This window comes from Electrona antarctica (genome assembly GCF_951216825.1).
Source record: "Electrona antarctica genome assembly, chromosome: 6".
In the NCBI taxonomy this organism is placed as follows: domain Eukaryota; kingdom Metazoa; phylum Chordata; class Actinopteri; order Myctophiformes; family Myctophidae; genus Electrona; species Electrona antarctica.
This window is the reverse complement of record NC_136811.1, coordinates 20,436,422-20,508,510: the sequence shown is the minus strand read 5'-3', so window position 1 is coordinate 20,508,510 and position 72,089 is coordinate 20,436,422. Positions and strand designations below refer to the sequence as shown.

The following is a 72,089-nucleotide window of genomic DNA, read 5'->3' as shown; positions in this document are numbered from 1 at the left end:
TGAAATTTTTGAATAAACATTTAACGTTTTTCAGAAAACTTAAGTCAGGATTTAGAAGGTATATTTAGAATCGGACTCAGGTCTAAAATGGGTTAGAACACAGTTTATCTTTTGCAAGAAATGGCTATAAGTAGCCTTGGGAATGGCTACTTGGGACCATGGGACAGGAGCCTATGTCCTCAATCCAACCCTCCAACTAGCTCAGTGGCTGCTGGCCTTGAGTGTCTGCCAGCACTGCCCAGAGATGTGACAAAAGAAATCCACGGAACGTACCGGTAAGTGAATCCGGCTATCAATCTCCCCAGCCGAATCGCACATGTCATTTTCTGTTATTTCAGTCTTCAGACTTTAAAAATGGTACCCGAAGCCTCCCTGCTTGGCACTCAGAAATAGATATAAATTACAGAAAAATATCATTCTCAAAGAGAATTTCTCTTGAGCCCCTTTACAGAGCTCAGAGCTAGATTTATGTCAGTGGGCAGAGGCAGTCGTTGCAGGGTCAAGTTTTAACAAGGTCCCCAAACTGAAAATCCTTTCATAAAATGATCTCGTCCACAATGAAAGATTCAATTTAACAGTGCTCTAGTTACCTTTTAACGAGTCTGTATAAAAACAATTAAGCTGTGTCTAATGCAGTGCTCACTGCCCATCCATAACAGAGGCACTCTAGATCGGGAGGGTGTACTAAATTGAGCGACAGGCACGTACGTCTATGTACCGCTGATGCTCTTCAGAGGAAGCGTTCGCGTTTATTATTCTAGCCTCCGTTCCAAACTCCATTCCAATAAAATCTAAAGTAAAGTACTATGTCAAGACATTGGACTGATTAAAGTTTAATGAAAGACTTAATTACAGCCTCGAAGTGTATGCAGATGATGCTGCTGGTGCTGGAGACTTGGGGGAAACGTGAGGAAAAAACAATATTAAAAACCCACAGATGCCGCCACGGCAGCACAGCAGACTTTGACAGATAAACAAATTCGACAGCAGATTTCTTTTTTTGTCTCGTTCAGCAGTTTAGCAGGAGGAGGGGGATGAAAAAACATCTTTGTACCACATTCAGCAAAAATGTGAATGGCTTTCTGGAATCTTTGAATTTCAAAATGGCAGCTTATAAACAATGATTATGTGTGTATCCGTATCATAGTGTAGGAAGTGCTGACCCAGCTCCCTGAAGATGGAGATCTTACTTCGTTTAATCATCTTCTCACTCACCTTATTTATGATGAATCCAACATGTTGCAGCATGGAGCCACATACCCATCATCTACACATGGAAAATGATAGCATTTCTGTTCCCAGTTCCCCTGAATTATGCCATTATGCATTATGCCCTCTGCACACACCACAGGTTTTCAAAGTGGAGGCTGTGCCACCAGGGGCCAAATTGAAGGAAAGGGGGAAAGAAATAATAATTTTAATTTAAATTAATTTCATTTGCAATCTACATGCGTTGTGATCTTGTTGATCTGCCAATTTTATTTTCTCCCTTTTTTTGCCATTTTTATAAGCCATTTCCACATACTGACATAAACTGGATTGGACTTTTGTTTTTCTTTGCAAAATGTGGTGGTAAAGGGGTTACTTGGACTCAGAAAATGTTGAATAATAATGAATTCTTTTAAGTTTAACCCAAATCTTCTCTTCTTGGGGTCCCTAGCACAAACATTTTCTGATGGGGTCCATGGTCAAATACATATTAATTTAGGGTCCTTGACAAGCTTGAGAACCACTGCCCTGAACATGTTGCTCCTCTGTGTCCATGCCCAGCCACACGTGACTACTGTACAGTAGCTTTATATGAAATCATTGGAGCTGCAAATAATTAGTTTTGATGGATTTGGAAGTAAAACGCATTAGACATGTTGTTTACATGATTACAATAAACCAATGAATACAATCTAATTGAATTTGATTAATACCGTTGAGTAATTAACCAATTGTTTAATTAAAATGTTCCATACATATCAAGGACATCAATCAAAGATTGGAAAAGGAGCAATAATAGCTTACCTGGTCCTCTTTTCTCAATCACAAGGCATGGCTGAGTGGTTCATTTCCATCTAATTGCATCATGTGGCTGCACATATTTTAGAATTTGTCGGGTTTTGTAAATGAATGTCCTACTTTGTCATACTACAGTACCACACAAAAGTAGCACAAATAGCCGATCTGCAAGTTCGCGACACATCAAAAAGCGACACCACACAAGGCCCCTGAGTGACTATGGTCATGGCAGACCCCTGAACAGTGATTTTGCCAAGTTTGGTACATATTATATTGGAGCAACAGTGTGCCTGTGGCCCCCTGACGTGGCCCCTGGTGTGTCTATTCTGACAGCAGACCCCTGACCAGAGTCTGTGCCAATGTTTGGTGCGCATCGGAGAGACAGTACGCTGTCTGGAGGTTACATTTGTGGCGTCCACCGCCCGCCCACTGTGCCCCTACCCTCTAGGGTTCACTGTGCCCCTACCCTCTAGGGTTCACTGTGCCCCTACCCTCTAGGGTTCACTGTGCCAGTGAGAAGGACATGCCGACTGTTATCAGAGGAAATCATTTCAATTTTTTTTATTTTTCAAGAGCATACAAATCAATCATTTCAAAGTGCCCTGAGATTTTCCTCCTCAAGGACAAAATAGATTAAAAGTGACACTGCACTGACCTTTTGGTGCTGAACATCTTGGCAGAATCTTCTTTCTCCTGCTCAGGTGGCTTTAGGGGGGGTCCAGGTACAACGCTGAGCCTTTCAGACCTGCCACACACACACACACACACACACACACACACACACACACACACACACACACACACACACACACACACACACACACACACACACACACACACACACACACACACACACACACACACACACACACACACACACACACACACACACACACACACACACACACACACACACACACACACACACACACACACACACACACACACGCACAACAGAGGGACATAATGAGATTTTCAGCATCACAGAATCAAGTTGCCCTCAAGTTGTCAGTAAGGCACGGACAAGCAGACCTAAATGCCCTCTATTATGTGGCCTCTGACTGTGCAATTCAAATGGATGGGGAATGAGACGAGCAACAGCCCATGACACAGTCAACATGTTGATTGTGACAGCACTGTCTATAATGGATTATAGACGGCTGGGGGACAGCTGTCACTTTCGATAATGCATTGCACTACAGACTAGGGCTGGGCCATAAGCCAAAAATACATCAAAACTGATATTTAGATTTCTAAACAACCGCATAACACAGAATTACACTCTGTTGTACAACTCACAATGAAGAAATATTAATTTTAAATCATCACCTAGCCTACAGACAGTGCTGGAAAATTTAAACATGCTGCAGAAATTAATATGATACGCACTGGAGCTCTACTGGACTAGTGAGGAACTTAAGCAATTAGACTGCAATTACAGAAAGGGTGACTATATCTGCTGATGCAGGCAAACTTCCCATGCAGACCATTAGGTAGAAAACCCCCTATGAACGGTTCAATTCCACGACTAGGATTTATCTCGGTCTCTGTGTGCGATCCCCCTCCCCCACACTGTATAATGGCTGGGAGTTAGCCTCTGCGCTTTCATGTAAAGGTTATCAACAGGGACTTTGGACAACGAGTCTGAGGAAAAGATAGGGTTCAATAATTCATGCAGAGGTCCATGCTTGCAGACCTCACTTCTCAGCTTCTCTCCATCTGTAATGAGATGAGTGGAGGGCCAGAGGGAGAATAAAAGGAGAACGGGGTGATTAAAAGAGCCTGCTCAGCCCCATGTACCCACCCCCATCCCATCAGCTACATATATATATGTGCTCAAATGTGTGTACACGTATGCGAGCGTGCACGCCCGCACGCACCAGGTCTCCTCATTTGTAACACCTGCAGCATGATATTTCTTCCCGGTGCACATCACAGAGACCGCAGGAAAGCTGAATAAGCATCCCATGTGTAAAGGTTAACAAAGTAGTGAGACACCGGTAACATCTGATGATTCATTCAGGTGACACGGAATCCATTGGGGGATAAAAAGGAGCTCACTTCCACAAGTCATCTAAAGCAGAGAGGCGCCGAGCTGTCTGGACGGCTTCCGTGATCGCCAGAAGATGATGACACCACCACGCTCCCATAAAAGTTGTCATTTGAGGCGCCGTAAACCGTAAGGGGCAAAACTATTCCACTGAGACAGTCTCTCTGTGTACGGACACATATGTCACGCTGTCGGCAAAACCAGCTCAACTATGTACACCTCTAGTTTGTGTTTTGCTCAATTGTAATACATTAAATACAGCTTGCAGGGAACGATTATCATTCACAACAATATAACCGAGAGAAGATTCCCCTTCTGTATGTGTGTATTTCAGCTGGTCTTTGGCCAGCAGTACAAAACTATGCATATTTTCTGATGACCACGATAATATGATCCACCTTTCTGTGTGTCCGTTTCTCTGGAGCCAATCTTGCAAACCGCTGGACCAATGATCGCCAACCTTTTTTGTGCACACTGTCAGTATAGGCTAACTTACTAGGTCTCTCTCTCAGATCGGCTGAAACCTTGCCCATATTTGGAGTCATACAGTATAGCCAGTTAGCCACATGAAGTCCGAGATCCATACTGGAGCCATGCCGTTCCTGTGTGAATCCCAAGTCTCCACATGCCATAAGCACAGCGATCAAGCAATGTCACGAAGCACAGCACCATCCGACTTTACACCAGTGACATCACTTAGGTTTCAACTTTCAGCACAACTTCTGCAGTGTTTCAGAGACACAGAAGTATAGTGTTGCCGCAGTGTGGAGACTTTCCCACCAATTAATAAATGTATTGTCAACAATGCAAGGTAATACCGATAACACTGGATGAGCATGCGCATAGCCTACTTTAATTACTTTCATTAATCCATTGAGACCTGGAACGCATCCATGTCACGTTAGCGTTTAACCACATTAACCATTAACCCATTTTGGGGCGGGAACCCGTTTTGGTGTTTTAAACATTGTTATAATTTAGCTATTGAAAAATAGCAGATCTACAAGCTCATAGCGCGCCACCGAGTGGCGCGCTATGAACTTGTAGGTCTGCTATTTTTAAAATGTGCCTCAAATCTTTCCGAAAATTGTCATGATTTAGAAAACTTTTTTTTTTTTAATTTCGACGTCAGGCCTGAATGGGTTAATCCGTTGTATGCCGTCGATCGATGTGGATGTCTGCTCGTCTGCTTCAAATAACTTCATTATGATTAACATTGTCAACCAGGAGGTGTCCAATTCGACATGCCTGGCATTGAGCCAGACAGAAACCCGGAATAAATAGCAAGATTACTTGGAGAGTAATCTTGCAGGCATTCAAACAAAGTAAACAAGCAAATGTCAAGTCAACTTTAGAGCCTACTTTCTTAATGTAATAAGAGAGCTATGACATTGCTGCTCACACGACACTGCATGTGCGTGCTGTGAGCAGCCCCACTGTGGGTGCAAACAGAGACTTAGAGTCAATCACTTCATAATTGTCCTGCCTGTCAAATATTGATATGACGCTTTAAACAAGACAGTGGTTGCCTGGAACAGAGTGGCATTCCGACGCATCGCCATTCCAACTATGTGGCTTCCGTGTGCAGTTAGAGTTAGTAATGGTGGTGTGTCGGAATAGCAGGCTTCGGAATGCTGGTGTGTAACCATGGGTGCCACATAATTAAAATGACACACACACACACACACACACACACACACACACACACACACACACACACACACACACACACACACACACACACACACACACACACACACACACACACACACACACACACACACACACACACACACACACACACACACACACACACACACACACACACACACACACACACAATTATAAGGGAGTGAACAAGTAACGTAATCGGTATTTGCCTACTGCCTGGCCTGCACACCATGTAAACACCAATAAGTTGATGCAAGATGGCAACTCTTCTGCATCAACTCTACACAGAATGTTGCACCATTTGTTGGCTGCTATGGAAGATTAGCCCACAAATGAAATAATATACTGTAATGCGATTAGATAATGTTGACAATAGTGAGTGCCCCCCTTTAAACATAACATTGTGTAAGGTATGTATGAACATGTGTCCTAGATATTATAATTGGTTGGATTACGGACAGAAGGACAATATCCAACGTGGTACAGGTTAAAAGGCCACAGCTGTCAGATTAGATCATGATGTCACATGGTGTCTGTACTGGACTGTCATGACTGGCAACAGCTTGACTTTGACTCTGTTATTATAGTTTTCCATTGTTCATTTGTTTATTTCGTTTTGGCTTTTTGTTTTGAATTTCAGTTTAGTTTTGAGTTTGTCGAGTTTAGTCATGTTTTGAAAATGCCTAGTTTTTACTTTAGTTTTTAATTATTTATAGTGTTCTTTTTTATTGTAATATGGGTTAGTCAGGGGCTAGATTCAATAAGGTCAGAAAAATAGCAGATCTACTACGCTGTGACCTTGTAGATCTGATATTTTTGAAGATTTCTGACAAAGACTAAAACTAAATACATTTCCGCTATGATTTTAGTTAATGTTTGTTTTGTAAATACACCAAATAGTTTTGAGTTATTTTTTTTTGGTAAAGCCTTATTCTTATTATATTTGATCAACTAAAATGTTTTCCCAATTATAGTTTTGGTTATTTTGTTAAGTTTCAGTTAACTATAACCCTGGTGGAGAGTCATTTTGTGAAAGAGGGATAGAGACAAACTGTTCCATAAAAATTCCTGCAGGTAAAATGCACACAGACAAATCCAGTTATAAAATATTTCATTTCGTAAACTGGCTCTTTAATCTGAGAATACAGATTCAGTGCCCCGGGAGCAGACAGACAGAGACAATTTCAAAGAGTCACAGGGCTTTAAAATGATTATAGAGAGTGCTTTGCTGAACCCAGCACTAGCACAGAAAAATAAAAATAACCCCTCAAGCTGTCAAGGAACCACGGCAAACAGAAAATAGTTTGAACATTATTTCTGATTAAGCTCAATATGGGTACTACAACTTCCCCTGCCAGCGGCCATAATCTTAAACCAATAAGGTCCTTCTTTGAGGAATAGATGGTAAATGAAAGGTGCAATGTGAAACCAATAAGGTCCTTCTTGGAGGAATAGATGGTAAATGAAAGGTGCAATGTGAGACCAATAAGGTCCTTCTTGGAGGAATAGATGGTAAATGAAAGGTGCAATGTGAAACCAATAAGGTCCTTCTTGGAGGAATAGATGGTAAATGAAAGGTGCAATGTCAAACCAATAAGGTCCTTCTTGGAGGAATAGATGGTAAATGAAAGGTGCAATGTGAGACCAATAAGGTCCTTCTTGGAGGAATAGATGGTAAATGAAAGGTGCAATGTGAAACCAATAAGGTCCTTCTTGGAGGAATAGATGGTAAACTAGAAAAAGTGCCCTTCCGGGCACAGGTCTCCACCAGGAGGATAGGAGTGTGTGTGATGTTTGGCAAAATGTTTAGGAGGATGTTTATTTTATTTGTTTTTGCAACAATTTTCTTCATTTTGTTGAGGAAATGCAGAGCTAGATCACTCATAGCATCTCTGAGGATAGAATTCTGGATGAGCAGGACATGTGCAGCATTTTGTACAAAAGGGGCCACTCCTGAAAACTTTGGAAGGCAATCTTAGCCAATCAGTGTACAATCTGAGAAATCCAACAGACTCGTCTTGATCACATGACTACAGAGATCATGTGTACCGATTGCTATTTCTTCATTCGCCTTTGATGGCAATTGGATGATTTGAGGCATTTTGTTCCAAAAATATGTTTTGCAAAAATCAACCTGTTGGTGGCGCTATAACAGGCCAATGTGAAAAGGGTGGGATATATTCCTCAGCCTAGTAAGAAAATGTGTGAAAGATTTCACGTAAATTCCATGCTGCGTTCATGATTTGAGGCTTTTGTTCAAACTGTGAAAGCCAATTATAGCCAATTAGGATGGAATATGAAATATCGGACATATCCAACTTGAGCACATGACCATAGAGATACTGTGTAACGATTTGTGAGATTTTTGGACAGAATCTGGAGGAGTAATATCAAAAAATGTGTTTTACAAAAGTCGGCCTCCTGGTGGCGCTATAAAAGGCAGATGCGGAAAATGCAGGTCAAAGGTTTGTCCATGGCCTCTAGGGAGTGTGCATGCAACGTTTCACGCAGATCGGTGCAGTTTTAGGTAAAACATTTGAAAATCTGCCTCATGGTGGCGCTATAACAGGCCGTTCTGGAAAATGTGGGGCAGAGGTTCATCGTTGGCATCCAGGGAGTGTGTGTGCAAAGTTTGGCATCGACTGGGTTAACGGTGCCGGAGATTAGCTGGTAACGGACGGACGGAAGGACGGACGGAAGGACGGACGGACACACGGACGGAGTGCAAAACATACTCTCTCCCCATGCCTTCGGGCTGGTGGAGACAAAAAGGTGCAATGTGAGACCAATAAGGTCCTTCTTGGAGGAATAGATGGTAAATGAAAGGTGCAATGTGAGACCAATAAGGTCCTTCTTGGAGGAATAGATGGTAAATGAAAGGTGCAATGTGAGACCAATAAGGTCCTTCTTGGAGGAATAGATGGTAAATGAAAGGTGCAATGTGAAACCAGTGAGACAGGAAGTCAGGGATGATGAAGGATGATGCGTAGTACTGTGGTTCTCACTGGTGGGCGTGGGCCGTGCGGATATCGCAAGTGGGCACAAAAAAAATAAAAAATAAAAATATGATTATATATATATATATATATATATATATATATCTTGTGTGAAGTGCGGGGCGCTCTTATCATCATACATCATGACTTTCCGTGCTCAGCCAATCACATCATCACGACACATTCCATGGTACACACAGACACACAAAGCTGGGCATAGCAGAAAATATACCCTGATATTTTTGAGTGGTGTAAACCACTCCTACAACTGGCTTTGTTAGTTTACGTGTCTGTTTGTCTGTCTGTCTGTTCGTACCAAAAAATGAGCATGGTTGCTATGGTCACCCAGTTCACACAGGTGTGATTTCATTACGTATATAAGACCTTACACCACTCAGTTCACACGGGTGTGATTTTTTATTTCAAACCTTGAAAATGTTGTTTTAATTGCGATACTGCTAAATATCACTTTCCATTGATCCAAGCTGGAACACAATCAATTGATTGATTATACCATTCTCTGAAACTATACGCAGCCACCCATCTGACCCCTTACAACGAAGTAAATCTAATACAGGTTAGGGTGGTTAATCAGGCAAATAGATTGAATCTGATATATAAAAAAATAAAATGGTTCCCCATTATTCAATTAACCTGATCAAGATTAAATTGGTGCTAAATATCGAGGTAAATTTCCAGAGAATTGCCCAGCTCTATAGGATAATGTCTCCTACACGCCTGGAAATGTATGTAAAGTGAGGTGAACTCAAGTCATGCATCCAAAATATTTAAAGTTCTTTATCCTTCTTGATTTTCAGCCTCTTCACAAAACTACGCCCACAGCTTGGGTGCCAGTATCCCCATTTAACTTCCCTTGACATGAATGGAATGTGATTTTATCTGTGGTAAAAGAACCTTGTTTGAGGGTGTTTGTCCTGCCGAGCTTCATTAAGCCAGCCTTGTGTTTCAGCTTAATTGTCTCTGGGCGGGTAGAGTGTCCTGACAAACACCATCAGCATCCAAGCATGTAATGGATTGAGGCGAATGCGTCAGACAGACAGAGGGACAGCAGGTATTAGCGGTTTTCTAGCCCACACTTCTGCTCCGAGCTTCCGACCGTAAAAAAAACAATGACACAAGAAGGGCTGTGGGTTCAGCCTACACCCGGGCCTGCTTTGAGTTCATGGCTGACAGGGCCACTCGACAGTCGACACAAGACAAGGGACAAACATTGCCTGGAACCAATGCACTGCTTCCGCTACCAGACAGCGCTCAACAACAGCAGTGTCACCGTTCACAACTTAAGATAAGCGAAGAACATTGTCAAACAAGTGGAAATGACTGTATAAATTAAAAGTTTTGGTTTGAATTCATTTCGAGAGCTGAATATGACAGGAGGTGGTTCTGGAAGTTAGTACAAAATGTAGACTTTGTGTAAGTGGATTATTGATCAGGGGTGGGTTTAGTGTAAGTAGAGTATTGATCAGGGGGTGGGGCTAGAGAGTACACCCATTACGTTTCAATTGGAACTGAGGCAGTACACAATGTATGTGTAGGTTTTCTCAAATACATCTTTGCATTAAATACAATCAATAGGCTACTGTGCGGCGCTTCCATGAATTTAATTACATGGCAAGCATGCATTCATAAACATTACAGTTGCATTTTCCAATCTCACACACACACACACACACACACACACACACACACACACACACACACACACACACACACACACACACACACACACACACACACACACACACACACACACACACACACACACACACACACACACACACACACACACACACACACACACACACACACACACACACACACACACACACACACACACACACTTGTGCTAGGGTGGGCTGCAGCCCGGGGGCCGCCGACTTTTTTTGTTTTTTTTAATTATAAGATTGTAAAGTATTGAAATCCAATTCAAGTGAAATGTGTGTATAGTTATTGTATTTAGTTGTATTATGGTTAAACCATTGAGAGCTTCTGCCTGCCTCTCTTTTTAGGGGCCTGGGTAGCCCAAAATTAAAACAAAATAGCCCAAATCTTTTTTTAATCGCGGGACGCGCGGCTCCGCCACGTGCCCCAAGGGGGGCCCTCAAATTTGCTCCAGCCCGGGGGCCCTCAGCAAGGTAAATCCGGCTCTGACACACACACACACACACACACACACACACACACACACACACAATGCAGAGCGTCCCATTATGACACCCTTGAAGACTGCCAACCAATAGTACAGAAGTGCGGTGTGTTGACCCCAGAGCCATAGTGTAAGAGACAACAAGAGTTACGACAACTCTGTTCACTTCATGGGGCCAGTCCAACAGCAGCTCTTCTACATAGACTTCTATTGCCGAAGAGCATAGCGAACAGAATGCACTGGACTCAGGCTTTAATGATCTTAAATCCCTTTAGTAATAGTACAACATAAACATTACAGAGACATTAGTTGTCACTGTACAATACTTTAAAACAGTTGTCATGTTGCACACATGCCTAAAATAGCTCTTATTCGCGCCGCCCTCGTTGAAAACAATGTATTTCAAAATCCAGCTTGTCACTGTCTAGGCTGCATGAACAGCGCTCGAGCGCTCCGTTTTCTGCCCCCTCAATGTTGTAACTCTGTCTTACTCTATGGCTCTGTTTGAACCCACCTGGCAGCCATTTTGCTTGTAGTTTTCTTTCAGTGAGCCTGAGCCAACACTCGGGCTGCATAAGTCAAACGAACTACGCACTGTCCACAAAACTCACAAGACATCATGGGAAACTTTGAAATGTGACGCATCGGCTTGCATTTCAGATGAGTTGGCACTTGGCAGAAGCGCATGCGTGTGAGTCCAGCCTCAAAAGTCACACCCAAAACATTCCACCTGTTTAGAGCTGCAGTGGCATTTCAATCAGGGCATTGACTGCTGCAGTGATATGACTCATGATTCTCCTCTCCTCTCTCCTTCCTTGTCCCCATCTCACCTCCCCCATGTTGTGTCCTCTCCCTTCCTCACCTCCTTCTCCTGTCGTCTCCCCTTGATCTTCCTTCCTCACCGCCTTTTCTGCTCCCCGCTTCACCTCCCACTCCTGTCCTATCTTCTCCTCACCTTTCCACTACCTTACAATTTAGGCATTTAGCAGACGCTCTTAACCCAGAGCAACTTACATTAAGCAAGAACAAAAAGCACGGCAATAAATCACATACATAAAAATACATAATACAAAAATACATATATAAAAAGTAGTTATCATGAAACATGCGTAAGCTAAGAACGCAACAGTGGAATATATAATGAAACTAGAAAAACTGCCCCTCGGAGCACAGGTCTCCACCAGGCCAGGTCAGGTTGTGGCCTCCTGGTGGCGCTATAATAGGCCAATGTGAAAAGGGTGCCATATTTTGTTCTTAGGCCATTGATTTGGATTGGATGATTTGAGGCAATCCACCTGTTGGTGGTGCTATAACAGGCCAATGTGAAAAGGGTGGGAGGGATACATTCCTCAGCCTAGTAGGAAAATCTGTGAAAGATTTCACGTAAATTGCATGCTGCGTTCATGATTTGAGGCTTTTTGTTTCCAAAGGGCCAATCCTGCAAACTTTGAAAGCCAATGTTAGGCAATTAGGATGGAATATGAAATATCGGACAGATCCATCTTGAACACATGACTATATCAATCTTTATTTCAGACCCAGGAGGATCCATATCACAAACAATACAATATAACAGTAAATACAAAAATAAAAATAAACTGTTCAGTTTCTGACATACAGACATGTGCGCCAGTGGTTCCACAGTCTCGATGAGAACCTGAGTGAACTGCGTGTAGGGTCCGTTATTACAGCAATGATGTCGTTTATTGACTCAGATGCCCTACACATGAATGTGTACATAAGGTTACGTAGTACAGCAGAGCAGGTAGGTACTCCGAGTTCCGACACTAACCATCTGGCTAGCACTGGAGCTTCTTGGCACTCTCAACAGCAGCCTCATACAATCATTATAGGCCACTGAGTCTTCTGATGCTGCTTTGTCTATAGCGGCACCATAGGTGTGCAGTATACAGCGGTGTACAGAAGGATCTAAAGAGCGATATCTTCACAGGAACCGAGCGCATGCTAAATTTGCGACACAGCATGTTTGCTTGGGCATACAGCTTCCGTCGCTATCTATAGATGTCTGAGAGATCATCAGAGATGATATGGCCCAAATAAGTGATCTCGCTGCACACACTAAGAGCAGTGCCAGCCAGATGGAAGTCAGGAAAGGCTGAATGTCTGTCTTCCCTACTTCGGATTATCATTATTTTACTTTTCTTAGCATTGTATTTTATATTAAAATCAAGACCATACTGTGAGCATACTCCCAGAAGCTGTTGGAGACCAGCACTATACGGACTGAAAATGACCAAATCATCTGCATACATCAGGTGGTTAATTAGTGAGTCACCAACCCTACACCCTGTACCACATGTATTTAAAGACAATGATATAAAGTCATTCATATAAACATTAAATAGAAAAGGAGATAAAATTCCCCCTTGACAGACACCATTGGTCACATGAAAGGGAGCAGACATTGACTTCCCCCATTTTACACTCATGGTCTGGTGAGCATACCAGAACACCAGGATTCTGACTAAGAACCTGGGGACCCCTCTTTGTATCAGTTTAGAAAAAAACAGGAAGCATCAATGAAAGAAACAAACATTGTAGAGTTCTGCCTACCATATTTATCTAAGATCTCTTTGAGAGCAAAAATACACAAATCAGTGCCATGTTTTCTTTTAAAGCCAAATTGATTATCAGCAGACAAAATTGACCTCTCTAATCTACTCAGTAGAATTGTCTCAAGTACTTTGGACATAACACTGGACAGGGCTATTGGCCTATAATTATCTGAACTGTTTACCTTACCCACTTTATCTTTAATGACCGGCACAATTACCACAGAAAGCATGGAAACAGGTAAAAACCCATGCTTAAAAAAACCTCTAAAACACATGGCCACTAGAGGGCACAGTGTCCTACTGGCAAGTTTGAGATGTTCCGCTGTTATATTGTCCAGACCGCAGGCCTTATTATCTCCTAGCTTCAATACTGCTTCAATAACTTCTGCAGGTGTATAGAGATAGTGTGTAACGATTTGTGGGATTTGTGGGAGTAATATCAAAAAATGTGTTTCTCAAAAGCCGGCCTCCTGGTGGCGCTATAACAAGCCGTTCTGGAAATTATGGGGCAGAGGTTCATCGTTGGCATCCAGGGAGTGTGTGTGCAAAATTTGGCATCAACCGGGTTAACGGTGCCGGAGATTAGCTGTTCACAGGAGTGCAAAACATACTCTCTCCCCATGCCTTCGGCCTGGTGGAGACAACTATACATATATATATATATACACACCTTAATCTCTCTCCTCCCATCCTCTCCTCCTGTACTTCTCTCCTCCTCCCCACCTCTCTTTTCTACTACCCTCATCTCTCCCCTCCTTCCTCCCCCTCCCCTCCCCTCATTCTCCTCCCTCTCCTCACGCCATCACCTCCCTCTCCTGTCCTATCTACATTCCCCTCCACTCATCACCTCTATTTGTCCCATTGTCCGCCACATAACCATTGTTCACATCGCTCCCGTCATTCCTTTCTCCCCAATTCATTCCCCAGGCTGCATCAGACTGGTGGCGTGCATACAGCCTGATTACAGCATGTTTCCTCGACTAATAGGGGTCACATTAGCCTGGCAGGAAACACAATGCCATTATGGAAATGTTCAGTCAATTACTGGGCAACGAGTAAACACCCTCTCTGTCATTCCTGACTCCCATATTTGCGTTCCCGTTAACGGTGGTGATGCATGGTTGTCGTTATCTTCTCAGGGGCATCTTATCTGCTTATTCCCTGTGGACCTCTGCAATGTGCCTGAGGTTCACTGTGTCATTGTTGCTGCTCTGGATGAAAGCATCTGGCTGCCAAATGAGGAATCTAAATGTAAATGACGCCAGTGTCTTATCAACCTGAAGGGGATAACAGCTTCATCATGTGTGATGATTTCAGTGTCCAGATATCGCACAACCTGAATGGTCCTATTGAAAACATGTTCATGCAGGACTAACATCTCAATTTTCATGCAAGTATGAGAATGGATGGGATATTCAAATGGATTTTGTAATGGCTATTTTTGTATAATTTAGGCATTTAGCAGCCAGGGTGACTTACAAGTGCAAGCTCAAACTAAGTAAGCAGAGTAAGCATGAGCCCTAGTCACCAAACAATAAGGTAAACAGTCGCATAAGATATGTGAACTAACCAACCAACATATCTGCATATAGAAAAGAAAAATCACACCTGTGTGAAGTGAGGGACACTAATATATTAAAGTCTAACTCATGTTGATTAGGTGATGTAAACGGTGCAAACAAACATTAAACGCCATTAACAATAAAGAGACAATATGATGTAAATGACACATTATGATGTAAATTTTCCCTTCATTACTTGCGCAAGCAGAGAGTGCAAGTAATGTTATCAGTCAGGTGCTACGATGCGTATGTCCCTTAGCAGCATGATATGACGTCATATGCTGGCACGAAGCTGACCGTGCAGGTATGTTTTCCGTTATGCTACGAAGCATATGTCCCATGACATGATGAAGATATGTACCAATGTCCCTTAGAATGCATATGATAGGACGTGATATGAGCATATGACGTGATGAATATATGTACCAATGCCAGGGTATAATTGGTTATCGATGGTGACGTAACGATGACATGTTTCAGTGTCAGGTGGACTAAAGGTAATGCCCCTATGTATATAATCTGACACCACTGCCATAACAGGCATAAGTAATAATTACCATACTTCAAAATACTACTTTTCTCCTCCAAAAGCAAGGTACGTAGCAAATAGCTAAACCTAATAATTCAATATTGCAAACGTTCTTTCACAGAGAGGCTGAGATTTGAAAGTTTGTAGCGGTCTACAGTACTTGCACGCTCTGCTTGCGCACTAGTAGGCCATTTATGGCCTACTTGTGTGCAACAAGCAAGTAGGCACTCGACAGAGTGCAGTTCTAGTTGTCAATGCGTTTACAAAACAAACATTGAACAAAAGACAAACATTAAACCTGTGTATAGGAAAATAATGTATCGAAAAAAGATGACAAGAAGGGATGATCTAGGGGCGCCCGCTGGCCTAGTGGTCCAGGCGCATTGCCACATATAGGCTTTGGCCTGACAGCACGTTGCGTGTTCAAGTCCCATTCATGACGACCTTTGCAACGTTTAGAGATGCACTACAAAAATACATGGATCGCCTGGTAGTCTAATTCAACTCTTGAAGAGGACCATGCAGTGGATGCTCATTGTAGCCTGGCTGAGTCATCACAGCTACACTGCATATAAAAAGGGCTGGGCTTTCGGAAACATTAGAACGAGGTTTAAATGAGGTTTAAAAATGGGAGACTGTAAATGTTGCTCAAATTACAATGATCGATAAAAAAACATATAAAACCACAGGCTGAGTTAATTTAATAGCTTATAAACTATTTGAACCCAGTCCAATAATGAGTGAAAATACAATGTAGCAAAAAGTGCACTTGTAATGCGAGCTCTATAAAACTACTGGTTTGAGAACTGTCATAGCCTATATAAAAAAAAGAATCACACCCGTTTTGTGCTGTATTTTTAACCTTATTGTATGCCTGTATGAGCTCCGAATTTCACAGTACACTACAATTACAGAGCACAGTAGAGTTCAGTAACTATAACAATAAATGTATAGTTGCACCGCTCAGTTCACACAGGTGTGAGTTTCTAGTGTTATATAATGAATTCAATCAACTATTTAGCCCTTGACCTCATATTACTGCAGCATGCACAAGATCACTGGTTCACTGCAGATGTTAACAGACCGTTAACACTGAATTCATACAGTACCAGCAGTGGTATTTTGCTGCCGCGGCGAAGTTCAATACATTGTCTATGTAGAAGGGTGCTTTCCCCACTGTGGCAGGAGGTAGGGCCAACAAAAAGCTAAGCGTCAAAGTTGATAAATGTCCAACTTTGACACTGCCGCTCGGCTGTACAGTGGTGAGACAGAGCAAAAGTCAACAACTGTACCTGCAGAAGACTAGTGCAATGTGCTCTGAAATAGGCGCGCCGTGCACATTGATACCAGTACCACAACTAACTACTGTATATATTATTGCAAAAGTTTTAAACTTGAAGATAGGTGTGAGGTAGGTGTGAAATTAATCAGGATGAGTAACATTGCCCATCTGTTACCTAATCAAATTAGATTATACCAAGCAAATGATCTCATTTTGAAACGTAGCTGGCCGTTTCTTCTATCCGTTTCGTCTATTTCTGTCTGATAAATGTTCCGGAGGTTTGTGTGACTGAGCACAGAGGCTTCAGATGTACTCAGATGAAGATGGCAAATGACAGAAAACCTGAGCTCCCAAACAGGTTTTGAATTAACTCAGAGTACTGTATATCGGGTAAATTCACACTCAGTATTTTATTGTGAGAGAGTATCTCTTGGCAAGGTACCAGAAGCTAAGACGTAAACAAATTAACTCAGGCGAGTTAAGCCTGATGTATAGTTGCTCACTGGCGGTGTCGTGCAATAGCAGATCTATAAGCTCACAATACATGGCGCTCTGACGCGCTGTGGGCTTGTAGATCTGCCATTGTTGGTGCACGTCACAACACAATGTGCAACCAATTATAAATCAGGATTTAGGGACTTTTGAGTCATATCACTGAATGATATTTGGCTGACAGAGACAAATGCACCGTGCACGTTCAGTACGTGAATATGCTTTCATGCAGTGTCCAAGAGAAACCAATGAATGTTCATTTGTTCTGGGTCAAAAATAAAAATCATACAGTAGCCTGTAGTACGTTTTTCTAATAAAGATACAGTATGTGGCATAATCCTGTGATATATGACAGCTGGTTGTCAGATTTACAAATATGTTCACCCGGACCATTAGCCTACTGTTTGCTCTGGAACAAGCCCTTAATTTACCTCATGCTGTGTGCTCTATATGTGGCAATATTGAGTTCATTATACTCTGGACCACTTCAGGAAGGCTATGTTTTCCACTGTTTTTTCTCCATTTACCATGACACCCAACAGAATTGCATCAACAGATCAAAATGTGTTTTCATTTATCATGAAAGTCTTTCACACTGGAGGTGAGACACCTCTACAGGAGTTGTGGTTGCATGTTTATTCATCACTCTTAGACCAATCAATTTAAACTCAATGAAACATCAACCCCAGAGTCTCTCCACCATCCTACTGGTTATCCTCAATAACCCGTGCTGTGAGTCACAGCTAGTAGCTCCCAGTCCATCATGGCCCTATAGAGACACACGGAGACTACAAGTTTCATGACCCCAAATGAGACAGCGTCCCCACTTCTGGTCCGTTAGAACGGTGTACTGCAGGCCTGCCCATAGAAGTCCATTGAAATGCAACTGTAGTTAGTCTACTTTTAAAATAATACCAAATGAACTGAAGCTGAACTATATTGATTTGAATAAAAATATGTTAAAACCCATTTACCGCTACCATTGTTTAATCCCTCCGTCGCGTCCTGCCAGGGTTTTATCGCGCGTGACACTTACTTTGAAGTCCAAATATCCGTAATCGCATTTTACTATGAAACCATTCCGTGTGTGTTGACGAAGCTGGTGCTTGTTCTCTCGGTCGGTGGTGGAAAAAGTGGACCGCGAGTATCACAGCGCCTGCTACAGGCCGTTGAAAACGCTTGTCTGGGACAAAGCGTCCTCTGCAATGTCGCTTCTGTGAGATAAAGCCGTCTGAAAACAGAGCCGGCAATGTAAGTGGATGCGCGCGCATTTTCAAAATGGCCGCGCCCATTGGGTCAGAAGCATAACAAAGCTAACGGACGGTAGATTTCGATACGATCGTATTAAAACATGCATTAATGAATACATCGCTGTTAAAACGGCTTTTCCGTTTGTGGCAGGCTACAAGATTCTACGTGTTAATATTCCTATGTTCCTGGCGGGCAAACGATTAACATATATTGTTGTTTTCTCAATAGAGGATGTATTTCACATTTAATTTACCACTTGAATGAGTTACCCATAATGTTAACGGAGCAGAGGGGAGACGGCAGACCCCGTCACTTTTAAGGACGTCACTGACTTTACGAGGCTACGAGCGCCGACTTTGAAGAGTGAAATTCTCAATATACATCCCGATCCCGACTGATTTTGTTCATTCATTTTGAACATGTCACGGGCTTACTAATATGTTCTACCTATACCTCGGAGCTCCGACGGTGTGTTTTGCTGTTGTCAACTTGTTGTATAATTAACTTGGCTGAATAGTTGGGAAATAACCCAGCTAAATGGAGGAGTGACATATCCTGACATTTTCAACTACCTAGTGAATTCCCCAGATGAGTATTAATAATTAGTCTTGCAAGCCTGTTTGGATAATTTTCCACAAATACATAGCATATAAAACGACATACAACAAATATATCTGGGTATTGAAAACCGTGACGTATATACCGTGCGACCACTTTGACTTGAGATTTACAATGCTAGCACTTTTCACAAACTGATGGAGCATATTATAGTACATTGTGGGTTGTATACTGAGATGGCAGGTATGTGACATTGAAAAAGACAAATCAAACATATGGGACACTTTATTGGAACACAAAAAGAATCGCTACAGCCTCAGAAATTAACCAGTGAAATTAGGGTATTTTATGATGCCTCTCATAGGGATTGCATTGGCAGCTGCAGTACACCGTTGAAACGGACCAGAAGTGTTGGAAATGTAAAGGGGAAAATGGTACATTTTTACATGCTTTTTGGGAATGTCCTGTGGTTATACCATTCTGGAAAGAGGTACTGGGGAAACTTGGAGACTGGATGGGGCTAATACTACCAGAATGCCCGAGGTTATGTCTCTTGGGTGATCGCACAGTGCTGCCACAGGGGGTCACCAAGGCACAACATGCATTAGTGACTGCAGGTCTTATCACGGCAGCCAGGTTGATTTTGAGAAACTGGAAGAGCTCTGTTACGCCAAAGATCACAGGCTGGACTCAACTTATGACGGAAACTGCATCCTTCGAATACTCAATTGCCAGGAGGAACAATGTCAAAGGGAAGTTCCATGAAATATGGGACTACTTTTATTTGTATATTAAAGGATTGTTGCATTAACAATTTGTAATTGGTAATACATTACGGATATAATCACTATTGTCAACAACAGAATGTGGAGGGGTGCTGTCCATTGGGGTTTTTCTTTTTTGACTGCTAGTTTTGTTTTTTGTTTTTTGTGTGTTTTTCTTGTCTCTTTCTTTTGTGTAAGTCATGTGTATTTTGTATGCTTTATTGTAAAATCATTAAAAAACTTTGATGACACAAAAAAAAAAAAGAAACGGACCAGAAGTGGGGCCGCTGTCTCATTTGGGGGCGTGGAATTTGTAGTCCCCGTGTGTCTCTATAGCATGTTGGAGAAGAGCCCGAAGACACTGGTTAGCTGGTCTGCTCAGAGGAGGAGGGGGAGGAGGAGATTGAGGGGTCACTGGGCTGGGTTACCATGGCTTAGCATGGCAAATCCTCTGTAATCCTCCAACCAGTCCCATGATGCTGTTTACTGTATGTGTATGTACGTAGGTAAAGCTATTATTATGGACCCACCCACACCAAGTCTGCCTCCCAAAGTAAGCTACAACTTACTGCTAGCTTTCTCCCCGTTATACATTTCTCCCCAATATATCTATTTGGCTGCAGAGGAAGGGTAAGATAAGGAGATGCATTTTCCTCCACAAGTCTCCCTTGAGAGACAAAGGGGAACATGATAGCATTATTTCAAAAATCGAGAGAACTATACAGACCTGCCGTTTACTTGTGTCTATTGACTTGCAGTCATTCAGGGCGTCATTGTTTTGCTGAAGAATGTTAATGCTTACTTTGGATACTAAATACTAAATCAATAAACACAATGGATGGTTACATTATCGGTGATCCCAAAACAGCTCTTCTACTCTTAAGAGGAACAAAACATTAAATAAACTCCCACTAACAACACAAGATGACAGACTTTTATTTATAATGATGGGGCCTGTTAAAGAGTTTTGTTTCCATAATGATCTGACATACTAGTCTACTGGCTATGTGTTTTCCCACATTTAAAATGCTACAGACAACTACTGTTTTAGGTATCGCAAGGAGAACTTGTTCTTTGTCAACAAACTTCACTTCACTTCACTTCACAACATACTTATAGGGTCTTAGGGGACAGTAATGAAAATTCTTGGAATCACTAAAAGGTTTTTATTTCATCATTCCTGGAATCACAACAGAAGGCAGGAAATCACTGTCACAGCCCGTGTCATTATGTAATTGGTTTTGTTTTGATTCGAGGCCTGTCTTTGGCAGAAGTTTTTAGAGGCACTTTTCATTAATGCTTAGCTACAATAAGCCTACTCTGGTTCAACAATATGATGCTCCACAAAAAATAAATAAAAATAAAATAATTTTTAAAAATGTACCTTTACTCATTCAAATCCCTTAAAATGGCACATAAATTTGCGAAATAGCTTAAATCCAATGTACAGCTACTCAAAGTATTGACAAGTATTGTACCCTAACCCTATGTTAGCTGTTCTCAGTAGAACCTACAGTAAGTGATACCGATACCAATCCTCGATTAAGAGAATTGGCTGGATCAGGAGGCCAAGCTAATAAACTTGCATGTCTTTGACTGACTGACTTACTGACTGAGTGAGTAATGAAATTACAGCCATAAAATTATACCGCATTGGCCACTGCTGTTCATTGGCGTTGCTGCCATAATATCGGCAAGAGCTATATGATGCCTCATATAGCCAACCAAACTAGAAAAGTGTGTTTAAAAAAGTGCAAATCTCCACCAGGCCTGTTCGCCTACCCAGGGCAAAATAGCGTCAGGTGGAAATAGGGGTGGCCTATACAGGGAGTTCAACATGATCCATATGGAATCCAGAGAAAATGACCTGACCTCATGCTTCCTTCTATGCATGAGGAGTCCAAGCTGATTTATGGGGCAGCGGTGGCCTAAGGGTTAGAGGAGCGCCCTTGTTGCCGAAAGGTTGCCGGTTCGATTCCCTGGACGTGCAGGGAAAATGGGTGGGGAAGTGATTGTCATCACTCACCCAACACCGCTGAAGTGCCCTTGAGCAAGGCACTGAACTCCCAACTGCTCCCCCTGGAGCTGCTTAGTGGCCAACAGTATAAGCCTGTGGTTGTACTGGTCAGCGCCCAGGTTTTAATGTGTGTGTGTTTCTATGTGCAGGGCGTTGCTGAAAATGAGCACCTGTGCTCAGCTACTTCCCTGGGTAAATAAAGAATAAAAATAAAAAATAAACTTTGAGTAGATTACAGTAGTTTATATATATACACACACACACACACACACACACCGCAACATTATCTGATTTATAGATTATTCACTATATTATTCCTGAATGCATTCTTGTTAATCACTCATATTACATGAGTAGCCTAAACTGTATTAACTAAACAAAATAAATGTAGTGGGCTACAGTATTTGTCATATTCATCATAAGCAGAGTAACTAACCATTATGTGACCATTGCAGGACAACAAAGAGCCATTAATCAACCACTGCCAGAACAAATGCAGAACCTACTCTACATTTTTGCAAACGCACCAGTTCAATAAATAGGAAAATCAAAGCTGTGTAACTGTCCAAACATGAAACAATACAACATTCCAAATAATTTCAGTACACTCCACCTAGCAACACACCATAGCTAGTATTGTATAGTGTTTGCCTGCATTCCTATGAGAGGTTCACGCCAGGAAAGTGTTTCTCGTCTTCCAAATTATCATTAAAATAAGATCTGGTTGCAACATACAGGGGTGAAGTGTCCCTTTAACTGCACACTACCTGACCACTGTGTGTGTGCATGTGCATTAATGAGGTGGTGGAGATAAATGGTACTAGATGCAGCCACATGATTTAGAGCCTTGCTTTTCTGGGTAGTAATTCTGTCTTAGAGCCATCTAGAAGCTACAGGCTACGCTGTATATCATATTTCAGCACTGCAATTACAATGCATACAATATGACATCTTGTCCAAAACTCAGTGAGGTGGCCTTGGTGTAGATAGGATATTAGCAGAACTGTAGTATACAGGAAGTCACCTAATTTAGTTTCATCTTTGAAGATAATAACAGATATATTTTAGCTAATTGAAATGAGTGCAATTTCTTGGCCACAAATCTTGATGCAATAGCCTAATCAATTGGTAACAGCAAGCAGTAGGGTGATTATTTAATCAAAGGCGACACAACCATGCATAATTAGATCACTTCAATCAAAATTAAAGGCACGTATACTGTGTGTGTGTGTGTGTGTGTGTGTGTGTGTGTGTGTGTGTGTGTGTGTGTATACATGCGTATAGCGTTCTTCATAAATATGTTTTAAGTGAATGACCTTGTTTATGCTAATAAGATTGTAAGCTAGAAAAATGTCATTAAACAATATCAAGTCGCCACTTTGAGGGAACAGAAGATTGTTTTGGAGAATGCAAAACATTTCCTCTTAATGTTCCAATTCTTACGATTAGACCTTTTTTTGAATGGCAGTTCAAGGATGCACACAGATGCAAAGGTGTGGGAACTTTACCAACAATATACATAAATATACAAAATGAAGTATATCCAAACCATACAGTAATTGGGGACAAATATAAACAACCACCATCACAATAACCCATCATTGTCACCAGGGTTATTATTAATATAACTGTCAAGAGGCTTGCCTCTTGCAAGCCCAAATTCTTAATTGACCTACGTGGTCAAATTCAATACAAATATAATAACTATTGTGACAGGCTCCTGTGAATATAAGGTGTAACACTGACCCCTTGTATGCCCTGACCTTGAACAACCACCATAATGAGCAAAGCCCCAGACTGAGCCTCACAGGTTCAGGGCAACCACTTAGAATTCTGGCAGTAGATCCACTGTTGATCCACTTCCAAACTTGCTGATCTGTCATGGACTTATCTGACCTGCCATTAAGATGTATGTATAGCAGGATGAAAATTGCCTAGACTGCATCCCACATAGTCTTAGCCGAGGATCCCCATATTGCACCTTAATGGGCTATGGTACCTTGATGCATTATGTAAACGGTAATAGACCCATCTATACTCTGCATATGTGAGATTTGGACAGACAATGATGAGTCATGTTTAAGCCTGCACCGCTCCCTGCCAGGCTGACAGTTAGCCATCGAGCCTTTTGCTGAGGAGTGAAGTTTCTCTTGCACTGTCTGTCTGTCTGGTAGTTAAGTTAGTCATTCACATATACTGTAGGCATTGGACTGAAGTAAAATATCGGCAGCACAGTTTGGTTTGGGAGAAAAGTGTACATGAATCTGTCAAATGTACTTGTATAAACATTAACATGTTTGACAGGGCGTCGTGCGCCTATATACAGTCCCGTTGGCAGGTGCGCGAGCTTTCTAGATACATTATAATCACTGCACACATTAGTTAGTATTTATGACTGAAATTGCTTGCATGGCATGTTTTACATTTCCATTGCACAAGTCAGTTGTACAGCCCGTACCGTTCCGGGGGCACCGGGGAAACACTTTTTGTAAAGCGTACTATCTTTAACGTGCAATAATGGTTATTATCGTGGTCTGTATGCTATACTGCATCATCGTGAAAGATTTGTTACGCAAAGAAATACCCAGAAACATGACAGTTATCTAAATAAGATCTCAAAGCGTCTCCGCCAGACAGACAGCCCCGTCCTAACAAGCCAGTCAGACAGTCGGTACTTACTTTATTCACACCGGAACGAAGCGAAGTCACAATGTGATGAAGTTCAGCTGTTTTCAATCATGTGCGCCGTGCAGACATACGATTCTCTTTATTTCTTCCTCAGGCTTGCGTCACGGATCAAACTGTGTACACAGTCAGAAGCAGACATGCAGAGTAATTTGACCTTCTCGTAATAGAAACTACCATCGCAGAGATGTGGAATAGGGGAGGGACGGATCAAACCAAACGGACCGTTCCTAACGCCACTCTCATCACCACACCGAGGAAAGCAGTAGTCCAGTGGCACTGGCAGGCTGGGGGACGGCAGAAGAGAGGCAACGTGGAGATCTGGACAGCTTCTTCGGCGTTGTTGCTGATAAAATAAGCTGCTACCGGTATAACTTATGAGGGGAATTAAATGATGAATTGCAGAAGCTGAAATATACACTGTGAGTTTGATGTGTTTGACAGCAGGCGCACAAGCTTCCAATCTACATATAGAGCAGGCACCATGTCCCTTGTGTTTTATACTGATGTCTACACGGTCTGCGTGCCCTGGTGGCTCAGCCAGTTAGTGCAGTATGCTAAACTGGATTAGAATCTGGCCCGTGCAGCATGTGTGTCATGTCACATTTCCATCACTCACTCACCCAGACTCCGGGGCAATTGGAAAATGGGTTGGCCGTGATGAATAGAAAACACTTGAGGATGCCGTTTTACACTACAAGCTTGACCTAGGAAAAACAACAACAACTTTATTATGAGCCATGCTTTAAAAAGAGACACACAAACAAAATAATAATGCAGTTTATGTCTATAATGTGTCTGGCCCTTTTGACCTTGAAGTGCACACACACACACACACACACACACACACACACACACACACACACAATATCAAGAAATGCATGTCAATAAACATTATTGTAATGTACTGTATGCCTATATAGGAAAACATTTAAATTGTGGTATACATTACAATAATGTTTATTGACATGCATTTCTTGGGTTACACACCAGCATTCCAAATCCCGCTATTGTGACGCGCTCAATACTAACCCTGTCTAGGTTGTCCCTAGCTCTGGTCCATAGCCTTCTACTGCTTCTACGATTCTGCCCTGCAGTATAAGGCTATGGGACTTTCGGTTCTAAATCTCAAATCGAAATCAGACCAGCCTCTCCTCTTTAGTGGAAATCTCACGAACGTTTGACCTACTCACCAATACAAAGATGGGTTGTTTCAATAGAAAGCCTACTTTCCTTAGTGGACGCACTCTGAGCCCCCCACCACACGTATAAACGGTACTTTTTGGCCAAAAAGGGATTTTGTTTCCACCGGGAAAAAAAAACTTTTAGTTACTCCAATGCGCCCTCTACCGATATTGCCCAGAGAACTGCCTCATAGAGAATATTTTTCCTCCGGTGAAAAAAAATCCCTTTCTGGCCAAAAAGTACTGTTTATACGTGTGGTGGGGGGCTCAGAGTGCGTCCACTAAGGAAAGTAGACTTTCTAATGACACAACCCGCCTTTGTTTTGGTGGGTAGCAAAAACGTTCTTTTAAAATACGCTAAAGAGGAGAGGCTGGTCTGATTTCGATTTGAGATTTAAAACCGAAAGTCCCATAGCCTTATACTGCAGGGCAGAATCGTAGAAGCAGTAGAAGGCTATGGACCAGAGCTAGGCTGTCCCTAACCCTAACCGCCCGCGGAAGCCACGTAGTTAGTGTGGCAGTGAATACCACTCTGTTCACCAGCCTCTCATAATAAACCAATCACAGAGCCGTCTGGGTTAATTGTGACAAGTTGTGTTTTTGTTTTGGGGCCAGGGGTACTTCCTCCACCCTGCACCCTAACACTCACACTATACAATGTATAGTGTACATGGTCCAGTCCATTTAGCACAAAGCTTTGAGATACCTTTCTTCCCAGAGGGGTCATACACTCACACAAAGTAATTTTATTTCCCACGCAATGAGAGCCATAGGCCTGTTCCTGGTGAACCCCAGCTGTATTGAGAGCTACGCAGGTTAGTTCATGCAATTCTCCATGTCTCTCATAGCTGCATGAAGTAATTCAGCCCAGACTCCTTATAGTTAAGGCTCAGGCGGGTCCACCAGGGTCCAGAGCTCTCTTCCAAATCAATCTCCCAAACAGGAGAGCCACTGCGGTTCACGTCGTAGTCTCCTGCTGCTACAGCTCCTGGAACAAGTAAAGGTCCTAATATCACTATCGTAAGTTTGTCTGGATGGCGAGCTGGGTGGCCAGGGTTCGATTAAATCTCTACCAGCCCATCACTCCATAGGGGTGGAGAATAGTAGTCCTGGTTTCCTGCTGGCAGACCTTGAGCACCCGCACCTGGGCTGCAGAACTCTTCTGCTGTTCCAAAACAGAAATGGATCTGATCCACCAGTTTTGCTGCCATGGTAGCAGCACTCTGGTCCGGATGTAGCTGTTTCCATTGTCGATAGTCACACGTAGCCACCAGACAATTGTTCCACAATCTCTGAATACTACATAGCGTCTGGAACTACGCCGCCCGAAAGCTGATAACACGAAGTTCTCGTGTTTGTCATTACTGTTCTCAAAAATATATTTTCTTTCATTTTTCTTTTAGAATTTTCATTTCTGCTCAGTTGGGAGGTTGGGGTAGGAGTTCATTTTTCGCGCAGACGAAATGAAAGCCTGGGTATCGAGGCTAGGGTAGGAGGAACATCTGCTTATTACTCTCAAATGGGTTTCAGTGCTTCCGTTGCACAGATTATATGACTCAAGCATTTGAATAATGTGTGAGTTAACCAGGCCTGGAATTTCATCCTTTTAGGGCAGCGGTTTTCAATTATTTATTCTGCATTTGAGCCACGGACCACCATTTGATGACATTTAGACTTGACTCAGACCCTAAACTAAAGAATATTTTGTTGTCGTTGCATAAGATTTTGTCCACAATTCCATGCTGTGTTGATGTTGGTATCATTAGGAGAGATAGCAGGCAAATGTTGATAAAAAAAAACAATTATTCTACATTCTCTAATTGTGTAGACTTCTTGTAAATTAATGAATGCAGACGTTTAACAATAATTTAACTCTTGAGAAACCACTGTTTTAGGGTGATGGCCACTTGACCTTCGGTATTGTACATCTTTGAGGGCACAAAGGAGAAATGCCAGGGCAGGAAGATAAAACGATGATTTTAATTTATTTTTTACTGATCTAATGAGGGGGGTGGTGTTGGTATGCGCTTGGGCTTCAACTCAACCTGGGTCTGTTTGATTTTAAGATTGTAATTTTCAGTCAAGGCTGCAGACTCCCATCTGAAATCAAGATGTATCAAAATGTTTTGAAAACAGTATAAATAGGGTTAAAGTGCTCAAACTTTTTCTCAATTTTCTGTGGACCCCATGCAACTCCTTCAAGGACCGTTGCGGGTCCCTAGACCACAATTTGAAAACCACTGCTCTAAAGATATGATCAAAATATGATTGTAATTTAAATCCTATATTATACATTTGTAGAATTGAAGAAAACAGAAGAAACAATTATTTTGGACAAACATTATCAGCACTCAAATGTGCCAAATGTGTTTATTTTTATTTTTAGGATTTGTACTTTATTAATTTTCTTTTGTATATGAAACATTGACATAGACATAGACAAAACACAACGAAATAAATGCATAACAAAACAAACACATAACAAAACAAAACAAAACAAAACAATATAACAGAGATGCACAGAAATATCCCGCAGTCCACCCCAGCCCCAATTCCAGACATATTCCTTCAGTGTATTTTTCTAAAGTTGCAGCCCGTTCAGAGCTCACTCAGAGCCAGAAACTAATCAGAGTCCTGATACGTGCATATGGTAAAAGCCCCATTTTAAGTCATAGTCGTCCATCCTATTGAGCAGCCTGTATGACAGTCGCTCGTAAGCGGCCAATAGTCCCATCGAGGCATCCCAGAGGGATGGAGCAGGTGCACTGCAGATGGAGCCTTCCAGTCCTTGACCAACAGCCTCCTACCTGACATAATGGCCGTTTGTATCCATTCAGCTGAAGGAGGAGCAACATGCCTCAATGTAAATGTGCCAAATGTGTTCTTGAGTGTGCATAGATTCTGTTCTTACCCAAGACCTATAATTTCCCAAAAAAAAACATGAATGTTAGAATCTACTGTAAATCAAAACTGCGTCCTAAGAATACATTTCTTCTTAAGAATGGTTGGTGAATGAGTACCACTATTTTCAGCTGAACTATTTGCGACAGAATGAAGGAATGTAGGAGAGGGCAGATGTCCGGAGGCTGGAACTGGACCCTGGACGCCATTCGCTGATGACTTATGTCTTATGATATTGATATACAAATCCTTGACTTTGTTGACTAGTATGGTTGTTCAGCGAAGATAATGCCACAATTCTTGTGGCAGTTGCGACAGTTGTTACTAGGCAGGTATGGCCCAAGGACAAGCATAGAGGAATGCCTCTGTCTGGTCCCACTGACAACACCAAAGCTCTGTGCCCACTGAGTTGGAAACAGTGCATTTCTCAAGTATAAATGAAGACTTGTTACTGTATTGATTGATGGTGTGCTTCAGTGGTGAAGGGCTAAAATCGATGAGCGCTGTGTGGAGTCTGAGGGCTGAAGACTGATACCTCTGATGCCTCGCCCCATGAACACCCTGGAGCACTCTCATAAATAAATGAAGGAGACAGTACGTTTCCTCAGAGATTGCTTTTTTGGTCAGGTGTAGTATCGTGGCTCACACTGAATCAAACATTTTACATAAAACCCTGTCTTAAGATACCAGTAAGACACCTGAGGGCGAGAAGCGACCTCGCCCTAAAGCCCTAAAGGGCGAGGTCGCGTGCACGCATCCGCCTCGTTGACGGCAGACTGCTGGGCGAGCACTGGCGCTTTGGCATGGGGGGTCAGATCAACATGGAATTAATTCTGTACTGGCCATATAAGGAGCATGTCTTGAGTGTACAGGGTTTGATGAGGTCAGATCAACATATGAAAAATCAGAACAGATCAGCTCCATACATGGAGATCTAAGGGTTGCAGCTAAGACATTCTCTTGAGTGTACAGGGTTTAATTTTCGGGCCTGTTGAGAACTCTTCACCGGCTGCAGTAATAACAGATGTAGAGTTGCTGGCCAATATTGATGACATCAGGGATCTCCGTATATGGGCTTAACTGTGACAGCAGTTAAGCCCATATATATATATAGTGCAAATACACCATGCAATTTTACATTCTAATTTATTTGATAAACAAAAAATGTATAGAAGAAAACCTGTAAATGCAGTGGTGGTAAGCAGGCTACATTTAACTCTGTACTGTACAAGGTACAATTCTGAGGTATAGTATTTTACATTTTTGATATTTTTACATCTCGGATAGCCTACACCTCGGAGGCAAATATTGTATTTTGAATTTTTTGATTATACATTACATACATACATTTAACATAACAATAAACTCTAATTTATACTTTAATAGGCTATTCAAAAATGCCCAATCTACAAGCAAACAACATGTTGCATCGCAACATTTTCTAAGCTTGTAGATCTTCTTTTGGAATTGTGAAGTTGGACGTTCTGCATGAGTACTTCTACTTTTGGTACATTGGGATGCCAGTATACTTTTGTACTTTTACTCAATTAAAAAAACCTTTTAATTGTTGCATTTAATTGCATTAGAATATCGTACCACCACTCACAGACTGACTGCAATAAATACAAACCAACATGTTATGAGATATGAACACCACCTGACAATCCTGTGAATGCCCAGCCAGCAGCATTTGGTGATGGTCTTTTGTGATAGAGGCTGTGCTGCGGATGCATTACACTGTTAACCTTCTATGTGACAAACAGATAAGACAAATAGGAAATGGGTTTTGTTGACTTCCATGTTATCTCAAATATGATGTGATTACGTGCAGTAGTTTTGAGTCTTGTGAAAGTGATACATATACTGTACTGCACGCACGCACGCACGCACGCACGCACGCACGCACGCACGCACGCACGCACAAAATACACCTTGGTTGTTTTCTCTCAAGCAAACCTTGCATCTGCTCTGTTGATGGTAAACTCAAGTTTCTTACTTGAAAATCAGTTATTTTCGGCAAGAGGTGGTGTTTGAAGTTTGAAGTATAAAGTTAGGCTTTAGTTGTGAAAAGTGCCCTGGAGCTGAGGACGGACGGCATTGTGTGAGACTGTGTTGAATGTCAGGGGGGGAGGCAGAGAACAAGCAGTGCCACAAAAATGTTTGGCGCCTCAAGGAAAGAGCAGATATGTGAAAGATGGTGTCAAGGAGAGCTTGCAGCAAGGGGACGGCTCATCAGCACTGTGCAGCAGGGCAGAGGTCTGCCACCTTCTGAAGAAGCACTGCTCCAAGGCAGAGCTCCTTGATCAGGAACCTTTGCGCAGATGATTGAAATGTGCAAAACAGTCTGTGGAACTCAAAGAATCAATCTCATTGCTGCTCTTTACAGAAGGTTAGAATGCGTGTCATGTCTGTACATTTTAACCTTTTCATCGTTTTATCTTACTTCACCTTATCTTCCTTTTTATTTAATCCGGTATTTAGCTATTATTATCTGTGTAATTGTAATAATGTTAGCACAGTTTTGAGCAACATACCGCACTAGTTACATTACACACAGGTCATCTATCATAGGCTCACAGATGGATTCTGTGGGTTTGATTGTAGTTTTATCCACAATCAGTGAGAGTACAAATAATTAACACTGAGGTTATTTAAATTCAAATTTAAAGCATGAAGATGTTTCTAGAAGCGATTGTTGAATGGTGTCTTTCTGTATTTCTACTCCCTGACCGGAAAATACAAAAGGCAAGAACCATCCAGGAGGACCAAGTGAATACATTTTGTTAATGACTTTTCTCATAAAATGAAGACAAAGGGAACAAGGATGCTGCGCACACACACACACACACACACACACACACACACACACACACACACACACACACACACACACACACACACACACACACACACACACACACACACACACACACACACACACACACACACACACACACACACACACACACATTGGTATTTAAGGGTGTCTGAAGCCCAAGCAGTCTGACATTGGAGTCAATACCTGACATTCATCATTCCAGTCTTGCCAGGCATTTTAATTACTGCAATGAATTCTCTACATGTCCCCATAGTCACCAGTCATCTGCTATCTAAACAGTAAACAGGGTTTATTGCTCAGGTTTAACTTTGTCTAGACACTATTTAATGGATAAAAGTCATGGGTATACGTCTTTGCTAAAGCATTGCAGTATGGGGGTGGCATGATGAATTGTAGTGACTCAGTGGGTACAAATCTGGCATGCCGCATTTCCAAATGAAAACAAGGTCATTGACAGCAAGGTCTTTCACTATTATGAACATATATACACAGTGTATAATATACTGTGTGTGTGTGTGTGTGTGTGTGTGTGTGTGTGTGTGTGCGTGCGTGCGTGCGTGCGTGCGTGCGTGCGTGCGTGTGTGTGCATATATGTATGATGCACAGTGGAGCATTACTTGTCTTCAAATAGTTGAGAATGACTGCTGTGCTTTAGCCTGCTTGGATGATGCAGAACTTCATCAATATGGATGTCACACTGCCTGACTGACGCAAACCAACACATGCATGAACGCATGGAAAAAGGACAATTTACATAAATTGCTTGCCTTGGAAGAGGCCCTCCTGTCGCCCCAACAGATGCATTATTATACATGATGGGAGCTTGACTGGGTGTTCGTGGAGAAGCAGAGGAGGACACCATAACCATTGCCCCAGTTTATCTTGATCTATTGTGTAACAGTAAGAATCTATTCACCATGTGTTCCTTATAGTTGCTTTTGCTGGGTAAAGAAAACCCTGTATGTCCAAAACCATTCCTTGTTCTATTATTAATTGAAAAACATTTTACAATAGTTGAACATAGCAGCTCTACAAGCTCATGGTGGGTCGCATGACGCGCATCGCCGATTTGCCACATGTTGTGAGCTTGTAGATCTGCTATTTCCACTACTACTTTTGTGCGACACCCTTGTATGATGGAGTACAGGAGTAGCACTTTCATTATAATAACAAAAAAACGTAAATATTTGAAATTATAATATTCATTATGGAGATACCTGGTTTCTACGTGACGGCAACGTTATATTTGATGATGATCATTAACCTCCATGCTGGGACCATTATTTAATTTGTAGCCTAAGTGTGAGGTGTTTAAACAAACTTGTGCTAAATGCTGATTAGATCCTCTGTAGTGTTAATCCTGCCTCTGCTGGCTTGAGTGGAATTCAATATAATAACGTTTGATGGAGCTCACGGGATACAGGGACCCCTGCAGGCTACTTGTTATACTGCATAGAGAGAGAGAGAGAGAGAGAGAGAGAGAGAGAGAGATTCCAGTTTACAGTATATACAGCATACATATTCTATATTTCAATGTCAATTAAAGGGAGCTGATATAGTGATTTCAATTAAGGACCAAATTGCTATATTTCCCACTCCCCATCGTTCCTCATGTCTATAATTAGACGACATTTTTCGGGAAGTTGTAATTTTAAAAAAATAATCTTTTTCAACGTATGCTCTATCTCACAACAGCCTATTTTGAGCCTTATCGGCCTCCGTATAGTACCCCCACCACCAGGAAGTGCACTTATTCATTCAATAACATAACGTTACTAGTGCTAATGTGTTTTCATAAATAAACTACTATATTAAATGTCAACTCTGATATAATTGAAAATGCGTAGAAGGACCGAAGGTCAAGAATCGAGCGAAGAAAATGTCAGGGCAGATCGAAAGGTATGTGTGTGTCAGTGTGTGTGTGCAATGTTGTGCATAGCAGTAGCCAGCTAGCAGAAGCTAACCTGCTGCTTGCTCATTTTATGCCTCTCCAAGGCAGCATGTGACAGTTCATTCATGTCATCATTACAGTCACATCTTTGGTGCTTCAACTGTTGATCTTATTTCCGACATAGCTCACACGTATAAGAGAGCACATAGCAGAGTAGTTTATTCTTACTTATACATAATATAGTTATTACCAATGGTGGACAAATACTCAACCCCAATACGTGAAAATACTCCTCAAATACTACAAGTGAAAGTTGTTCTGTAAAATTTGAGTTAAAGCAAGAGTAATTGCTTTAAAAAAGCCTTTATACTTACTTTTATAAACTATTATTCAAAAGTATGTGCTTTTATAAAATGATGTATTCATTCCTGCAAGTTGCAAAGTACATTTTCTTGGGGTGCATACTTAGTTTAGACTAGTCATTGGTTAGACATGGGTTAAGGTTAGGTTTAGGTGTGCTGCCCCGTGACAGGTTGGGAGATAGGTTGTAGTTGTAGGACTAATGACTGGTCTAACCAATGACTAGTCTAAACCAAGTACTGTCTAAACTAAGTACTGCACCCGACAGGTTAGGTTTAGGGTGAGGGTTTGAGATAGGTTGTAGTTGTAGGACTAATGAGTTTGACTGGTCTAACCAATGACTAGTCTAAACCAAAAACTGTCTAAACTAAGTACTGCACCCCATTTTCTTTTTAATGTCATTGTATTTCTGTATAGGCCTAAGACTTTCCAGTAATTACACTTATATACTGTAGGTAATAGTAAAAACATTTTTTTACTTAAGTACAACATGCATCTGTGGCTTTTTGAGTTGAGTGGTGATTAAAGTAGCTTGTTCTTCTCCTGTGCACTTTAAGGATGTAGATCAAGGACAGCCCATTCAACCTGCAGTCCAAAGCAGACTCAGCTATGGGTCCGTGCTCATGAACTTTGGAAAATGTTTGCTGTTCATCATCATTGTCCCTCCGTTTCTCAACTATGCATCACTGCAGAGAGAAGGACAAGTGTTGATGCCTAAAGGTAATCATCGTCCATCCAATAACACACACACACACACACACACACACACACACACACACACACACACACACACACACACACACACACAAGCAACATGAGGTTTTGTTTGACCGCTGTAGATATGCCAATTTGATGGATGGATGGATGGAGGAGGATGACGATGATGATGAAACTTATAGGACATAGACTCTCTAAACAAGTCTAAACACAGTTGAACAGTAAAGACAAAGGGAAATGGGATGGCAAGTTTGAAAGGGTGTGTTTTGTGGGCAGTTTTAAAAGAAAAGATGGCGGGGGCTGCTTTGAAGTGGTCTCTGGGGTGGGTACAGCAGTTGTGTGAGTAGGCGGGCAGCAGACTTTTGTACATTTTGTTACTGTAGTTTAGTTTGGAATTTGGTGGTGGTGACATAAAAGAGGCTGTTGCAGTAATCAAGCCTGGATGTGATGAAGGCATCAATGAGTCTTTCTGCAGTAGTGTGCCTGTGTGGCGCAATTTGGGTCGGAGGAGGCGGAGCGACGTTTAATTCGGAGTTGGACAAGTATAGTTTTGGTAATTTGGTTGACATGGGGCAACAAGGAGAGGATGTCATTTTGTGTGGAGTGGGTACTGGGTAAGCTGATCTGATAATTAGCTACAGGCCTACCGCAGTCGAGTTGTAGGAAGTTTTGCTTACATCCATCCATAGCTGCAGGAACCACTAGGAACATTAAGAAGGAACATGCACGGGGGCGTGGCACGGTCTCCTGCGGGAGATTTGCACATGCTCAGTGTAAACAGGAACTGCGATGATGGAGTGTTCCAGCAGAGGTGCTAGAGGCATAGGAGGCCTTAGCTATGTTTCACCAGTTTCAATTGAAACGGGCCTCCACCCTCAGGGGGGCCTCCAAGCTCCAACTGAACGTCAGGCGTCAGTCAAACCCGCCACTCTTGGCCCTCTCTATCTCGCTCACTCACTGCCTTGCTCTCTCCCACAATGTTAAGTTACACCTATTTTATGTTAATAACCTGGGTAAAATGTGCAGCATTGGGAGGTAAAGGGGAGACACTTTAATTGTGAAGTGACGACAGGATGAGGTGAGGTGTTGTTGTTAATTGTCGAGAGTAATGGCTACGTGTGATATTGAACAGTCAAACTATTTGTATCAATACGGCTGTATCAACAAAATAATTATGTCATAGGTATACTGTATATGGGGGCCTCATATTTGGTCTTGAAACGGGCCTCCAGATTCATAAGGGTCGATTCATACTCCTATTTTACCGCTGTTTCGGCGCTGTAGTGCCGAAATGATTTTGGCTCGTCAGAAACTTTCAGTAGCACCGAAGAGCCGACTTTAGGACGGTACCCGCCCCCCCGAACCTCAAATGACGTCACATTGTAGGCTCTACAGAGCCGAACCAACTTTTATTCGGCTCTAAAAATATGAGTATGAATCGGCCCTAAGGCCGCCCCTGGCTAGAGGTGCATGAGAGCTGACCCTGAACTGAAATAATAAAAAGGATATCAAAAAAAGAGAATAGTACAACGTTGATTTTGTTTTTATTTAAAAAAAGTATATCAATTTCATAACTGTGTGGAAAAAATGTTGTGTATAACAGACTGAAAGACAAAGGACAAGTACATTTACTAAATGTTAATGTTTTTGTATATTTTTCTTTTGTGGATTTTCCATGTTCTTTTGATGCTCGTACATGTGTTAAACTCTTATTTTTGTGAAATGACAAAGGAACATGGATGCTGTTCATTCAAGTGCTGTGGATGATAGAAAACATTTGAAAAGAGAAGGGTGACTGCTGTTTAATTCTCAACTGTTCTGGATCTCATTGGATACATCATAAGTTATGAGCTTTCGAGGGGCACGGTGGGACAGTCGGTAGTGCTGTCGCCTCACAGCTAGAAGGTTCTGGGTTCGATTCCCGCTGGGGACGCTGTGGGTGCTGGGGGCGTGTTCCCTCCTCCGCGTCATCAGTGCCCATACCCGAGGTGGGGTTGGCGAAAGGGCCTTTCTGTGTGGAGTTTGCATGTTCTCCCTACCCTCACAAAAACATGCAGTAATCCTGGTCTCTAAAACTACCTCCCCCTGGCCAGCCGGGGCGCCTGATGGAGGGGAAAGGAACTGGTCGGGATAACGTGTTCCTTCCACGCGCTACGTCCGGCCAGGGAAATTCCCCCCTGTCAGGTGAAAAGAAGCAGCTTGGACTCCTCATGCATAGAAGGAGGCATGAGGTCAGTCCGCTGCCCCCCCAGGTTGGCAGAGGAAGTGTAGCGCCCAGGATTACATTAGATAATTGGCACTGGGTGAAAAAACTGGGTTGCAAAATCGTGGGATAAAAAAAAATAATAAAATAAAAAAGTTATGAGCTTTCTATCTAGCACCTCTGCTGGAACACTCCATCATTGCAGTTACTGAGCATGTGCAAACCTCCCGCAGGAGACCGTGCCACGCCCCCATGCATGTTCCTTCTTAATGTTCCTAGAGGAACCACAGGAAGATGTTTTGACTTGGAGCTGCGGTGGGTTGAGTGCACGCAACCCTCCCCCCACGGTGGAAAGAAAACAAAAAGCTAGATGCCCTTCAGCTCCTTGGACCTAGCGAATCAGCGATGCTGTCTCAAAACACATGCAAGCCAAGTTTTACACCCTGATATGAAATACTAGGAATACCAACGAAGCCGCCCTTTTACTGACTCGCGCCGGGCGTACAGCCGGCGGAACTGCTCAGCCTGGTATTCCTACGGTAACCTAAGTAAATGATGCTTAAACGGTTAAACCTAACCTTATTCCTAACCTTAACCTCATTAAAACGGTGCCAAAACAGTACCTAACCCTATTCCTAAAACTATGCCTAACCCTAAACTTATTTCTAACCTTACTATAGAAAAAAGCAGAGATCCTTGCACACTTAATAGTTAAAAAGGAGGAAAACTTTATTGAACTGACATGTTTCGGACCTATAAGGTCTTCATCAGGGCTAACAAAACACAGAGCAACAAACTCATTAAATAGGAGTGGAGACAGGTGGGGACCAGTCCAGCAATCAACCACTTAGAAGCAGATCACGTGGTTCAACTCTTTACATCGTTATTACACAAGAACACTCAGACAATCAAGTAGAAAAAAGGGAAACATGTGTGTGAAAGGACCCATCAATTGAAAAAAAAAGAACACTTAAAGCTATACAGATATATTGGAAAGGCTACACCATTAAAAACAGTTATAAATGTAATATAATATATAGCATATAACATGTATAACGGAGGACACAGACAATAGTAATAGTAGCAAAGGTTAATATAGAGCCCAAATTAACCTATAAAAAGCACATGAAGTCTATGTCCTCAGTCATTATTTCTAACCTTATTCTCAGTAAAACAAAAGAAAGAATACAAGAACTGCTGCACTGAGCGGTCGGTGTGAGGTTGGCAGAGAAAAAAGAGAGAGCGAGATGGATTATGGGCGACAGTACCTGTTACCAAATACTAGGCTGATGTTTTATTCTAGGAGTCACGTAGGCAGCAGACACTTTGTAGTCTTAACCTTTGATTGGCTGACAAGCAACAAATAAGGAATTTCAATCAGGTTTAGCAGATTATAATTTTAATGATAGAAATAATTTCAGAATGAAGTGTGGGATGAACATACATCTATCGTATGGGAATATCTATGCAACTGTTACTGTAAGCTTGTGTCAAGTATGTGCAGTGTCAGCCGGCCTACAACAGTGTGTAAATTAATTTTATTGTATTTGATTTGATGCTTATAGATTTCTTTTGTGAACCCTAGTCTCTTCTGTTTGATCTTTCTCTGATACAGATGGCCTGGTTGTTGATGTTGGTTTAGGTCAAAGGATGCACCTACTGTGTAAAGGACGAGGAAAACCAGTTGGTAATAAATGCATTCTATAAATGTTTCAATAAGGCCCATATTATATATACAATCTAAGCACTCTTACTTCTGTTTTTTGTTGTTTCTGGCAAATTATTTAATTTTTGCTGTGTACAAAGGATCATATTGTCAAATCGTTTTGTCAAATCTAGGCTCAGCCTAACCTGTCTATTTCTCTATAGTCATACTGGATGCCCCAACTGGGATGTCAACGGACATCTGGTTTCATGTCCAAGAGAACATTGCCTCACTGACAAAGGTGCGTAATGGGAAAAGTTCTGAATCTAATATAGATTTAGGCCCCTTTCAGACGACGATGGTCTCCAGATAAAACGGCAAAGTCCCGTTGCGTTCTCAGTTTTTATTGACCCTTTACACGAGAACGCACACTTTATGAAAACGCTATAATATCGCTAGGTGGCGGTAACGGGCTGCCAAATAGACCAGTCACCCACGTTATGTACAAGAAGAAGAGCCAGCTCCCCCTTCACGCAACAGTTTCATTGTTCCCCGTGTCAATCACACTACAACACACACTACAAGTACACACTTCAACCCGCACTTTTCAATGACTTACATAGCTTGCTGTGTTAGGTGTTAGACTACGAGACCATTGTCCCCATTGGCCGTGAGTTCAAGCCTCACAGCAGACAGTTTTTCGCGATTTTTGCGGTCACTTTATTTTCTCACATATTAAAAACGCTACCAGATTAAAGTTAGGAATAAATAATACTGAGGTAAATGTTAATTAATAGGTTAATAGGGGAGGGTGATTCCTTTTTGTTTAATCACCTGGGGAGTAGGGAGGGTGATGGTGGTGACAGACAGCCCAGAGCATGCAGGCAGAGCGCGCCACGGGATGGTTATATATTTTATAATATATTAGGCTACATAAACGCTGCTGCTGCGGCTGCCACCTATCACAATTAAGGCATTTTATTTACATCATGGTTTTACATTCACCATCGCTGATGAGCAGCGCTTTGTAGGCGAGGAGGGAGGCTTGTTCAGGAACTCCATTATATCATAATTATGCATCAATGTAATAATATATGCGCTGCGAGCCAACGTGAGCCATGATGTCATAAGTTTTGCGGATTCACCGTTTTGCCTGTTTACACGGAGAAGGGATAAAACGGCGTTCTCAAAGATTTGAACTCTGGGAGGTGGTTTCACTTTGATGCGTTTTCACCTCCTGAGAACACCCTTCTCGTCTAAAAGGACCCCAGCAAACGATACTTTATTTTGCCGTTTCTTATGAACACCATCCTCGTCTAAAAGCCACCTTAATATACAAGTATATCTCACGTGTATTACATCCACATGATGCACTCACTGGTAGCTGAGACAGATTGGATATCGGGTGGAAATCTAGTATGTCCAAAACAGTTGCTTTTCAGGAAATGGTAAAAAAGAACCTGTGTTAACTTCAAATGGAACAAATATAGTTATTATATTATATTAGCCTGACACTTTCACTTTTACTATATAGCAGAAATAGCAGAATCTACAACGGTTGAGACTGAGAGCTTGGCTATATTTCTTACTTTTGTGTGACACTGTAGTATGACACATTAATTTACAAACAAAACAAAAAATAGAAATATGGAGATTCCATCCGACAGCAACGATATTATGCAATTTAATGAAGTTTCGGTGGAATCACACACTGGTCTGTAAATAACCAATGATATTATCCATAGATGTTTTAGTTGTGGGGCTTGTAGGGTCAGTGCGTGTACTGTAGGGCCAATGTAGCCATGTGCTCATACTGCATACGCTGGATACGATGAGGATTCAACCTTTTAAAAAGCTGTGTCTGACAGCCCTCAGCTGTGACCCAAATGAGGTCACTGGCTTATTGTGGAATAAACTAGCTGAATAACAACAACAAAATAAACTCACAGAAACATGTCCTCTCCTGCTCCTGTCTCTTGAAAAAGAGGTTGTCTGTGTTGAAGTGGTACTCTAGGGCAGGGGTTCTCAACGTTTTTGGCCGGGGACCCCCGGAAATGCTTTGGCAATGTCTCGGGACCCCCGCCCCGCCCCCTCCCGACCCCCAATATAAATTGACTGCTACAATAACCTTAAACCATTTTGGGCGGGAACCCCTTTTGGTGTTTTAAGCATTGTTATAATTTAGCTATTGAAAAATAGCAGATCTACAAGCTCATAGCGCGCCACCGAGTGGCGCGCTACGAGCTTGTAGGTCTGCTATTTTTGAAAAATCGTGAAAATAAAATTTAAAAAAAGATTTTTTTTTTTTTTTTTTTTGAAAATAATTTGGGGACCCCCTAAAATAATTTTGAGAACCCCTGCTCTAGGGTGACTGGCTATCTTCAGTGGATGTTCGCACAATTGAAAGCCTGTCATATATCTCATGTACTATTCGAGGATGAAGTTATTTACAAACCGATGAAACTAGTTTTTGGCCTTTCCATAATTTGTCATGTTGTTCAGGTGTGTACCTATGACAGAATGGGGCTGGGGTTCAGCAAGCGGTTGATGCAGAATGAAACCACAGGAACTGAGAAGGTTTGGGGGATGTCAACAACTGGACGGTGAGTGTTCTATTGTAGTTGCCATATTTTGTACACTTGCATCTTTCAGGATATAGTCTTATACAGTGTATACACTTAAACCCCTGTAGCCTAGAGAACTGGACTCAAGTAAAGGAATAGTTCACCCCCAAAAAGAAAATTCTGTAGCAAGTAGCAAAACTTCATAGTAGTAACAAACAAAACATAATCATAAAATGATTATTTGCTGAGCTTGTATGACGTAGATCTCTGCCTACGAGTGTAAACATGTATACTTTTGATGGTTTGAATTATGCATTCAACTGCAGATCATATAGCTGTATATAGACAGTATGAAAGAAATGAAAGGCAGTGCATTAAGAGAGAAATGGGACAACTGACATGAGGGCATGTCAAATGGAAAACCTTCCGAACATGAACTATAATCGTGACAAGGTCCCTTCCTTAAATCAGTGTTGTGTCTATGGCCAAGCAAGCAGAGTAGCAGACTAACAAGACTATTATGCGTCCAGCTCACTACTGCTCTGCACTATGCAGCTCTGCGTGCCACAGCACAGCCCCTTTCCTACCCTGTCCTACACTGCCTTAGGATTCAGCCCTAATCTTTCCTACCCTGTCCTACACTGCCTTAGGATTCAGCCCTAATCTTCCTGTCTTTGACACGGTAATGTGTTTGTTGAGCATTAAATCTGTCTGAAGGATGAGCGGGCGTGGTTCGCCGATGGTCAGCAGTCTAGTTTACCTTGGCATGGGGCCCAGCAGGCAGCAGGCGGCAGCCTGTTTTTGACGCAACCAATCAATTTCCCAAGAATTCAATATCTCAGCAAGCTGTGGGTTTGATGACTACCTTTTCCACTGTCAGTGCCATGAAACCTCTTCATTACAGCGCAATGCTCCAGATTTGATATATTAGAGCTAGAAACCCAGAACAACAGATGGCTGTTAGGGAGGAGCTGCTGTATTTCACGCCATGATGATGTTTCTTCTTGTGATGATATTGTGTATGTGAGCTTTTTGGTGGTGTTTGTTTTTCCTTCCGAGTTGTTTTGGATTTCAGCAGTGCTATTTATTTTGGTGTACTTGTAACTGAGCTGCTGTGTCCAGAAAGCAATTAGATACCTAAATTAAACCATGCTGTTGACCTTCACTTTCATACTGTACATACAACTGTTACTCATTTGTATTGACACTTTGGGGGAGTGTATTCCCTTCTCTGTTTTTCTCTTAAATCATTTTTGTTTTGTTTTATAATGAGGCTCTCGTGGGCCCTTAATGAACTTATTAAAGAGAATAATGAGAATAATGATGGCCTGCTTTTGGGTTCATTTTGCTGTAGTCTCACCTTGCTCAGTAAATAAAGTCCCTGGCACAGTTTGTGACGTGCCCTGGTTCTTGCTGGGATTAATGAGTATTGTTGTGTTTGCAGGATGGTGGATGATCTCCACCGACTCATCCAGGCTGCTGGCATCGCCACCCCTTTCATCCTGGTGGGCTCAGAACTGGGCACGCTTAACGGCAGGTTCTACAGCCACATCCATGACGTGTGAGTCTTGCACTGTACACACTGGAGCACATTCAAATGACAAAGTTCACTGTTTCAGGTATTCTCTCTAACAAGCAGATGTTATTTACAGTATTGTAATTGACCCTTTTAGTAATTTTATCTTAAACCAAAGATTACACATTCTAAGATAAGACTTTTATTCATCATTGAGGGAAAATTGTATCATTCTAGTAACCAAAAAATAACAAAGAAATGTAGTCTATTGCGTAGAGCAGCGGTCCCCAAACTATTTTGTCCGTGCACCCCCTGTTACCTCCTGTCCTAGCTGACGCACCCCCCAAGTCTCGTTGTATTTGGCCGAAAATGATGCATTTTTAATATGATTATGGCAAATAATCACAGAATGTCACTGCACTGAGAGTCATGCAGCTATTGTATACTCCCGCAGCTGCTCTATACATTTCCTTATAACAGTGTTTTACCAGATTTAGCTGTTTGTGCTAAATAACACCATAAAACCGCCAATACCCGGGGGCGCCCACTGGCCCAAGTGGTCCAGGGCCGGCGCATGCCACATATAGGCTTTGGCCTGACGGCGCGTCGCAGGTTGGAGTCCCGTTCATGACGACCTAAGCATGTCTCTCCCCTTCAATAAAGGCAGAAAAGCCTAAAACAAATCGCCAATACACTTTTCATGTCATGCACCCCCTAGAGGCCGTTGGCGCACCACAAGGGGTGCACGCACCACAGTTTGGGAACCCCTGGCGTAGAGTATTGCTTTCCGGCAAGACATTCTGCTCAGAAAACTACATGTCCAAAAATGATAAGGAAATCTATATCCTATTATAACTAAGCAAAAGTCTCTCTGTCTGTCCTATAGCCCACTGGTCCTCACTGGCTTGCCCAGTTGATCTGCATTTTGCACACAGACATTGACCATTCCATTATGCACTCTCAAACTCTCAAAGCCCTTTTTTTCAATTTGACCACTTTAACACCGTTTATTAACTATAATAGCTAATATTTAGTACCTTCCACCGCACCACTCCGCCCCTCCACATTTTAGAACTACACCGTGCTCGGCTGGTCGCTGTTCCCCCATAGCCAGCGAGGCTGCAGAGCAACAGCAGAGCAGCATGATCAGACTCACGGGGAAGAGTTCACCCCGACACGGAGCATACTATTATTTGACACGTTTGCAATGTTCGAACATCACTCAATATAACTTCAAACCAAACGCGGGTGAAACAGCGCAGGCATCGTGGTGGGGGGTGCGTGGCAGACAGCCAGCTCACAGCCTGCCTGGTGACAGGCGGTTACAGAGGTCCTGTCTCAAGTAGTCAAAGCCAAGGAGCATGCTACCATAGGCCACTGCACCGCATGTGATAAAATGAACAGCAGGATACAATCGGATCGATTATCTGTCTATCAGCAACACACGGGTGACCGCTGTGTGTCTTGCAAGTAAACGGCGGGTCGTGCACGGCTGCACGCGTCATTCAAAATCCCACTAGCGTTGCGTAAAGACCCCTGTCCAGGGCACTGCTGCTGTGTCAAAACCAACTCTTGGACGTGTGTGTGTGTGTGTGTGTGTGTGTGTGTGTGTGTGTGTGTGTGTGTGTGTGTGTGTGTGTGAGACACACCTATGTGAGTCGAAGGAATACCCATACTGTACCTATTTTGGTGTTCATATATTAGAACAGGTAAGGACTAGTAATCCAAATTGTACAATTGCTATGCAAAATATAGAATCACAGTAAATGATTAAATTCTGTGGGATAGGCCATGTCTCTGGATGAACTGAAGAATATTTGCAACCCACACTAATAATCCAGTATATCTATCTGCATGTGCAGTACCAATGCTAATTCCTCAGGTTCCTGGTACTCATCTCAAATGCAGGCACACAGGACATAAATATTGTAGCTCCCTTCCCATCATCATCCGAGCAGCGCCCAGATCAGAGACAACGTAGTGATTAACATGACCAGTAGCCTGCTCCTGGGTTGAAAGATTTACAGTTTAATCAGCCGCGATGTCACGGACATTAAAGTAGTAAATTAAGTGGTGGTGAGTGGATGACACCTGCAGAATGAAAATATTGCCCCTGGATGTGGTGTGTGGTCATCCATCTCTGGGGAACACACAGACGGACAGATATACAGACAGACAAATGGGATGGTGCCATCCATCTCATACTCATTATGCCCGCCTCCCCCGAAAGTCGACAAGGGTAACAGTCAATGAGTCTTACTTCATCTGTGTTTATGAGCTATATTTATGTTCTTTCTGTCCTCAGGCATGTGTCAGACCTGGTCCTGATAGATCCCATCCCAGAGGACATCTTTGAGGAGGACCAGTGGAAGGAGTATTGGTGAGTGCATGGCACTTTCATTACTGGGAAATGGGATGGACAGAGAGAGTGGGTAGAGAAAAAGAAGGAAGGAAGGGATAGACTGAACAGAAGATAATAATGAAGAAAAGGTCTGAATTATGGAGCAAATAGGGGTTATAAAAATACAGGATAGAGAAGCAGAGGGATGGATTGAGTGGTATGAAGGTAAGAAGGGAAGAACATGGAACGAATTGAGGGAGAGGATAAAGAGTCTGGGATGAAGAGAGAGGCGGAAGAGAGAGCAGAGAATAGTAAAGCATGGAGGAGAGAAAGTAAAGGAAAAAGAGGATTAGGTTGAAGAGACGGAAGGAAGATGGGGAGACCCTGTCTATTGTATCATCCAAGCTCCAGACTCCCTCCTCATCATCGCCTTCATGGTGAAGGAAGATGGGGAGCTGGGGAGACCCTGTCTATTGTATCATCCAAGCTCCAGACTCCCTCCTCATCATCGCCTTCATGGTGAAGAGTCCTTTTAGTTGATTATCTTTGCTGGGCGGGGCGCATTAACATGATTAATCGGAAGCCAAAGAAACTCATTAGTTGATCACATTCTCTTTCAGCGTGAAACTGATGAGGGGAGAATTGCGATGTCGTTGATGGTGACATGGTGGGGCTGTGGGGGGACAGCACATCACAGCAGGAAGTGTAATAACAGTGTTTTAATTTTACAGGCATGATTCATGTCAAGCTATAGCCATTGAAACGTCATATATAGTAGCTCATCGTCCATGCATTGTCATATTGGATGGAAGGGTGATTATTAATGATGGCAAAGAAGACTGAGCAAGCATTTTTGGCAGCAGGCCTGTCAGTTATGCTAAGCTGTCAATATCGCCCATTCTTTACACAAGGTGGCAGTATGCTACGTAACAGCATAGCATAATGATAACTAGGGATTTTCATAGCAATTTTTCACTCGATTACGGTTTGATTAGTCGCATAATGGATAAGCACATTTTTCCACGTGTTGTGGAGTAAGGAAACAGCGAGACAGGAGACCTTGGGTGCGTCGAGGTAGTTTACTCTCTTTCCACATACAAAATATTACAGTACACACGACTGTTGGTAATAATCACAACAACAGAATAATCTGGAACCGGAAAACCTCTCTCTCCCTGAACCTGTGCTCTTAAAGGCACGATTCAGTATTTTAGCCGTGACGTAAGCGCCCCCTCCAGAGATACTTCCGGGTCCTACTTTTGTGTCGCTTTTGTGTCCTCATAGAGTTATACTGTGTCCCTCCGTCGGACTAAATCTGAGACTAAAACAACCACAAAAGTCTAATTTTACCGCTTTCCTTGCCACAACAAAGCTACTGGTCTACCAAATCTGGGGAGTCAACTAAATCCTCCATATGAGATCGTATTAATGCAAAGTAGATTCAACATACTCAACCCTGCACACATACTAAATATGCCCCCGAAATATTGTACTGAGCTGACGTAACGTAGGACTACAAAATGACGTCGGACTATAATACCAAATACCTCTCCTGGTGAATGTCTCTCAATGTCATTAGATGTGGGTCACCACAGTGTCAATAGATTTTTATAAATGGGTTAGTTATTTGCATTCAGTGTTGTTTTTGGCAGCAAATTTAGATTTTAGTTTAGTCATAGTCTTTGGAATAAATCGTCACATTTTAGTTACCTGAAATGTTTTAGTGTTAGTCTAGTTTTAGTCGACTAAATGTCATAAGATTTTAGTCGACTAAATCTACAGTTGATTTAGTCGACTAAAATGTATTTTGGCGGACCTTGATAGTGTCGTAATGGCTGATTTTACACTTGCTGAAAATAGCCGATCGCGACGCGTTGTGTGCTTGTAGATCTGCTATTTTCAGCATGCAACCAAGTGTAAAATGACTTGTCTTACTTATACTGGATATTTTGTCCACTAGTCCCTTCCTAACATTTTAGTCTAGTTTTTATTTGTTGATGAAATTCAGTCAATATGTTTAGTCTTACTTTTAGTCATCATAGCTTAGTTTTCATGTAGTTTCCATTTAGTTTTCGCCAGTGAAAAAGGATAGTCTACGAACATTTTTCGTCATAGTATTAGTCTACAAAATCAACACTGTTTGCATTGCTGTGTATTATGAGCTTGTAGATCTGCTATTTTCCCCTTTTATTTTTGTAGCAAAATTTCAATAATTTTGTATGCAAATGTTAATTTGATTAGTTCGATTAACTGTTGCACCTTTACATTATACTGTAACATGGCAGTTGAGACTAGCATGCTGTTCAAAGCTGCTGTAGTGTTTGAGTCTATGGGCTATTCCTTCACTGAAAACAAAATGGTTAAATAACTTTTATAAATCAAATCTCTTTGGTCATTTGACACCATATTTCTAAAGTTCTTTCCAACAACATTGGCTCACCGGTTATATAACTCAATGAGTTTAGCCAGATAAGAAATGGATTCTTTGAAAATGGCCTAATTTGTACGTGAGTCAAAGTGGAGCAGTACCATTTATCAGGGATGTGTGTCCAATTATCCCCTGATTAATAGGCATTCATTTCCCTGCGTACATGACAGTGCACCCACAATCCAATTACTCTGTGCTGAAGCAATGGAGAAATGAAATGAGCCAAGGGCTTACATTTACTCTGTAAAGAATTGTTTTATTATTGGTTTCTATAGCAAAGGGAGCAGTGATAGTAAATGGAGTGTGATGTATAAAGATAGAACTGCAGAAGTGATATGACGCTCATCTCTTTACCCTGCACCATTGCATCCTCTCACACAGGAAGTGCGCTTTCTCCAGTTGCCTTGCATATACAGTTGGGTGCCACCGATATTGTCCCTTTATCATTTGACCCATTTAGGCCTGACCTCAAAATTTCAAAAAAATCCTTCTAAATCCTCCAGTTTTCTGAAATAAATATTTTCACGATTTTTCAAAAATAGCAGACCTACAAGCTCGTAGCGCGCCACTCGGTGGCACGCTATGAGCTTGTAGATCTGCTATTTTTCAATAGCTAAATTATAACATGTTTAAAACACCAAAAGGGGTTCCCGCCCAAAATGGGTTAACTGTCCTTTTGCGCAGATCACGCAAACCTCAGCAAAAAGAAAAGGACAATATCGATGGCCTCCAACTGTACTGTACTTACTACTTGTATACTGTAGGTTATGGTGACGAGACATCCCGGCCGAGTTTGTCCCAGTATAAGGCAGGTGTCCCAAGTCCTCCAAAAATATCTAAAACACTATAATGTCCCAGTTTAACATTCACTACCAAATTGTCCCGGTTTTCACCACAATTAATTATACGGTAACACTATGGTAACACCACATGGGGTTTACATGGAGATTATTTTCTGTTGAAAGGCACAGTCACTAATGTATGTACATAATTGTCCCATATCCTGATGAAAACATGTCAAAGAAAAAGTAAAAATAGAAACAATAGCAGATCTACAAGCTCACAACTGGTCACAAGGTTGTACACTCTATGTATGTACACTTTAGTGTAGGTGTGCATTTCTGTCAGTCTAACGCTGCACAGTAAACTCCTCCTCATTTAAAGTGTAGACCCTTATGGGTTCAATTTGGATAAGCTTTTTATGCGCATGGAGTTAAATTAACACTGGTTACTTTACTGTGCGTTATTTGGTACACAAGATAAATCCTCCAATAGGGAGCAGGGCTTCACCTGAGGAGGTTTGTGGGGAGACCGTATCAGCTTTGCACTGGGACCCGAGGATTTACACATCAAAGCCCTTCTCATTAAGGGTGGCTCACTCCCAAAATGAGTTCTGTTATATCCTACAAAATGAATCACCACCATCTCCAGGGAATAATACTCTGGAATTCTCTCGCTCCCTCTCTCTTTATCTACGTATATACTGTGTGTGTACGTACCGTATCTTTCTCTTTCTTTCACATGCATTCTAACACTTGAAAGGCTGTGGGGGGGGGGGGGGGGGGGTGTGTGTGTGTGTGTGTGTGTGTGTGTGTGTGTGTGTGTGTGTGTGTGTGTGTGTGTGTGTGTGTGTGCGCGCGCATGCGTGTGCACGTGTGCGTGCGTGCGTGCGCGCGTGTTTGTGTGTGTGCATGGCTGCGTGTTGTGTATGTCTGCACTTGGATTATGCAACTTTTTATTGTGGGGGATTTTCCTCTGAAGACATTTACTTCCCGGTGCACCTGGCAAATGTCATAGATAATTCCACCAGCCTGAATGATACTGTCCTACGAGTCTACGACGCAGTATGGAGAAGGATATAAAAACAGCATGTTGTCAGGTAGCATCGGGGGTTAGCGGTCGCCCATCTGTTCTTTCTGCCCAAATTGCATTCATGACGAGAAGCAGCGTTTCAAACTGACATTTCTTCTTCCTTTCATTGGATGAATCTGTGGAGGTTGATGAAGTTTCAACCAGCGTCTTCCCCACCCAGAATGTCTCCACTTGAAACCAACTCTCCTCTCACAATGGGGTGTTGCTCAGGGCCGGATTTAGCCAGCCCCACTCAGGTGGGCAGACAGAATTGTAAGGGGGGGGGGGGGCGACTCCACCGGCGCGGGTGGGGTGTCAAACCCACATTGGGTGGGCAGGACGCACGTTTGGGTGGGCTATGCCCACCCCTGCCCCCCCCTAGAACCGGCCCTGGTGTTGCTAGACTCTCTCTTTTTGAGGGGCGCTAGCCGGCTAGCCCCTCCTATGCCCAGCTTTGTGTGTACCCCATAGTGATGATTTGATTGATCATGTCAACAACCCATGAGTGTGTCAGCTTAGGAGGAGTGGTCCAGGTGACCGTCAACCTACATGGCTCCTAACAGCGGGCCACGCTGGATGGACGTCTGATTGAGTTACAGTATGAGTCCAAAATCAAGAGAATGCTTCCTGGCAACATTCATCATCTCCTTGTCATTAAGATGTCCGCCAAGCTGCACACAACACATAAACACAACTGTTCACGGAAATGGGCACGCACGCACGCACGCACGCACGCACGCACGCACGCACGCACGCACGCACGCACGCACGCACGCACGCACGGCCTGCAGGGACTGTGTCCTCCTCTAACCTGGAGACTGCTCAGTATGACAGCCAGCGTATGAATGTCACTTTGACTGACGACCCACTCAGGCCTCCAAAGTGCTGCTATGCCACTCATTTGGTTTGATTTATAAGCAGTGCTGGGCTTTGATGTAAGACAAAAGGAGGACGCTTCAATCCGTCTGCACCGCACTTTGTTAGCTAGATGGATTTATGTACCTAACAGGATACATGTTGTGAATGGCACCTTTTAAGTTAACACAGAAAGGGATTCAGTGTCGTAGGGCTTGATTTATTGATGTGTAGGTGTCCGCGGGACCGTGGGTGTCGCACACCAAAAATAGGAGTGATGCGTTGTGAGCTTGTAGATCTGCTATTGTCGGTACGCGACACCCAAGCGCAACTAGGTATATGACAGGCTAACTATTCAGATGGAGCATGTCAACTCAGATCTAAATAAACATGTAAGCAGCCAGGGAGCAGGTTACAGGTATAAGCCTGGAGGTCCTCACACACAGTGAACGTGACGAATATACGATGTGAACATGCATCAGAGCATATTATTGGTGATGTCTCATTCATACAGGTGGATGATTTTATTTGCGGTGAGAATTCAACCTCGTTTCAAAAAACCTCGTTATGTTCACATCCTGTGCGAATGTTCTCATGATTACCTTCTCCAGTCTCTCTGGATAAGAGCCTCTGCTAAATGTCTACATTGTGAATTGTATGACACAAACAGCAGTTTAAGTTATTGTTAATTGACCTAGTAAATGCTCCCATGTGTGTATGGACCTTGATTGTATGCTTAGTTGCATCCCTGGGTCATGCACCGACCAAACATAGCCAAACTCATAGCTGTGAGCTTGTAGATTGGCAATATTCGGTGCACAACACCCCCTCACATCTAACTGAGCATAAATCTGCCTATACGGTACATTCTTGCTTATGGGCCCACCCTGGCACCCACTCTCACCTGGGAGCTGAACCCTGTTCTAACCCTCACCCCAGCTACCCCTGGACCCCAGACTGACAACAATCACCGGGCTAAGCAAGTAGGAATGGCAGGGAAAGGAAGTAACAGTTGCCATGGAGCATAGTAAAAGACTCAAAGAGATAAGCCTATCTGAAAATATTTTGCGAGTGAGAGTGAGAGTGAGAGAGAGAGAGCCGGTGTTGATATTTCTAATAGACATGAAGGCCTGAAAATGAAATGAGCTGTATGCAAAGCTTGGCCAATCAAATCCAGATGTTACATTTTGTAACAGCTGGTTTGATTGGATGGGTTTACCATCCAATCGAATTACTTTTGTGACCGTATTTGGCCAACCAAATCTGGACGTTACGTTTGTGCTGCCCGCAAGACCATTTTAATATAGGAAGGATAGAGACGCCAGGGTTCATGTGGTTAAAGCTGTTCCTAAACCACCGCCTCATACCTCCCTCATCCATACAGTCTGTTGGCCCCAGTTCTGCCTGTTTAGTGATGTTTATCTGAGGTTACATTGTACGTTTGCTGTGTATATTTATAGTAGGACCACTCCACTCCACCACAATCCCAGTGGTGGAAAAATACTCAAAGTTTTGACTTAATAAAAGTAGATACTGCATGTACTGCAATATAGAAATACTCTGTTACAAGTAAAGATCCGGAATTCAACATTTATTTGAGTAAAATTACAAAAGTATTGGCTTCAGAATGTACAAAGTACCAAAAGTACAAGTACTACTTGTGCCAGAATGTCCCATTTAAAGTTTTCAAATGTATAATAATCTGTTGGAAAATAGCAGATCTTCAAGCACACCGTAATAAAAGTACTGGAAATTGGAAATAAAGTACAAATACCTCAACATTAAAGTAAATGTACTTATAGTTACTTTCCACCACTGCCCAATCCACTCTTATACCACTCCAACGTGGTGTGCAGCTCATGATATACAGCTCGGCCTGTGGCTCCATAATGGCTCCTGTGTCTCCACTTCCTCCATCAGCCTCTCTCTCCTCCCTCTGTCCTCCCCTGACTCAGCAGGAGAGCTCCACAGATTCCCCGGCGGAGTCACGAATGCCAATTAATTGTAATTAGCGCCACTGTAAGCGTAACTATTGCTGTTGCGCTCTGCTAATGAAGCAGGGCTGCCTCTGCCCCTGTGTGTTTACCCCATGGTAATCTATAGTATTGATGAAATTGAGGAATTTAGAAGGCTGAGGGGATGCAGGAGGAAAGGATACAACCTGAACATTGGTCTGTGCTGACTGGAGCAACAATGCCACCATGTGGCCAAACTGAGTATGGGACTGTTTAACTGAGGTTTCAAAAGTGGACTCTTTTGTGTTATCTTGCAATTATAAGCCAGTGGTTCCCAACCTGTGGGCCATGAAGATACTGCAAGTGGGCCACTAAATAATTGGCAAAACCTACAATTTAATATAAAATAATGTTAAAAACAATTACATTTTTTTTGTGATACCAGTGAATTGGAAGTATACCATGTTATTTCCAATGATCCAATCGCAACACAATAGATCAGGACTACTCAAGGGTCGCAAGCTAAAAATGTTAGTATTATTTTGAAACGCATATATTTATTTTGTAATCTAAAAAATTAAGGAAACACACAGTAAAAAGCCACATTTCCATCTATACGGAAACAAAACAACAACATTGTGATTAATGATAAAATTACAAAATGAGGCTTCATTCACAATGTGAAGAGAACACAACAGATTATCACAGGTGAATAAATCAGTAAGTGGTTAATACTCAGCTAACACCAGGCCATATCACTTTCTCTTGGAACAAACAATACAATACCTACAATATTGTTAAAAACAATGAAAATATATTTTTATTGGTATGACCATGATGGGTTCGCATGGCCCACAGGCCAAGGCTTGAGTAGCACTGCAATAGATTGATCACTAAAATGAACATGCTCTGAAAATGCACAGGGCCCACCCGGCTGCCACATTAAGGGGTCAGATGTCAAATGGGAGGGTCCGGTCACGAACAGATCTTCAAGTAGGGCCTGATCCAGATGGGAGGGTCCGGTCACGAACAGATCTTCAAGTAGGGCCTGATCCAGATGGGAGGGTCCGGTCACGAACAGATCTTCAAGTAGGGCCTGATCCAGACAAGGTTGGGAACTGCTGATGTAGGCATTGAGCATGCGCTCCTATCCATAACGGCCTACGCATTGCAAGGTCGGAGTAAGTGCTTGCATCATTTGTCAGACAACAACAGGGCAGTGGGTCTGGGTCAAGCCATACAGTAGGGAGTGGCAAGAGAACAAGGACATGCCACAAACTAACTGGGAATAACAAGTAAGCAAAGTACCTAAAGTAGCATCTAGGCCACAATGGGGCCCCCAGGGGGGAGGGCTAACAAGGGCCAATTGGAAAGGAGAAGAAAATAAATGATTGTTGTGCCAGTTTGACAAAATATATATATATATATATATATATATATATATATAAACACATTTTAATAGCTACATTTAAATTAGCTACAAGTTCACAGTGTATTACATGGTGTTGTATTGAGATCGTAGATATTTTTTATTTATTTATGCATGCTATTTCACAATATAAACTTCCTTGGTGTGGAAAGGTTTGGGATCCCCTGATCTCGTCAATCGAAATAAGTTCACAAGCAGCAAGTGCATATAAACCCAGACAGAGCTTTAACGCTGGTGTAGCTTGGGAATCGATTCATGATGATTTACTCATGTCAGGGTAGGATTAGGAATGATAGAGTCATCTTCATTCCTCAGGACAGAAAACGAGAGTCGAAGTCGAACAGACTCAAAAAGCCAAACCTTTTGCTATTTTCACTACTTTTGGCCATATCTTTATCCAAAAGTAAAGAAAATGAAAGACGACACAGTGGGGCACACGTTAGTCCGACTACGTGGCCGGTTAAGACTCACCCTTGGCTTCCGTGTGCGGTTAGGGTTAGGACTTAGTATTGGATTATTGGGACATTGGACTAACGATACGCAGTACGCATCCCCTTCACAGTTCAATCCATTCAACACAATCCAACCTGTTCTCTTTCTATAAAGCAACCAGGTAGTGTTTGTGTGTGAGAGAGAAGGGGGTTTGAGTGAATGTTGTGTTGGCTGGCTGCAGATTGTCCTAAACACAACAAGGAGAGCTGTTGTCCACACATATCAGAACTCATGGTCTCAGAAAAACCTGGCCTGTATATAAAATGTATGAGCTAAATAATAACCAGCTTAAACAAAGCCGCTTTAACAAACAAAACCACTGGTACAGTTTAAATATAACAAACCCCATTTCAACCAGTTTCACTCACCAATTACCTGGGTAATGAATCGACACCAGTAATTAGCAGAGGGCACCACAACTGTTTTGACTGATCATACAATATAACAAAGTTGGTCAGAATTTAAACAATTGTGTCTCAGTAGACCTGTGACTGTGTGATTCACACCATTCACTTCACAGTAGGCTGACACAGTGACACTACTACTTTTACCAAGCTGTGACTAGTCAGTGACTGCTGATTGGTTGTGGAATCCCCACCCACAGGAATACACAGACAGCAGTGAAACCAATACAATAACCAATACATTTAACACAGAGCTATTACCTGGGTTACATAAACATTCTATATAAGCACACATACCAAGTATTATTATTTTCATTGTGGTGAAAATGGTGACAATTTGGTAATGAATGTTGAAAATCAGGACATTTTTGTGTTTTAGAGATATTTGTCAGGACTCTGGACACCCAGCTTGAAACCAGAACAATCGTGGATACTTCTGATAAGTTCCAAATGACAATTATCCGGTAGGCAAATAGAAATCTAGGCTACTTTATTGTGACACTTTGTGCACCAGTTGAAACATGTTAGATTCATGTTTTATATGAAGTCTTTCTAAAGGTGGCCTTACACTAGCCGATAATCGGGCATTTTTGACGCTCGGGGGGTGCCCGACCGCTCAAAGCGCGATCGGGATCGGCCCGATCAACATCAAGAATGTTTGATATTTGCTCTGCCCCGCTCCGATTATCCTGTAGTGTGTGGTGCTATCAGATTTCAGATTGAAAAAAATCGGCTAGTGTAAGGCCACCTTTACTGTACATTGAAGACTGTCTTAGTTATGTTACCTAATGATCATTGGTAATTTAACCACTTACATCATAGTTATTATATATAGTTATATATAGTAATACTATATATATTATATATAGTTCATTGACCGGGGTCCCCCAGGGATCTATACTCAGCGCTCTCCTCTTTCCCCTCTACACCAAATCTATTTGCGGAAATAGCCAATCTACAGTAAAAGCTCAACGTGTAGCATTGTGCTGCATTATGAGTTTGTAGAGCTGCTATTTTCACCTATTTTCACTGAATGTTTGCCTACTGTACTATGACATGCGCAGATTAAGGATGCTAGGGTCCATGTGGTTAATTAAATCACTTTCACTGTTATTGTTCTCTTTCTCTTATCAGAAATAGCCAGTGGTGAAAGACAAAGAAGCACTCTGAGTTTTTGTAGTAATATCACAAGTTACAACAAACAAGTAAAAGAGTTTGGGGGTCCCTGGCACAACATATTTTCAGACCGTAATCTGCAGGCCAACTGCATATCAATGTGGTCCCTGACATGAAAATGTTTGAGAACCACTGTTGATATATGGTGAGTGTGGTAAACGGAATGCTCGCCTCAAAACACCCTCGCCCTCATTTTTGAAGAAATACGTTTACTCTAAACTGCCTCCCCCTGGCCAGCTGGGGCGCCTGATGGAGGGGAAAGGAACTGGTTGGAATAACGTGTTCCTTCCACGCGCTACGTCCAACCAGGGAAACTCCCCCCTGTCAGGTGTAAAGGAGCAACTTGGACACTCATGCATGAAGGAAGCATGAGTTCAAGTCCGTTGCTCTCCCCAGGTTGGCGGAGGGTGTGTAGAGCCCAGGATCACATCAGATAATTGACACAGGGGTGAAAAATGGGTTACAAAATCGTGGGATAAAAAATATTTAAAAAAAGAAGAAAAAAAAGAAATACGTTTAGGGGTAGTGCATAGTTTTACTGAGGTTACGTTAAAGAATAGGGTTAGATTTTGGCACCCTTTTACTGAGATTAAGGTTAGGAATAAGGTTATGTTTAGGCATAATTTACTGAGGTTACGTTTAGGAATATCAGGTAGAGACCGCTCCGAGGTCGCTGAATTTGCGACTGTGTTTTGAGGTGAGCGTTCTGGTATTGGTGAGGGCTTATGTGAAAGTCAGTGTAACATTTAGCTCCATGCTCAATGCCTCATTCATGTAATAGGTGGTAGAAGCTCCTCTCTTTGGCTAATATTACGCTGTAGTGATTTGACTCGCTGGGGATTATTCTCTTCCAACAGGGCTCAAATTGTCACTTTCTCTGTGTGGGTACAACAGTTGAAACTACCTAATCATGCAACAGAGAACGTAAATATTCCCATTCTCTTGTAATAGTCGGTGGAAGCCGACGTAATAGTCATTTTCTAAGTGCTCTGCCTCTGTGTGAGAGTAATAGTACAGTAGGGCTTGGCGTTAAGGGTCCATGTTTAAATGTTCTCTGCACGTAGTAATAGTTGGCAGAAGCTCATGTAATAGTTGGTGTTTTGTCTGTGAGCGGGCTCTCAGGTAACAGAGTCCCTGCATATTGAATGAGATGGTAATGAGGGGGAGGGGAGGGGAGGGGGAAGGCCTTATCACTGCAGGGCCAAATTCCGACAGTGAATTGCGCAGTTGTAACAAAAGTAACAGAGCGTCCATTCAGCCTGCACTAATCCAGATGGGAAAGTCAAACAGCAGAAAGTCCATGGCACAAACTCATTTCATCACTTTATTAATTTAGATATTGCCTCCTCGCTCCTGCGGGGAGAGAGAGAGAGAGTGGGAGGGGGGAGTGTGGGGGGGGGGACTGAAATGACCAACATCGGTGAGGCGTTTTGCTCTACATGGTTCCCCCACTACGTCTCCTCCCGTTATCTGTTTAATTCATCCCGCCAATCTTGGCTGTCTTTACCCACTAAATTTCCCTTTGACACGCATGCCTTGCTTCGCATAATCCCCACTCCGGGGCAGAATTAAAAATGGAAAAAAGAGGAGGGAATAGGACAGGTGGCTGGAGAATCCTTGAAATAATGTTCAATGCCAGGTCCAGGAATGATTTGACCAGATTCAAACTGGGGGCCTGATAGGGAGTCAGGCTTTTTTCATATTTTGGAATCGAGAGAGAGATGGGTGGTGTGTGACAGGTAGACTGAAAGTCACCAAAGAGCCAGGCCGAAGAGTCGCTTCTTTAAATTGTGGTGGCAGCATGACTTCAGGGGGTGGAACTGTAGCATGCAAGATGAGAATGTCAAAATGTCACTCTTCAGAGGTCTGATTTGAAAAAGTTTTCTCATTCGGACAAAGCTGAAAATGAGAAGTGTAGATTTATTTATTTCTCTTTTTCTTTTTCTTTTTCTTTTTCTTTTTCTTTCTTTCTTTCTTTCTTTCTTTCTTTCTTTCTTTCTTTCTTTCTTTCTTTCTTTCTTTCTTTCTTTCTTTCGTTCTTTCTTTCTTTCTTTCTTTCTTTCTTTCTTTCTTTCTTTCTCTCTTTCTTTCTCAGCCTGCATCCAGTATTGACCCGTAAGGAATTCTTTCCTCTGAATGAGGCGGAAGCGTTTATCTCTCAACATCCATTTAGAGCGGTTGAACAGCCATTCATTGGTGTTTATGTCAGTCTTATCTGACCAATCAGTATTGACATGCCGCGCTAGAGCACAGCATGATATTTCAACACAGCTATGTGGGCAGCAGTGTACCGTATCAACAACACATGATACGGGGGGGGGTGGATCTTTTACACATGAAAAGTGTGTGTTTATGATTTTGGGTCGTGATAAAAAGGGCATAATGGTAACAGAGCACTGCAATTTATGGCGGCATGCAATATTGACATGTGCAATGGAGGCTAAGATGCTGCACGATGTGTTTGCTTTGTCAATGCCTGGCTTGTTAGACCATGTGAATGGTGTTAATGGTTTCTATGGTTATTGGGTTGGCAAGTTAGAAAATTAGTGGAAGACGTATTTTATTTGGAGACCAGATCCAATTGTCTAAGACTAGGGGCCCTATTGGACAATAGCTCATTTATACATCTATCCATAAATGCACCTAGTCTCTGTATGTATGTACGTACGTACGTACGTACGTACGTACTTACGTACATACGTGTGTATGTCTGTATTCCACGTAACTTGAGAACCGTTCGCACCACCAACTTCAAATTCGACACACACGTTCCACACCCCCACAGGGAGTGCAGTGTCCGGTCTCGAGTCCGTCGGATAGCCAGTTGTCCACAACAGAACAGAGCATTTCCAACTTGCATCGTTCCAAGTAGGCCAATGCCCAATGGGCACCGCTCTAGAGGCTCTGGACAGGGACCCTGCCCAGGCTCTGGACAGGGCCCAAATTAGCCAATTGAACACACCTGATCTATATGGAGCTGGCACAAAATATTTTCAGATGTGGGTCCGTGGCCTTAATCTATACTTTTGGACAGGTCCTTGACCACAATAGAAACAAGTCCCCAGTACGTTTTTGTACTGGGTACCACCGTGCTGTTTACATTTCTGACTAATAAAGTATTCAATCAATCAATCAAAATGACATGAAAATGCTTGAGAGCCGCTGATAGATACTGAGTGTCTTGGGGCTGCTGTGCAGTATTTGGGGCGTCATGTCGGGGGGCAGGCTGTGCCATGCGCTGCCACAAGGCGGGCGGTGCTATTGATTGGGCTCCACAGGCTGAGACCAGCCAATTCAGAGCACCAGTGAGCCGAGACCGATTGGGCCTCCTGAGTTACAAAATCCCAGCGCTCTTCTTCTCATCTGCCAAGAAAAAAAACCCTGTATTTCTCATTCTCCAGTCAAATGTGTCCAGGAAGAAGTTGCATTTTATTTTAATGGAAATGTACTTTTATGAAGAGGAATATTCATAGTTTGGTTAGGACTCTTCGCCATCCAATTTTCTTCCAATACCTCCGACTGTAGTCGAAACGTTGTCCATTCAGTCAGCATTCACAGTACTTAAAGGTGCAGTAAGTGATTTTCTTTTGTTAAAATAGGTGTTAAATAGCTCTATATTCTGATAGCAATCATTGATATAAAGTGCTCATTCAGTAATAGTGGTCTCCCTGTTTCATGTTTCATGTTTTCATGTTGGGATGCCATAACCAATTTCATCCCAAATCAGGAGAGAGAACTAATACAGACTATAAGGATAAAGAAGTGAAATTGGAGGTGATAACACAAAGAAAAGAGCAGACACATTTTAAACTGTAACATTGAAGCTGATAAATGCGTGTCTCCTGATTGGCTGAAATTGGCAAAAAAGGAGAGATACAAGGTTTCTGGCCCACAGCAACGATACCAGACAGACAGTAACAAGGTCACAAGCTTGAAGATCTTCTATTATTGAATTCTTTTTGAAAAATCTTGGAACAAATGTGGAATCATTTCGAGTTAACAAAAAACACAAATCCTCTCTTCCGGGGGTCCCTGGCATAAAATCTTTTCAGATGGGGGTCCACGGCTCCACGCGCGGGCAAACACATTTGAATTAGGGGGTCCTTGACCACTGACGTAGCTGATAGCAGTGTGCTTGTCTTCAGGTACGGCAAGCTGCTGCCATCGCTCCAGGTCAAGCAGTTCTCAGCTGCTACAGGGCTGAGTCGCATGCTGATCATCCTGGGTGTGATTGAGCCAATCATCAAAGGACACGACATCTCAGAGGACGTCATACAGCGGCAGGTCAGGACAGCATGCATGCATGCACGCATGCACACACGCACACGCACACACACACACGCACACACACACACACACATACACCTCACAAACCTCAGGCTACATTCATTGTCACACAAAAAAAAGTCCAATAATTTCCTTTTTGGACAGTGTGAAAGTCACAGAGGGGCTCAGGGTTGTTTTAAAGATGTTTCAAGGTTCAGTACAACAATGCAACAGTACTAAAGGGTTCTATTAATAGCAAACTGCAAAGTCTTAGAGTCCTTGGCTGTTTTTATATTGGCTTACTTTTTTTGAGTGCGTGTGTATGTGCTTCATTTCTAATTACTGTAGGTTTCTTTGACCTTGATAATAAAAGAATTGTAATGTTGTGAATGAAAGTTTTATTTTTAAAGGTAGATAATTCACATGTCTGTACTGTACACAGTAACAAGTACGACAGGACCTCACAGTTCAGAGGGAGAGTGCAGGACAATGCATTGCCATCATCGTCCTCTGTGCATTTACGCCACAGCCACAGGGTGGTGCTAGTGGAAGAATAATCCCCTCCGTGTGGAGACCGGAGAGATTGGAGTGCATGATGTTGTCGGTAAAACCATTTCCCTCCGTTTCATCAGAAAATGTGCATTTGCCGTTTTATATGACGCCAGATGTCATTTTGAATAAATGAATTGCAAGCCAATCGACGTGACATCGCAAACAGTGCAGCATCTCCTGATGCATGCTGTATGGTAAACTCAGCATTTTGACAGGTCATTGTGAACAGCAGCCTCGTGTGGAAGGCTGTTAATCCATTCAGGCGAAATTTAAAAAAAAAACTTTTCTAAATCATGACAATTTTCTGAAAGATTTGAGGCACATTTTAACGATTTTTCAAAAATAGCAGACCTACAAGTTCATAGCGCGCCACTCGGTGGCGCGCTATGAGCTTGTAGATCTGCTATTTTTCAATAGCTAAATTATAACAATGTATGTAACCACCAAAAGGGGTTCCCGCCCAGAATGGGTTAATATTAGCTTACAAGCTTTTCCAGCCCCTATTCTGTATTAGTGCAGATGAGCTTCTGTGTGTGAGGATGTTCCTTCACAGTCTGTGTCATAGCTGCTGGGATCTGGAGTGAATCAGTAGGAACAACATCAGCAGCAGCAGCAGCAGCAGCACAGTGACACTCCTGTCTGTCACATGGGCCTGTACTCATTTGACTTACTGTGGGTAAACGTCCCGGACAAGAGGAGCAGTAATGGATTGTTGTTGAGGAACAACAACCAATATCCTTACGCAACACGCCGAGACATATCGCCGCTGTCCGTCCGGGGGGGAAACCTTGTCTGTTCCAAATTGTTCGTTTTCACAGAAAGAAAAAAGAACCTGTGTTCCAAATGGATCCAATGTAGTTATTATTTAGTCACAAGCTCGTGTTGATATCTTTCATGGATTGAATACTTGTAAAACACACAGATACACTTTGTTTTGGGAATGGTGAAAATATCAGATTTACATGCTCTTTTTTTTTAAAGAAAAGGGTTGCAAATGTAAGCTTTACATCAGTTTTTAAGCCTACATCAGAATTATTTTTTTCAAAGAATTTAAAATGCATACACATAGTGATTTGTTGCATTATGAGTAGGGTTAAAGTGGTTAAGTGTGAATGACGTTTCCTATTGTATACTGTGTGACTGTATACGGTCATCACTCACCACACACACACACACACATACACATCTAGTGTGTAGATGACTGTTTCAGGTTCATTATTATTATTTATTATTTAAATAATATTATGAATGTCACCGATATGTCATTGAAATAAAATTGAGGCGCCACTGATCCATTTTAAGAGGCGTAGATGATAAAGAATCAGGAATTAACTTCAGGTTTGACCGATTCAGGTTCAAACCTAAGCCATTTTAAGACACCTTGTGCTGCCATGTCCACAGTCTGATGGCAGTAGTGATGAGGGACATGTCCACAGTCTGATGGCAGTAGTGATGAGGGACATGTCCACAGTCTGATGGCAGTAGTGATGAGGGACATGTCCACAGTCTGATGGCAGTAGTGATGAGGGACATGTCCACAGTCTGATGGCAGTAGTGATGAGGGACATGTCCACAGTCTGATGGCAGTAGTGATGAGGGACATGTCCACAGTCTGATGGCAGTAGTGATGAGGGACCATGTCCACAGTCTGATGGCAGTAGTGATGAGGGACATGTCCACAGTCTGATGGCAGTAGTGATGAGGGACATGTCCACAGTCTGATGGCAGTAGTGATGAGGGACCATGTCCACAGTCTGATGGCAGTAGTGATGAGGGACCTATTTCAGCTTTCTGAAGTATTACAGTTGTTTCCAAGGAGATAAGGACAATCATTGTGCTTGAATTCCCCAAAGAAATAAAAAGGTTTTTGAAGATGGACTAGAGTGAAGGTTAACGCACGCACGCACGCATGCACGCACGCACGCACGCACGCACGCATGCACGCACGCACGCAAGCACCCACGCACGCACGCACGCACGCACACGCACACGCACACGCAGACAACTCAATAGAGCATGCAGTCCATTTCTCAAGGGCATGTTCTGTGACCACTGCTTAATTGAACTGGGGCAGAATTGTTTGGCTGCTATGTTAATGGAAGTGAATCTTCTTCTCATCATGTGTGATAGATTAAGTTAAGGGCAGTGTTGTTGCTCAGTTTGAGAATTTACATCCGATTCTATCGTCCTGTGGCCTTTTTTTCTTATTTATTTATTTTTTAACCAAATCTTGGATCTATTCTGTTCTATTGTACAATGGGCTTGAATGCTTGTCAATCAGGATCCATTCATCAGATACATTTTTATACATTTTTAATATACATTTTACTACTTTGTGTCATCACCTCCAAAGTCACTTGTTTAATCTGCATCCTGTCTGAGTTTTCTATCCCGATTGGATCATATTGGTATACCGACCTGGAAATGCATTTTCTGTTTGATAAAGAGCTGGGGAGACATGGACACTAGTATAATACAGAATATAGAGCACTTGTCTTTAACACTTACTTCAACCAAAGAAAATCACTTACCCTATCTTTAATCAAAGTAGTAATCGATAGGAAAAAAAATCTATTGTTGTAGTCCTACTGTGCTTTGATCTCATCTCTGTCTGGTGGATATTACCTCATATGTCCCAAACTGTAGCAGAAATACAAGCTTGATACCCATCTTTTTGTGCGTTCAAGCTTGTGGATCTGCTACTTTTCTTTTATATATGTTTTTTTGTGGCTTTCGCCTTTATTTTTATATTTATGGAGGGACAGACAGTAGGCTGACAGGAAATGGGGAGAGAGATGGGGGGAAGACATGCAGTAAAGGCCGTCGGGATTGGGAGTCGAACCCGCGGCACACTGCCAGACTGGATTACCAGCCAACTGAGCCAAGGTGCCTGGACCGCTGAGCCATGGCCCAGGCGGATCTGCTACTTTTGATGCTTTTATGTGATGTGTTAATTAACAAACAAAAAAACCCCACAAAAAATCTAATTTAAATATGAAGAGGTTTCTGTCCAAAAGCAACGATATGATATTATGGAGAGCAGCAGCCCATTCTTTTATCAATGGCAGATGGCAGGAGTTCACTAATGCAAAACACATTCCTGGGCCATGTGAGTAACTGAATGCTGGAATGTAATGGTAAGATCTTTGTATTAATATAATTTCTCCTTTTTAAATTCTAATTCATTTCTTGTTTTTCTGCTTCTCTCCACGTAGAAATACCTGCTAAGTAACCCGTCCCATCAGAGCAGTGCAGTGGATGAGCATTATTTCCTCAATGAGAGTGCTGCTCAAGTCAGGTATGACAAACTGCTCCTTGATTAGTTATTATAATTATCATTTTTAGTTGATTACTATTAACAGACTGTATGCAAAGCTCATCCTAAATGCTTTGCTCAAAACTCCTTCATGCAATGTGCTTGTCATCATGGACTTGCTACTCAAAATTAGCAGTTCATTATGTAACTAAATAACTATGCTTAGAATGCTGTATAAACATGAAATCAATAGAAGTTGTTGCTTTATTATTGTTGTTGTTCTTCTTCTTTAAGGGATATCACTAAATTTAAGCCTATTTCCAGTCGGACATCAGTGAGTGTGATCACTGGAGACTCTTATGATGAGCAGATTCCACAACATTTAAACCAAGTGAGAATTTACATTAACTTCGTGATGAACTGTTAAAGGGGCATGAAACCCTAGTCCTGAATTTATTATTTTCTTATTTTTCCCCCCAAGTTCAGGTTTCAGAACTGCATAGCAGGCTAGTAAGCACCACACTGTCACATAATAATAATGGGTATTCTTTATGATTTAGGTGTGCCCAGAGTCACGGGTGCCAATGGTCAATTCACATACTGTACTTAATCTGACACACACATTATTAATCTTATTAGCTGCAGCTGTGTTGCTTACATCATGATGTACATACTATCAATAAATAGGTCAGCATTATGCAGCCTGCTATGCTTGTAGTTTTGTTTGTTTTTTTCTTTTTTTTTACCAGAAACCCTAACCCTAACCCTACATGAATGGGGTTCAGCCAAATTTGTCATGCCTGTGGTTCTCCTTGAAAATGAAAAATTTAATTTCAAAGGGCAGTTCACAAAAAAAACAGAAAAAAAACAATTTTATCGATTTCTGCCGTCACCCCAATACAGTGCAATTGGTTTGAGAATTACATTTCAAAAACTCAACAGCAGAACTTGTCCTGGTACCTTGTTGTTAATAGTTTCACCCACTGAGAAGTATTTCTTACTGCAGTACACCCGCTATGGGTACATCCAGACAGTAGCTTCAAGAGGCGTCAAGAAAGCACGTAGAACAGGCGTCTCTTCCGGTTTTTAAACAGCTAGTGGATGGAAATGGCGCTAGTGCGCAGCTGCAACTTGTAATGCCGGTCTACGCGCTTTCTTGACGCTTCTTGGCGCTACTGTCTGGATGTTGTCCTGGTCCATAAGGCGGATAGTAGCACCTAGTCTGACTATTGAGGAGGCTGTGGTCCTGATTAACCATTCAAAACACGAGGGTTCTACAGTACCTCAGACACACAGCTAGTTGTTGATCATCTGGATCAATAAGCAGGTGATGGTTGATATGTATGTTTCCTCACATGCCCCAAAAGGCATGCAACAACTTTAAAACAAAACTTCAGGGACTACTTTTAAAATCATTGCTGTCTGAAACTCTGAAGACGTTATTAAATTAACTGCAAGTCTATAGTTTAATAATTGACGACCGCCTATAATGACATGCCCAAATTTGGGATGCCAGGGATAAAGCAGTTAATAATAGTATTATTTAGTGTTACGTACAGTGACAATTGAATATTTCTCATAACAGATGGTCGCAAAACATCAAGCTAAGTTCCTGGATGAGTCCTACCCATCAGCCACGCGTATTCACGTCCCAGGAACGGACCGTCAAATGATCTACAAGAGTCCGTCCATCATCAGCCAACACCTGAGGAAGCTGGTCAATCAAAGGCAGTCCAAACCACAGAGCGAGTGAAGCATTTCTTTACTTCAGTGTTTCTCAAACGTTTTCCACTGAGTTACAGACCAGTAAGGGTCCATTTGGTTCCATTATTATGCTCAGAGTTACAGACCAGTAAGGGTCCATTTGGTTCCATTTGTATATGCTCAGAGTTACAGACCCGTAAGGGTCCATTTTGGAACCACCTCCAGGAACCCTGAGATTCCTTGGGCCCACTTTGAGAACCACTGCTGGACTTACTTGGTCAAAATAATATTGACAGTCTCCGATATGTAATAGAAATAAAACTGAGGAGCCACTGATCCATCATGCCCTGCCATGCAAGTTGTTTCCCATTTTCAAATTGTCATTAAATTGTCATTTTTTACAAGATGAGATGCTTTTCCAATTTTGTATATTTCTTTTATTAACATGTTGGTCACAGTTGGTTACGGTACAGAGCAGAACTGTGATTTGTTGTGTGTGTGTGTGTGTGTGTGTGTGTGTGTGTGTGGGGGGGGGGGGGTCATGTATGATATCTCATACATGGCTAATCAGTGCCAAAAATTGTTGAAGTACATTATATGGAGACAATAAGTAAAAAAGGAATAAGATATGCACATCCCCACAGTTTTTAAAAACGGTGCTGGATCCAAAGAAATTATCAAATGAAGAAAAAAGTGGAATGTCCGCACACGATTATGACTGCTCCCTGTCTTTATTTCAACCTAACAAACAATGTTTCGCCCTTCCGGGGTTTCTCAAGTTAGAACTTGAGAAAGCCCGGAGGGGCGAAACATTGACATACAGTATATCCGATATCGTGTGCGGACATTCCATTTTTTTCTTACTTCAAGACAATGCCAGTAAGGTTTTGAGCTATTTACAGCTTACGCCTGTCTTCAAAAAAAATGGTGTACTGAAGAATCTCACCCTTTTGAAACATTACGTATGTTATTTTATCTAAAATAACAATATGAATGGCTTGAATATACAAGCCATTCACAATTGTGCTTTGGAAATGCCTTAAAAACATACTTCCTCACAAGTGCTGTATTTTTGAGCTATATTGAATTTGAGCTTGAAGAGCTTTTAACTATATTGACAAACAGGTTCCAGGTTATTATTATGTAATATATTGGACAGAACTTAAGCAACCACAATATCTGAAAAAGAAAGCAGCTGGGCTAAAAATGCTATGTGGTGTTATTAATTCGTAGTTGTCTCAATGTCTATTTGCAGTGCATCTACTTCAATCAGAATCAGAATGGTTAGGGATATTATTAAGAAACAGTTGTGTGACAGTCTGGAATATGAGGGAATTTGTCTTATTGTAAATAAAAAAGGTTGACATAATTTAGCATCTGACTACTACTTAATGCCATGTTGGTTACTGATTAAAATAATAAATCAAATTAAAACTGAAAGAAAGAACAGACAGCAGTGGATTATCCTGAGGATTTAAGTTTAATTATGACACCACATCAAAATAAAAATTTCCAACAGATCTGGAATTGTATTCCACCCATATACATGCATAGCAACAACGTTTTTTAAGAAACATTTTTCTCCCATAATTAGGACATTGGAATGATCATTTTACATCAGTAACCCAACCAACCTCCCACCCGCCTTGTTCGTCAGCAATAAACTTAATTCTTGTACAATTTATGTTTTTCTTTTCCCTATGGGGTTACAAATAATTATATGCACAGTCCCCATTTCATAATACTGCTTTCAGTAATGTTCCCTCATTTACAAAGTATTGCATTGAGAGCAAATTTCAAAAAGGGAGACCAAAGTGTATCATCAAACAGAAATACGAGTACTGTACAAGAATGCTGCCATCCTCATGAAAACATCCACATCTGAATTGAAGAAAAAGACAGGGACAAACAGCCACATATGTATGCAAAGCCATGTGTATATGCCAAAATGTAAAGCCTAAGTTATACGTGATTGCATGCGGGTGTTGTACACTGAAAAAGGCCAATCTACAAGCTCACAATGCATCGCAGCGCAATGCGTTGTGAGCTTGTAGATCAGCTATTTTCTGTGCTCTATACCTGCTCACAACTGAGTATCACTGAGGCGTAGGATTGTGCCTGATTATCACCTCCAAATAGTGATTTGTAAGGCCAACAAGTCATGAATAGCAAGCTGCAAAGTGACATTTTGGGCATATACAAAAAACTGGTACAGCAAATAAGAATACACAAGTGCCTCAGTAGCTATTTTTGTGTCTAAAATGCATCTCATTTTTGTATTCTGTCTATTGTTTCATTGAGCCTACATTACAGTGTAAACGATGTGTGCTACACAAGAATGACTATACAATAACATTACAAACAACTCTGATATAAATTTCATTTTGAATTTAAATTAAAATCACTACTCCTATTAATACTGATTGTAAAATAAATAAATGTGAAAGTGGCACCAATATTACTCTAGATTCATTTTTTTTCTTTTCCTTTTTTATCCAATGGTTTTGCATTTTTCAGTCTTAAAACGATGAAAGAAGAATCTTCTCTTGATTGTCCACAAGCAGCATTCAGAACTGCATGATGCACTATTCCAGACACAACAGTGTACCAAAACAGAAGAAAAAGGGCAAAATTGGGGGGGATCAGTGTTGGGGCTGGGGGCGGTGTGGAGGAGAACAACGGACCTCCATCTTATTTTACATGCTCCGCTGCGTGTGACGAACAGTAGAACTTCTTATGAGTGATAAAGTTTGAGAGGTTGTTGAACTGGATGTCACAGAGGCGACAGTACTTGCCGCTGCCAGGAGCCTGGGCCGAGCCGTTCACACCCTTATTGGCTGCAGGTGCCGGCTCCTCGGTCGGGGACTTGGAGGAGGGCGACACGTTCTCATTGGTGTCAGCCGGGTTCTCGGTGCCCCACGTAGGTGAGGGATTACTGGGGAGGCCATCTGGCTGCTGGGGGTTATGGGACTGGTTGTCCTGCTGCGGTGGAGCCGTGCCCGAGCGCTCCTCGGGCTTGTGCCCCCCATTTACGATGACCATGCCCCTGTTTTTGGGCAACAGTGGCAGGGGCTCCTTGCCAGGGTGGGGGCAGCCATTAGCAGCAGGCTGCTGGGGCTGATCTCTGGGCGTCCCTGTGTCTCCTCCACCACCACCTGCTCCACCTACTCCACCGTTAACGGCCTGCTCCTGTTCGCCGGGTTCCCCCGGCACCGCCGGCCCCCCTGCCACATAATCGGTCGGCTTTATCCCGAAATACGGCGATATTTGCTCAGCACCTTTCACCTTCTTTATTGCTCCGGGATAAAGGCAGTGGGGCAGAAACATGTTCTTGTTCTCGTCTTTAGGGATGAGCTGGGGCTCAGCGAAAGGCTTGAGCCCCGGCACAGTGCCCAAGTGTGGGGGAAACATACCTCCGTTCTGCACCATCATCTTCCCGTTGCCGTTCTTCTCACATTTGCCCGGGCTCTTATCGTAGCAGTCATCGGGACTGTTATTGCCTTCAGTCTTCACTTCTGGGAACAGGCTGGGCTCCAGGCTGCTATTCTCGGTCTGTTGCTGCTGCTGCTGTTGCTGCTGGGCGGCAGCAGCGAGGGCTGTGACGGGGCAAAAGTTCTGTTTGTGTGCCAGGTAGTTCTCCACTTTGTTAAAACTGATCTTGCACACTGTACATTCGTGATAATCCAACAATCTTTTTGGGGAGTTACAAGTCTTGTCTGGCGAGCACTTTTTGCTGAGATCAATGGGGGCATCGAGCTCCTGTGGGTCCATGGTGTTGCATTTGGGAGCCAGAATGGACTTGGTGACGGTAAGGGAAGCCTCCAGGTGTTTGGGCACCATACCTGGGAAGATATCACAACGCGGGTGGAAGCGGTCTGCAAGGCTCTCCGCGGTCTCCTGTGACGTACAGGGGTTCCCCATCGACGGAACCCCCAGGTAACCCGGCTGGCCCATGGGAGGCCTCGGGTGGTCCTGGTCTGGGAGACACATCTCATACATCTTCCGGCGCTTGCGGGTCCGCATGGTCCTCTGCATGGAGGGCACCTTGTTGGCAGACATGCGCTTCATGGGCGGATCGTGGCGGGTGGCGCAGTAGTACTGCTTGTGGACCATGAAGGTCTCGTGGCGGCTGAAGGTGATGTTGCAGGCGGTGCAGGACGTCTGGTTTGGGTCGTTGACGTCGCTCTCCACCAGAGCCGTGCTGGGGCTCTTCCCATCCGCCTGCTTGTCGTTCAGCCTCTCCTCCGTGCCGGTCGGGGTGGAAGCCTTCTTCACCTCCCCCGGGAGTTCTTTGTCAGACCCTTTGGCCCCAGCATTGATCATGTCCAAAACGCTGGAGTTCAGACAGGCAGACTGCATGAGGTGGCTGTCGGCCTCCGCGGGGTGGAGGCTGGCCAGCATGCTAACTGCACTGTGGCCACTGTTGGGGCTCACCGCCTCGGGGACCTTGTCTGACAGGCTGGAGAAGTCGGGGGACTTTGTCATGTGCTGCCAGCGGCTGTTGCAGTAGTGCTTTTTGTGGACCAAGTAGTTGTCCAGGTTGTTGAAGGTGATATTGCATTCGAAACAGGTGGCCCCTTTGGCCATGAGGGGGCTGTAGATGACAGGGGGATAGCTGTTCCCTCCGTGACGCAGTCGCCGGTGAACCAGCTCCGACATTTTAGCCAGGATCTCCGACGCCTGCGGGACCACTGAAATATCCTGGGAGAAAGCGAACTGAGACAGGAAGGGACCCATGGGAAATGTAGGCATGCTATGCTGCACGGGGGAGGAGGCCAGACGGGGGCTCGAGGGTTCAGACTTGATCCTGGTGTAAGAGAAACTGGCCTTGCTGCCCGGGTGGGCGTCCCCTTTCTGAACAGACAACATGGGCTTCTTCTCTGCCTTGTCAGCCTCTCCCTCCGTATTAGTCTCCTTGTTGAGCGTCCCTTTGGGACTCCCGAGCAGGGCGTCCTTCCTGCCGGCCAGCTCGTTGCGGGCCTGCTGGAGTCTCTCCTCGGCCCCCCTGGGGGAATGCTCCGTACCGTCGCCCCCCCTATGAAGTTTGCCGCCGTGCCCGTGTAAGTCCTGATGCTGTAAGAGTTCCCTGTGGCTCTGGAAGCCGATATGGCAGTGATTGCATCTGAAGGCCGCCTGTGACAAGTGAGACATGATGTGATGCTGGAATGTAATAAGAGAATCCGCCGTGTAGTTACAGATTGTGCATTTCAAACTGGTGCCAGGAGGGAGGCTCTCTTCCATTTTGACACCTGTGTGGGAGATAAAAAAGGGAGAGAACTGCTCACAATCCCACTTCTCCTTTAGACTTACAGTAACTGTAAAAAGCATCAAGCGCTGCATTATGCCAAGTATTCCTATCAATGATGTCCCCTCCCCCACCCACCCTTTTTTAGCAGGACAACAAATGACAAGTCAGCTGTGCTGTCTGACAGAAGAATATGTATATTTCAGAGAAGGAAAATAACTGTCATTTTCCCAATCCCATTCCACATGTCAGGAACTTCTCCTTTATCACAATGACTGACATCTCTGTCAGTGTCTACACAAACATCTACTGTATATACAGTATGGTATATATATATACATATCACACACACACACACACACACACACACACACACGCTAACTTCACAGTACATAATCCTTCATATCGTTTCCACTCACCACTGTGTGAGGTGCTCAAGTGCAGTTCCAGGGCCCTGGCTCCAGAGAAGCTCTTGTTGCACTGTGGGAAGGGACAGATGCTGGGGGTGTGGTGCGGTCCGGTGTCACTGTCCTCCACCTCGGGTTCCCTAATTCGCCCGCTGCAGTAGTACATCAGGTGCGCTTGCAGGTTCCTCTCACTGCGGTACCAGATCCCACAGGCTTTGCAGGGAAAGATATCCTCTGCACACAGACATGAAGACAAACGGGGGATGTCATATTTTCATCTCCATAGCTCCATATGTCATGAATGTTATGAATGCCCTATTCCCTGTTATGAATGCCCTATATATTTTATACTTTGTTGTACGACACTGTCGTGGAAATGGCCATTCTACAAGCTCACAATGCATTGTAACACGTACACGTTGCACGTACAGTCGTACACGTCTTTTTGAAAGATTTGAACATTTCTGAACATTTTCCCCTAGTAATGACATTGTTGGATGCAAGTGCAGGTTTCAAACATTGTAATGAAATCCACAAAACGTAGTCGAAAGCAAAGACAAATAATCACTAGATATTATAACGGTACACAGACGTGACCGTGTGATGTGTAGAATCTTGGAACAAGACTGCCTGAGCTAGAGCGGAAGAGAGGGGTATATAGGAGCGAACTAATGAGGGACAGGTGAGTAGCTTGTGTGGAGCGGCTGGGTCTGATTGGCTGTGGGGTATGGCGCTACAGTAGATTAGTAGAGATAACTAAAGACAGGTGAGGCTAGTTAATGAGGAATGAGGGTGTGCGTGTGACACGCCTATAATGACATTCCCAATATATCTGGAGGCCAGGTTGAAAGGGCGTAACCACTTCAACCCTAACTGTACTTTGACTACTTTTTTCCGTTTACACCAAATCTCTTCAACACAAGTAGCCGATCTACATGCTCTCAACGTGTCGCTTGTAGATCGTCTACTTTTGGCGAATGCTCCCACCAGAATAGGTGGCATGCTGGGGTTCAAGTGGCTAAGTGGTAAAGAAAAAAACAAAGATTAACAAACGCTTGTGACTACATAATAACTACATTGGATCCATTGGAACACATTCTTTTTTCCATTTCCTAAAAAGTGGCGCATGGCTTAGATCTCTTGCTTTCTACCTGTCTCTCTCTCTCTCTCCCTCCCACACACACAGACACTAACGTACACAACTCCCCCCTTTTCTATATTTTTGTGGCACGGACAGTCAAAGCTAATGTTTCAAGGCTGTACTGGCAAATCCTCATCCATGTAGCTGTGTTGCTACCACT

At 42.7% G+C, this 72,089-nt stretch overlaps 3 protein-coding genes across 6 annotated transcripts in view; 1 reads left to right on the top strand and 2 right to left on the bottom strand.

Annotated features, from left to right (window-relative positions):
- The window catches only part of oxr1a (oxidation resistance 1a), a 177,728-nt gene extending 152,608 nt beyond the window's left edge, over window positions 1–25,120 (bottom strand). For 2 of the 4 annotated variants that reach the window (XM_079503027.1, XM_079503024.1), the window contains exons 1-2: window positions 24,602–25,119; window positions 2,663–2,752 (exon numbers count right to left, since the gene is read on the bottom strand). In XM_079503027.1, coding sequence (XP_079359153.1) covers window positions 2,663–2,679 — 17 coding nt within the window. In that variant the 5' untranslated portion in view covers window positions 2,680–2,752; window positions 24,602–25,119. Of the gene's footprint in view, window positions 1–2,662; window positions 2,753–24,601 lie in introns of all 4 variants that reach the window. The other 2 variants (XM_079503023.1, XM_079503025.1) reach the window with 2 other exon arrangements.
- An 8,122-nt stretch (window positions 25,121–33,242) lies between these two features.
- Window positions 33,243–65,545, top strand: LOC306924502 (uncharacterized protein). Its single transcript, XM_079503031.1, has 11 exons — window positions 33,243–33,430; window positions 34,340–34,502; window positions 38,318–38,389; window positions 38,572–38,648; window positions 40,850–40,950; window positions 42,356–42,472; window positions 44,733–44,807; window positions 59,504–59,642; window positions 63,392–63,474; window positions 63,727–63,823; window positions 65,018–65,545. The coding sequence occupies exons 1-11, from the start codon at window positions 33,371–33,373 to the stop codon at window positions 65,183–65,185; spliced, it is 1,152 nt and encodes a 383-aa protein (XP_079359157.1). The 5' UTR covers window positions 33,243–33,370; the 3' UTR covers window positions 65,186–65,545.
- Window positions 65,546–67,771: 2,226 nt separating this feature from the next.
- zfpm2a (zinc finger protein, FOG family member 2a) overlaps window positions 67,772–72,089 on the bottom strand; it is a gene marked incomplete at its 5' end in the record, with an annotated part of 151,274 nt that continues 146,956 nt past the window's right edge. Inside the window, 2 exons of the mRNA XM_079503022.1 lie at window positions 67,772–70,385; window positions 70,801–71,022. Coding sequence (XP_079359148.1) covers window positions 67,828–70,385; window positions 70,801–71,022 — 2,780 coding nt within the window. The 3' untranslated portion in view covers window positions 67,772–67,827. The remainder of the gene's footprint in view (window positions 70,386–70,800; window positions 71,023–72,089) is intronic.

Excerpts from the sequence above, each read along its gene's own strand:
- LOC306924502 (XM_079503031.1), top strand. The coding sequence starts at position 33,371 with ATGCGTAGAAGGACCGAAGGTCAAGAATCGAGCGAAGAAAATGTCAGG. Across the intron at positions 33,431-34,339 it reads ATGTCAGGGCAGATCGAAAG|GATGTAGATCAAGGACAGCC; the intron begins GTATGTGTGTGT and ends GTGCACTTTAAG. Across the intron at positions 38,649-40,849 it reads ACATTGCCTCACTGACAAAG|GTGTGTACCTATGACAGAAT; the intron begins GTGCGTAATGGG and ends CATGTTGTTCAG.